Source organism: Siniperca chuatsi, linkage group LG16 (assembly GCF_020085105.1).
Source record: "Siniperca chuatsi isolate FFG_IHB_CAS linkage group LG16, ASM2008510v1, whole genome shotgun sequence".
Classification (NCBI taxonomy): Eukaryota; Metazoa; Chordata; class Actinopteri; order Centrarchiformes; family Sinipercidae; genus Siniperca; species Siniperca chuatsi.
Window position 1 is genome coordinate 10,123,514 of NC_058057.1, and position 60,948 is coordinate 10,184,461.

Below are 60,948 nucleotides of genomic sequence, written 5' to 3' on the forward strand. Positions count from 1 at the left end.
CCACCCTTACAGAGCTTCGGCTTTCATGCTTAGACCCATCATGTGACACACTGCAACTATCAGAACATTAAATGAATTCTCAACTGTGCCTGCATAACAAGCAACTTCAAAGTGCAGCAGTGCTGTAGCTGAGAGTTCTTGGCTCAGACATCAAACGTGGTATCACTGTAACTTTGCCATAGATGAAAAGGACAGGATTTTCTTTACTGCGTTATACCTGGAGAAAGTATCCCAAAATCAAGCCTTTGATATGACTCTGAGAGCCAAATGAGGCCAGCCATTATGGTGTGTCACTCAAACAGAGAACAGACATGTCTGCCAATCACATGTGACTTCTTTGCAAGTCAGACACTCACTTTTTTCATTTCATGCAACTCTGTCATTACTGTCTCACTGATTTATTATTAGTGTAGAAATAATGGTGCATACTGTAAATTGAGTGCTTTCTTGCGATGCTGAATGATGCTGAACTGTTAAATTACATTGTCAGATAGTGTTCCTACACCTCAGTCAAAACAAAGCTAGGAAAGCATTCAAAATATATGCTTACAGCATTAAGTTTTATGGCTGTGCATTGTGTGGAGTTGCTCTTCTGTAAGTCTGTAGCCAGCCTTTGGTCGGGTGGTTTAGACTGCTGTGTCACATGGTTTCCTGCTGGCCAGGTCACGCAGTATTAGCCGCTCCTTACTGGAAGACAGGAAGCACTGGTCTGTGGTGTCTCACATGCCTCACGTCTCTCTGAAGATGCTAGTGGGCTCATTTATAATGCATTAATGGACAGGGCCACAGGAAAGCCTGTCTCCTGATGGGGGAGTACCAGAGCACTTCCATTCATCACGAATAGATACAGACTCACAGCAGACAGACCTATGATGTAGCTGTTTGGCTCAAGCCAGCAGAACAGTGGCGATCAATCACTTTGGAGGCCATTAGGAAAAACTACAAATGTAGCTACAGAGGAAATCACAAAATTTTGGCATGCAACCAGCCCTAACACATTCATTTTGACTTTCTTTCTGTAACTTTTCAGCAATTTTGGACACGCCCAGTTTAAAAAAAGTTCTGATGCAAAGTTTTGCAGTTTTTGCCTCAGCCCCGAGCACTGCAGGCCGCTGTCTTTCCAATGGCATGTCTCTTGTTGTGGCTATGATCAGAACATGATGCAAGGCAGGGCGGTGAGTGAGAAACATGTGGCTGGTGGCTCAGCTTTGCCTGGGGAGAGGGACCTCACCTTGATTGTTACTGATGAGGGCTGACTTCACTTCAGGCACTCAGACACAAAGCTGCGCTCTAGCCCAGAAAAGATGCAAGGCACATGATGAGATTTTCTGATAAGACAGTAAAGATGTACCATTATTTCAGGAAAAAATGCACAAGTATGTAGAGTATGTGCAACCTTCAGCAATGAGTTACTACCACAATGACACAAAGCAGGAATACAGATGTTTTGAAGATCAAACCAAAGCTTTATGCTAATCTTCAAAACACGAGTATGTTAGCCTGACAGTGGTAAGATGTTAAAATCATGTTGTGCGCTCACGCTAACAGACACACTAATTAGCACCTTCTTTCTCATTATACATCTGTCCCAGTACATGACTGGAATCTCATCCACTTCAGTTTAAGGGTGGCTTTAACGCTTGGATGGGAATTGATTCTTTTCTTGGAAGGCGGATTCATTCCTCCAACGCCAACAGGCAGAGACAAGATATGAACTGCTGCTCAGTACTTCAGAGGAGAGAGGTTAAACTGATTCCTCTCTACTAACTCAATCCTATGGAAGTTGGGACTGCGTGTGTGCATGAGCTCAAGTGGGCGTGTGTATTTGTATGTGATGAGGGAGTGCGAGTGGGTGTAGAGTGTGGTTAGTGAAATTAACATGTTGGCCTCTGGATTTTGTTTGTGCTTCTTCCCCATAAATGCACACTCTGGGCAATGAACGCCATTTCTTGTTTTTTCACCAGGGCACTTATCATTGTAACCACAGCGTTTCCTGCCATCAGTCCATGATGCCATTCTGCAGGGTTCATACTCTGGGTCATACTGAGATGAAAAGTGGTGAAGAAGTGGCAACAACATATTACATTTTTCCCTTTCTCTAGGTGAATGTGTTCCTGTTCTTTTTAAACCAATCAGTCATAGTCTAATGCTTGAAAACCCAGAGACCTCTCAACCTCTCAAGAGGAACATTACCATTGCCCCTGACTCATTAACAGTATAGTTTATGAGTTAAAGCTAATGCATTGCCCCTGAGGGTTCATGCTTGGTAACAGCAAATTATCTTGGGAGTACATGATGTGTGCCTTCATAATGACATGAGTACTCATTGACACGCACACAAGGAGTCAGGCATACATGGATGTACATGTGCATGCATGCTTGCATACACCTACATATTCATGCAAACATGCTGCTCATAAACACATGCAGACACACAAACGGTAGGTAGAGCCTGAGGCATCCTTCTATGTGTGTGTGTGACTCAGCAGGCCTAGTTTAATAAATTGATGTGGGTTTTAGAGACTGACACACTGAAAGTACGATTCTGAGTTGCAGAAATTAGACCTCTTGCAGTGCAGATAGAATAGGTTAAATCAGTTCAGAGAGCACAGACACTCGCATTCTTACACATCATCACTAGGATGTTAAAAATTAGAACCTGCTTACGTTTGACCTCTCCACTCCTTAAGTCTTGTAATCCACTCTTTCCCTGGGAGGGTGTAATTGTATTGAAAATTGTGACTTATATAAATTCATTCAAGGTCAGCTTCGAGGCTCAGCAATTAAACATGAGTGAAATCATAAATGTATTGCACTGGAGGGAGGGAGACACCTCAATATAAACCTAATTTGTTGTGAATATGAAACTTATTAAATTCCAACTTTTGATCTGCTTTGCATTTTGTGCTAATTACAGCATGGGAGGAAATGCCTCCTTTGCATATTTGAGGGAACAAGAATAAGAGAGCAAGAGAGTAAGACAACGAGAGAGAGAAAAAGAAGAGAAGATTACATGCTGTTGGCCTCTATAATGAGATTGTCGTCAAATATTCCGACCAACCTTAATACCTCTCTGCAGTGTTTGAAGATTGTGTTTCCATTTGGGCCGGCCTGGATGGACTGATTAATCACTTTTTAATCAGGATGCCTCAGTGAATAATTCACCCCTCTAACATCTTTTGAAGCACTGAGGCGACACAGTTTTATATGTATTTGGTCTGAGTTCCTCTGCTTCCAATATTTATCACAGAGACAGAAACTAAATGTTTGATTCCTTTACACTGTTGCAGTGGTGATATACTGCATTGCAGTAAAGGATGGCCAATAGCCAACAAGTGACAGTATTGTACAAACTGTTCATCCTTTCAAAGAAAAAATAACCTTCATACCACAACATTTCATATATTACATCACTCACTGGGTCTCTGCCTCTTTGTTTCTGTCTTATTGTTTTTTTGCTAATGTGAATCTTTTAAACTTGAAAGTTTGCAGATAACTACCTCTGAAATGCCCTGATTTCTTGCATCGCCTAACACACTGCAGAGTGACACATGACTTGTTAACAGGTGGCTCGTGTGCATGACTCAAGGGTAGGTTTGCGTACACTCTACATAGATTTACATCATTTGACATTGAGAAATGATCCACTTGCACAGACTGCATGAAGGGAATGTCTCTGGGTGTAAGTCACAGTGATGCAGACAGTGGAGCAACACGTGGAGTCTGAAATTTAATTAAAATTCAGCTTTAGGTTATTTTATTTGCTTATGTGCTAACTGCAATGTAGTGGGTGAAGTAAGGGGTGAGAGGTAAATGACAACGATACACGTTTACTACTGCAAATTCTGCAAAAAAACTCCCAATTTGATGACTCTATTTACCTTTAATCTTTAAAGTTGCTATAATCGTTTTTTTTATGTCAACAATGGACTACTTGTATATGAAAGGGCTACTTATAGTGACCCAACTCTGCTGTTCCCCTCAGCTCGGTGGAGCTTTACAGGATCTTTCAGCTAATTGTTTTGGTTTTATGGCCCGAAAAAGTTTTTGGCTGTAGCCGGCAGCTGCTTCAGTGAAAAAGCTCTAAAAACCCACTGTACGCTACCTGCCCAGTACCAAACTGCAGACAGACAAAGTTAGCAACTAACTTATGAACACAGTGGAGCATTTAGCTAAAAGAGACAGGGATATTTCCCTCAGGAGTTGGTGGAGACCAAAACAGAGCTACAAGGTGAATGAATATTGAACTCACATTTGCTAGAAACAGAACACCAAATAAATGCTAATGTAGCTCCGTATCCTGTTTGCTAACACATTAGCCATATCAACATAGAAGGTGATAATATGTCAGTGTTGTGTTTCTGCTGCCCCCAAAAGACCAAAAAGTCAGTTATTGCAGATTTAATATTACTTATGTACTTTTGGTTTACAGAAACCAACATATTTATAAAACAATGCACCCCATCTTTTCCACTGTGAGAAGTTAGTAACTTGTAAAACTGTACTGTAGATGTGCACAGAATGCTTGCAAGTGCATTTCATGTTAGGTTATCACAGACCAGATATTCCAAAACTGCCGGGATCATCCGTGGGTTATTCGTTCACCAACATTACTTTGACTATATTCTGTTGTCTGGCTGAACACAGTCTCCTCATTGCTAAGAGAGCTGTACACTGCCATAGACTCACCTCAGCTCACACGTCACATAACAGCACTCCTGGAGGAGGGAAGGATTCTTTCCTCCCCAATTAGTATTCTGTCTTCCTTTCTCTCGTCTCAGATTATTCATTCAAGGGCTAAAAGTCAAAGTTTATCTCTGTCTTTCTCAGTGTGTCTCTATCAACCTACCCCCACTCCCCCTCTATTACTCTCGCCTTTTATCATCTCCAACCTCTCCCAGCCAGAGTTGGGGAGGGGAAAAAATTCATGATACTTGTGATGTTTCATGGAAAAGCGGGTAACAGAGTTGCACAGAACAAGTCATTCAGCCTATCAGTGCGCATGAGTCATGCGGCTGCCACAGTTAGAGAGACTGAAATACAGAGAGAAAAAGCAATAAAGTCATGGAGGGAGAACAACAATTAAAAAGAGCTAAATCATAATTCAAGAGGGAGAAAATAATACAAGATACAAACTTTTTTTCCACCTGGTCATCTCAACGAAAAGACAAGGAGGGAGGACATCTGCAATGGCAGGCTAACAGATAAATTATCTCTGTGTGTGATTTATGAAAGAGTTACGAAATTGAAATTACAATCCTCAGTATCAACCTCTAGTGTGCTCTCCTTTTTCACTGCCATCTTATCAGCTTTGTCTTCCCCCGAGTTGAGTGACTGTGTTTTGCATATGGCCAGCAGGTTTTGCATATGGGCCACATTATTGTCACCTTGCTGAATTGCATTATAGAAAGTGAGCGAAGGAGACTCTAGAGAGCGAAAAAGGAGAAGGAGAAAAAATCTTCTCCAGACAGGGGTGAGTTCAATCTGCACTCACTAAGGAAGAGTTTCTGTCCTGCCCTCCTGTGAATTAGCCTTCAGACTTCAGCAAGCATGTGTCTTACAGCACAGTTCAGCGTCTGCAGAATGCTGTGCCCTTTTGCTTCAATTTTACCACAGCACAGATTAATCATAGCTCAATCTGATTCTCTGCTAATAAGGCCTTAGGGTGGAAGTGCACTATTTCTTGAACTAATTAAGAGCAGAGCTTGCTGTTCTTACCAAATTTTAAAAGAAGTAATGCTCTGTGAATCCTTGCATAGAAAAACTACAATGCTTGTGGGGTTTTTTTCTCCAAGCCTCTGAAGTCATGTGGGATGTCGGCCTAGTTTGGGCAAAATCGAGTCAGCATATCAATGTGTGGATGCAAGCGTAGCCTTTTATCAGGACAACATCTCATTTTGGAGTGTTAAGTGTCACATGTTGAGGCTCTGTCAGCTAAATTTACCCAATGCCTTGTGGGCTGAGAGTTAGAAATTACAAAAAATATATTTTTTGCTTAACTCTGTGTTATCTAGTTTTGGTTTTGTTTGTCCAGGTTTTGAGTTGTGCATCTGCTGCCTTAATCCCAATACAATAAAGATGAAGGGAATTTTGTTTGCGGTGCTCGCAAGCATTAAAAAAGACGTTTAGAAATGTCAGCAGCATCATACATTTCCAGAAACAGTGTCCATATTTAGAGTGGAGACTTCTTGACCTTGGGAACACATAACTGAGATAAAAAGTTGTAAACTCAAGGTTCACTTTCAATGGATACAAGAAGTGTATGATGAGAATCCTGCCCCGACCTTAATCAAAAATGGACTCAAAAAATGGGACCACTAGAAGCATCAGAACATAACAGGTCTTGGCACCACAAACCTTTCAAACCTTCTCTGCCCTGTCTTAACATAACAAAATCAGCCTGCCAGCACATATAAAGCTCAAGAAATAGTTCTGCACATAACCTCTGGTTAAACTACTAATTGTTGTTTTTGCACTTTGGTTTTTATACAGATTAAACAAATGAAATAAAAAAGTGTTAATTAGTGAGCTGGTTGGCAAATTTTGTTAGCTTTGGACAGAACCAGGCTAACTGTTTTCCCCTGTTTCCAGTCTTTATGCTGAGCTAAGTTAGCCAGCTGCTGGTGGTAGCTTCATATTTACCGTACAGACTGTACAATCTTCTTGTCTAACTCTAAGAAACCTCATAAACATATTTCCTAAAATGTCAAACTATTGGTTATGCCATTAGGCATAACCACAGTATTTCCCCAACCTTACCCATAGCATAGTTGCCATGTGCAGATATTGTAGAAAGTGAGAATTGAGAAAACATTGTCATTAAACGTAATGCGGGGTTTTGCTGAGACGTTCTTGTCTGGCGATAGGGTCGCATATACGACCACTTGTCATCATGTGATCAAAGTTTCATACGTGATAACAACTGAGCAAGTTCTATTTCCTGAAGAGGGCTGGGGGATACAACCAAAAAGCTCTGGAACAAGCTAGTAAGTGAACCTTAAGTTTAGACTATTTTGTCAAAGATAAGTGTCCCTGTTACTCCTTATCCAGGTTTCTGATCATTCTATTTTGGTAGAGAAATGAGTGGCTGAGATGTTGAGGGATCAAGCTGCACCTACATGCAAATGATTAGAAACCTACGTAATGTTGTGATCATGTATACAGGGATATGAATAACCAGACAGACATATCAAAACCTGGACAAATAAAACAAAAAATATCTGTGTGGCTGGATACTGCTGGGGGTAATGGAGAAAATATGTTTTTTGGTAATTTGGGTGAGAAGGCTGCAGAATAACCTTCTCCAGATTTCCATTAGTTGGATTCAGAGCCCCTTTTTTTAGCCTAATTCTGTGTGAAAATGTCTGCATTAATATTAGTCAAAATGTGAGCCTAACAGGGCATCATGTCTACTTACAGTCATGTGAATGGTGGTTGGATGACACTATTCCTATATGCCACCGAACTGTAACACACATCAGTAGGGCCGGCTCAAATCGCTGTGATCGGAGCATGAAAGCCTTGAGTGGCAGAGAGCAGAGAGCGGCCGACATATGTGACAGCCCGCCAGCTCCGGAGATGCTGGGAGAGAAATGGCAGCATCAGCAGCGGCATACAGAAACGCACTGTACCCATCCATCCACACGGCTGAGAAGCAGCTTCAAATAGACTGTGAAATCCATCTCGTCTCCACTTTGAAGAGAGGGGGAGAGCGATGGAGGGACAGAGTTTGACTTATAGACAAAGAGAAAGACAGAGAGAGAGACAGACAGAAAAGGAGAGACCGAAGGGATGGGAGAGTTTGAGAGATAAAGTGAGAGACAGAGAGACAGTCACCAGTCTCAGCTGGAGTTATTGATGTTCAATTGACTTTGGAACATCTGCGAGTCCATTTGGTCTTGTTAATTATATAGCACTAATTTAACTCACACTGCACAGTGGCAAAGACAAGGGAGGAGATGCTTGGTGAACTGTGGAGCACTGTGTCCTGACTTCTACTTTATCTCCTGTTCAACCTGCCTGATGATGACGCTCTCATCTACTGTACATCTCCATGGTAATTATGCAGCCTTTTGCGTGGTTAACTGCTCTAATGCCTGGACAATATTATCTACCTACGGAGGGAGGAATCCAGCACTAATATGTTGCCTTTCAGCTAAGATTATGTAGAGGATTTTTGCAGTAAATACAGTGAAGGCTCTACTTGTGAGATAAGGTGTAAGGACCTCGACAGACCTCTTCAGCCTAGAAATATGTTTTTTAATTTAAGCCCCAAAATACATTTGCACACTATTGGCTCATTTAGCTCTAGTATTACCTCCATGCTGGTGCTGCAATATGTGATTTTGGATTAAACATGGACTACATTTAAGTACATTTAATATTACCAAAATATATTTTTAATGGAATACCAAAACTACTTTTACATATTTTAATCAATGAATTAAGTGTATGCTACCACTGTAACAAGGAATATCTCAGCAAGAGGCATACAAGTGTATTGCTGAGAGACACACAACACATCACCCAAATCTCAACTATACAAACATCCCCAAAACTGAGTGTTGAATTGAATGATGAAATCTGAACCTAAACGAAACCGCATCCAGAGAGAATCGTGTCGGGCATTCTGATTGGTTGTATAAGAAGAGCATACAGGGAGAGCAAGTGCATGCACACACACACACACACTCATACAGACCCCAGAGGCCTGTGTTTGCCTTTCCTGTAATCTGAGCTTCCGTTCTCTGAAGAATGATGTAACTGAATGCCAGCCCTAAACCAAGTAGGAGAGCCAGCCAGCCAGACACACTGAAATGTGTGTGTCTGCATGTGTGTGTACATTCTTTATATCTCTTTACATCACTTGTATCACTATTTACTACTAATTGCAAAAGGTTGTTAGACAGAGAAGTTATTTTCTGTTGCAAACTTGCCTCTGCAGATTTTGCTGCAGTAAACATGATCTTTTATTGCATCACATTGCCCTGCAGATACTTTTACAAGGTCACCAAGATGTGGCAGTGGACCAAGGCACACACAACTCCTGTAACACTAAATCTCTGACTGGTTTGTGGACCATTAACGCAAGTCTTTTGGAGCCAAGTACACACTGTCTCAAGCTGTGAATTGGTCAGGAGGGCATCTAGTCAAAGAATGATCTGCCATTAGCTTTTTTTACTCCTTTCTTCTATTCTCTTCTCTTCTCCCTAATCTCCTCTCCTATTCTTCCCTCTCCTAACTTCCTGTGCTTTTATCTGCACTGAGTATTCCCTGCTAACCAGTAATGAGTCACCATGCAGGGCCCTCCTTGAGCAGGAGGCAATTGCAAAGAGGCCGGTGCCTCCCTAACCCTCTTCTGGCCTTCTGACTTCAGCATCACTAGCAGGAAGCTGAGGCTGTCTCAGAGAGGTGAATGTTAATTTAACAAATACTCCTCCAGACACTTTTCTCTGCATTTGCCTTCCAAATGGATTTTCCATCTTCTAAGATTTCAATAATACATGACTTAACAGGAATGTTTAAAAGGAAAGTGAAATAAACAGTTCTCTGCACTGGTTCCAAAATGTCTAACTAAGTGAAACATATGGGTCATGGCTTATACTTTAACTGTATAGTATGTTGCAACATGAGCATGTTGTGCAAAAGAAAGGAGCTCATTCTTGTGGTGAAATAGGTCAGGGGTTTCTTTACCTTGTAACACTGCACTTGATGCTAAGGGGGTTGCCACACAAGTTGTAAGTATGTGTGTCTGTGTGTTATGTGTGTGAGTGTGTGGGTCTCTGCTTGTTTTTCTCTCTATGTGACCCATTTGCTGATCGACCACAGTGTTCCCCGCTCTGCTGAGGTTTCCATGCCAACGCAGCCGGTGGCAAGACAAAAGATGAGGGCTCACTTGGTCTTGATCAAAGAGACCACTGCTTCAGTTTGTTGCTCTTGCTAGCTAGTATGTTCTGAAACTGATATACTGTACATTGTATATTGTACAGCAGTGGTTCCCAACTCCCACAGCCCTGTCAAATGAGCTCAAGTAATCCTTCATTAGCACCAAGTGTCATGTTCCAAACATGTTATTAATGGATTATTAACTGGATGTTATTTAACACAATTAATTACATAAAAGTGGATAATATGGTTAATGTTTTTTGATACAGTTTAATTGTCAATGTTAAGGTACTTTTGGTCATTCATACTACTACCACTTTGAGTAGCAGAAGCTGGATGTTTCAGCCATTTACTCATTACTTTTAGCTAACTATTTCAGCTGTTTATCCAAACATTAAGCTAACGATTTAAGCTGTTTTGCTATTTCAACAGTTTACCCATTACTTATAGCTAACTATATCAACCATTCATCCAATAACCTATGTTTAGCTAACTTTTCCAACCTCTCTGCTTGTTTGCTAACTAGTTTTTAGGCAGTCTATTTCAACATGTGGTGACAGTGGACCCAGGTTGATGGGCAGCTTAGTGGTTAATGTAAATTCACTAAAAAACAATGCGAAATCCTCTTTCACTGTTTTCCTTCTGTTGTGATCTGTTATTTCAGCATCTACTGGCTTGACCCGTGACCCTTGACAGTTGACTTCTGGATGCAACGAGCGCTCGGAGAACAAAGTGTGACACGAAGCAGTTCAACAATATTCTGAAGTTTAATGAAGCACATAGGAATACATATACATATGGTCAGAAACAAACAACTTACATAAAGCTTGAGATAAGAAAGAAGTACATGGAAACAAAGAAGCAGTCATAAGATGTCCAGGCTGGTTACAAAACAGATGGGATGAGCGGGGGATGAGAACAGCAACTCAAACATGAGTCAAGGTCAGATAAAAAGGCTATGTTCAGGGTTTAGGGTGTAGTGAGAATGGAATGTAGGAGAAAGAAAGAAGAACACTTTCTTAATATAAATATGTGGATATATGTAGATGTACTGAATATTAGTTTCTCAAATCACAATTGACCTGGCAACTGCAGAAGTAGGCTACAAGTACCCCCCTGGTTGGGATTCTTGTGATTCTTGGGAATCACTGTTGTAGAGTACTGATATTGCTGTACTCCTGTGTGTTTGTGTACTGTGCCTTATTAAGGTGTTACTAAAATAGCTCCAGTTTAACTGTAGACTTGGAGGTGCATGAAGAATTAGAAGCGAAACAGGAAAACAATGCAATTATGCTGATTAAAAATGAGCAGATCAGCATTCAAATCTGCAAATATAGAGAACAAAGGATGAGTTCTTACAGTATTGTGAAAAGACAATCAATATAATGCACCAAGTCCAGATTTCATGCTGAATTAAAAAAATGCTGTATCGACAAGACCAGAATGTTAACATTAGCTGCTAATCAAAATGCCAAACCCAACATCCATAAGCTGTGTTTACATGCTAATTTCTCAGTGCGTAATTAATACTCATTGTCGTTCATAGAGGAAGGGATTTTATTGATACACTTTTTATTTACATATCTGATTGTCAACACACTTCCGATTCTCCATTTTAAATATTAATGCATGCTGATGTCAGTTACAAAATGAGTGCTTGTTTCCACTGACATTGTAGCTTCCAGGAAATGAATAGTCTCAGCTACTTTGGTGACACAGCAATATCATTCTTCCTAAATGAAAGCACATTCCCAAGTTCCTGCATGTCAGCCGAGCAAACAAGCTCACTCACTGCGACGATAAGTAAAGCTGAAGTAATGCATTCACATAAACAGCGCAGGGAGAATAACAGTTGAAAAGCGGAACTGTATTTAAAAGCCCTCTGAATGAATGAGTAAAGAAATACCACAGCAGCTGCGTTTAGTGATACTGCGGGAGAACTTTCCACTTCATTCATCAGCAGTGAAAGAGGAAGTAGTCAGTGAGAGAGTGAGTGAAGGGAAAAGGAGACAAAAATAAAATGAGAATGACACAGATACAGATTTGATGAATGAGAAGGGCAAGCAAAGAGGAATTAGTAAGAAAAAGAGAAAACAAGAGAGAATGCTGCAAAAACAGAAAAAGGGAGGGGGCTGAAGGTAGAGTACAAAAGAGGGAAAGCAAGATGTTTGGAAAGACAGTTGGGAGAGTCGAGTTCAGACTTTCAAAGAGATGCAGCGCCTGACTAATTTGTCAGTGCTGAGACCTCAACCAAGCAAAGCCAATTTGTGCAGCTCAAGGTGACCCTTGGGAGAGCAAATCAGTGTTTGTGTGTGTGAGTGCATGTGAGAGACCTAGAGAGAGACAGAGTGCTCCCCCTTTTTAAAAAATCCTCATCAGTGCCGCTGTAAACAAACAAGTGCTGCTTTCACCTATCAAAGAGCCACACATGGGCATTCTGACACACACACACACACACACACACCCCTGCATCCTCATCATGGGGGAAGATTAATGATCTTGCAGTTGTCTCTTCTAGATAACTGCCTCATCATCAGCCAAGTGTCCCGCCTTGCTGATCAATCATCTTAATGTATAGAGATAGACTCTGACTGCTTTAACCACAGCCGCATTCATCTGATGATCGCTCATTATGGCTTCTATGAACTCGTCCTGTGAATGCTACAATGTACACAGTTTATCCATAAAACAAACCAAAGGCCTTCATTGACCTTAAATGATTCTTAGTGAGTGGAGCTTGTGTAATCAAAGCATGAAGTTGTTGCCATATGTCTTCATGCTTTATGTGTGTCTTTTTATATTGCCTTGTGCATCTTTTATATCTTGTCTTAATGCCTTTGAATTTCCTTGTTGTTGAAAGTGTCATAATCTGTTGTAAGAATCTCTATCGAAGTTTATTGAGAACTCGTGGCTTCAGGTTCATGAAAGTTGCAATGCTGGATGATCAAAATGAATTTCTTAACAATGCAATTCGGTCGAAAAATCTAGTTTCTCACCAGACACGAAAGACTTTTAAATAATAGAAAAAGATGCAGATTTGGAGCCACCAGAATATCAATTTGGTTTCCTGAGTCTCTGATATCTTTGATTAAGTCCTCTCTGCTGCGGGATGTTGCCCTTGTCTGCTTTGAAGGTATAGACATATCCGACAAGAAAATAATGAGATCACTTCAATCACATCTGCGCATAAATGCAGATGCTTGCATCTATGTTGCATTATGCCATTCATATTGTTTCAGCCGGCTGATATTGAGTGTGAGTTTGGGGGCGTGTGGTGTGGAATGAGGAACGCTCTCCTGTGTATTGGATTAATGGAGTCAACAATTCCCTGTGGCGTTTCTCTGATTATGCACATACAGACTCGCCCCACTCTGTAGGACGATAAACAAAAACAGCTCAAAGCAAGCTGTCTACCCATAGGACATGTATATACACGTACACACTTGTAATGATAGCATATATTTGCATACTCCCTCATTAATGCTTGCATATACATACACATGCATATGGATATACACACAAAGAATATATATTGAAAGTGTATGCAAAAATATACACAGAATATGATACGGTATTTATATATTTACATATATATATATATATATATATATATATATACACACACACAAAAATACTGGCAAGAACACACACACACACACTTTTTTATGCAGGGTGACTCACCAACATGCCAGTCTTCCTCGGGGTCTCCATCTGGATGACTCATCCCTCATCAGACGGTGGCCCTGTAGGAAAATCAACACACTCCCATTCACACATCCACTCACACTGCCAATAATATAAACACCATCAAACATAGACGCACATGCACGCACTCACACACACAAAGGGCTTCCCTTTTCTGTATGCTTGTCAGGGATTTCTTAACCCATGTAATGCACTGTTGGGGAGGAAAACCCCTTGCAGATAAATGTGACTGTATGTGTGTGTGTGTGTGTGTGTGTGTGTGTGTGTGTGTGTGCATTAACAGAGCGATCACATGCTCCGTGTGATGAGTCATACACAGGCTGGTGTGCCAGGGAGCGGCTGGCTGGTTGGAAGCAGTTAGGCAGGAAACTCATCAGCTATGCACCGCTGAGCTCAAGACTCCGGTGAGATTCATACAAGACTCTCTGACTTTCTTGTTAACCGATGTTTGATTTGCAGTTGGCTGCAAAATAGCTGCCTTTACATGTTACATGCTGTTCTGTTATGGAAGCAGCCCCACACTTTGCAATCAGTGACTTTAACAGCCAGTTTCACACCTCATTAGTTCATTTAATGCATTGGAAGATGGATACAGATGGTTTTGGGGAGAGACAGTCGCAGGATGGCAAAATGTTGCATGCGTGCCACCTCCCCAGCCCTTCTCCATTAGGTCAAGGTCATGGAACCATTTTTATTCCACTTAGTCCTATTATGTTTTTGTTTCATGACTCTGTAATATAAACAGTTGCAAAGATATGTTGGCTCGGAGATTAATGGATTTTTAATTTAACTAAATCCTAAAGGAGTTCCTGTATTGAAATAGAATGATTAACATTAAGCTTTGAACACACACTAAGGACAGCACAGCTAAAGCAATAAATAAATAAATAAATAGAGCAAAGTCAGACTTTTCAAGGTCAAAATGACAGGTGCATGGTGAAAATACACACATGGAGGAGACAGGTGGTGTTGACAATTAAAGGTGTTATGCTGAAATATTCACATGACTAAATTCTTACTAGATTCATTTAAGTGAACAGAATATTTACCTTGACAAAATAAGACAATTTCCAAAAAGAATTGGGTCAGATTTTGCAAATCTGTTTTACTGTACAGAGCAGAGGGAGGCAGGGTCGCTGCTCTTCCCGTACAAACACAGCTAAAGCTTGAACAATTTCTTGAGACGGCAGATAGCGGACCAAAGGCAGCATAAAAGGCAGCTTGAAAAATCACAGCTAACACGTTTATCCTTCAGCATGCAACCATTAAGCGAAGCCAGGGAGGTAAACCAGGGCCCAAACAGCAGCATTCTCTTCATAGCAGAAAGCAGGATTTAATGGGAATGTGGTCTTGATTCTGAGAAATTTGGATGCTTACAATGCTGCTGGTGTAAGACTGAGGCTACCAGCAATGGGCTCATTTACAGAAATTACTGTCAAGATTTAAAGTTAATTCTACAATTATAGATTGGTTATAACTGTTACAGTATTACACCATATGTATAGAAGATTGAAGGGGCTGCACATACATGGACCATCGCATATGGATTCTTTGAGAATCATTAACATTGAAAGCACATGATCTATAAGCGAGGAGGAGGATTAACAGAGGGAAGTTGCTGCAGTAGAGGGATTGTAATGATTAAAGACTTTCTCTCTGACACAGAATCCACATCAAATGTCTTGAACATGTTTTTATCCTCCATCCATAGATCCATATGTGGAATGTAGTTAAGCCATATGCAGTTAATGCCAGTTTAAAGAGGGGGAGCGCAAGGAAGAAAAGGGGGAGTGTGTGTGTTTGTGTGTGTGTGCACATGTAAGTGTGTGCATCAGGCAGGCACATGGAGAGGTGCCAGAAGAAAGGCTTTGATGAAACAGCTGTAGGAAATGGCTGGAGAACGATGAGACAGTGGGTCACTCGTCACTTTGTTATACTGTACCTTGCACCTCAGGGTGTGTGTGTGTGTGTTTCATGTTTTTATATCCTGGTGGGGACTTTAACCTGAATGCACACTAACCCATGGGGACTTGTGTCACCAATTTTTGAGGTCCCCAAGGGTAGAAACTGCTTTTTGAGGGTTTAGACTTGGGATAGTAAAAACAAACGTTTGTGTGTGTGTGTGTGTGTGTGTGTGTCCCCTACACTGGCCTGAGTATCCCTATCCTCTACTCAAATAGAAATCACCAGGTGTACCTGAAACATCTTTTGGCAAACACTTGCATCTTGCCCCTCTCACAACCCCTCCCTCCGCCTTACAAAGTTTGGCATTCTCCTCCACATCAGTCATCTCCTCTCCCAGCCCGATGCTGAGGATGCTGTTCTGACTTTCCATAAGGCTCCAGATTTTGACATCTGGTGGCCTAGATAAGCAGGAAACACACTGAGCACATCAGCCGATCTGTGAGACTAAAGGGCGATTACAGCACATAATCTACCTGATATATAATGAGGGGAAACAGCCCAGATCACAAAGGTAGACAGACACAAAGATAACCTCTCAGAAATGAGGACTACACGGCGTGGTGCGCATCTGTCATGTTATGAAAAAGGCATAAGAGCAAAACCTTTGTATCCTAAAAGTCTGTGTTGCTATTTAAGCTCTCTAATTGATTTAAAAACACACTTTTGTGTGTGTTTGCATATGCTCGATGTATATTTGGAGTATATACATATGTGCATATGTGTGTATATGTGTATCAGGGTGTGTGTATGTGCGCCTAGCCTAGTGTTTGTGTGTGTGTGTGTGCATTGTTTTGTTCCCACCCCTTTTTGTTCCAGATAGAAAAAAAATGATGTGTATGAGTCATAGCCTCGTGGTGTAGAATATCAGTGATCTGAGTGTCCCTGATGAAGAGCAAATGTGGAGAGACAGACAAGAACCCCACGGAAACAGTCTGCGACAATGCTGCTTGGTTTCCATGACAACCCGGCTCTTCTAGGATTGCCGGGAACATAACGTTTTTCTCTAATGAGGCAAACTGGATCATTTTGTCCATTTACCTGTGTACCTAGTAGTCTTTCTCCTGTCCTCGTGCCTTTTATCACTCGTGCACACAGAGGAAGGCAAAGGGGGGGAGAGGGAGTGAGGAGGCGAGGTTATGACTGCAGCTTGTGTATTTACTTTGTGCAGTGCTGAGAGGGTAAATTGCTTCTCTGTGCTCTGATGTGAGACTTGCTAGACAAATGTGAAAAAGATTGCCTTCTCTAACTTACTGATTTGCACTGCAGTGGCAAAGTCAAGGTGACCCGCACACTACTTCTGCTACTGCTTTACAAACACACACGTATTCACAATGTCACGATAACACTGTCCAACTAATGAAGTGTAACCAAAACTGACATCTGACTTCAATAGTTTCCAAGTACAATTATCTTTTTTGTTTGTTGTAATACGTAAAAGGATGATAGACATTATACCAAACTGACTGCAGGACAGACATGAAGGCAAATCTCACTTGATGCTTAAAGTATCTGTAGCAGTACAGCATAGTTATCATATCAGTGTTGGCAGTTAATATATGAAGCACTGACAGTATTAGTATCTGTGTTGTTAACATTAGGGACAGCTTGTACTGTACTGCAGGCACACGCTGCATACGGATGGCTTCTTAAGGGAGGTCAAGCTCCTTCTCTTCTCTTCTCAGGGTTTGTACAGCTTTTTTAAGTAAAATTCAAGTACTTTTCAAACCCTTTCAAGGTACCTAAGCCAAAAATTTCCAGACTCTCAATTATCATCCCATCTAAATTGTTACTATAAATGCAATTGCGAAAAATGTTTTAGTTTACAGAATTCCTTTATACCCACAGCAATCATCATACTGTCACTTTGTTTATTTTACCAGCTGTTCAGATTAACTTTGATTGTATGTTTTGATGATGATTATTTAATGATTGTTAATTTCTAGAGTTGAAATTAACAATCATTAAAGAGAGCTGTTCTCTAGTAGCCATTGAGCAGGTACAGTAGCTAGCTACCTTCACTGTGCACGCACGCACAACATCAAAGGTCAAAGAGGACAGGGACGCATTCTGAGAGCAGATGGTCACCCTCATGAAGACTGGGTTTACACCAGACACGGAACGGATAAATGCCCCCTTTTCATTTAGGTGGTGTGTCAGTCAATCTAGCTCCTGTCTGCTCCGCTCCGTGTCTGGTGTGACAACAAACAAATATGATGACGGGACTGTTTCATTTCAAATATTAAAAAATTTTGAGTGATTGTGTAGATGAAACACCAGATTATGTTGAAAATAAAGCATTTTCCAAACTTTGAAGACTTTATACGAACCCTGCTCTTATATTGTGTGTTGGGTTGTAATAAGCTGCTTGCACAGACGACCTATACGGCCGTATTTTTGGGGAAGACAGCCTGATCATTCTCTATCATGTCCGTGCATGGTATTTAAGGGTATAATCTTTGACCAAATGTGAACAAAAAGATGGATGTCCCACCGCCAAAATTCTAAACACAGAATTACAACCGGCTATCACTCATTTAAAATGACTGACAAATCTTTAAACACACAGACTAACCCTAGGCAACAAATTAATCTAAGTGAATTTATATTTTTTCGGTGCTGTTAAAAGTTTGTTTACATCACGGTTGTGAAATGCAGATTATCAAGGCAGAGACTTCACTTGCATATGTAAATTTAACATGTTAAATATAATTAAAACATTATATATGCTTAAATTGTGGTTAAAAAGGGATTAGGTCTGTAAAGTACAAATATTATCTATGAGTGGAACCTTACCCCTCAAATAAAAACTATGTAAAACATGCTTTCATTGGCCTGAGCTATAGACCATAGTAGTGAAATTTCATCTTTTAGACAATTAAAGGTGAATTAAAGGGCACCACCAATTTTACATATGAAGATCAGTTTACTCGTCATGAGGAGTACTCACTCTGTGAAAACAGTAGTATGATATCTTCTGTGGTTCTGAAGGAGCTTTAGTAAATCTGAAAAAATAACCCTGGTGATGTCATCAGGGTTACCTTGGATTGGGTTTGAGACTACAAATTTATAACAGAAAGTCTGCATTACAAACTGGGGGGCAATTAATTTGCATTATGGGCATTGTAGGATTGGAGCTTGACCCATACTCCATGCCAGGGACTAAAAGTCATGAAATTTCAGATATGTGTGGCACCAATTTTGACCATTGTTTTTGTAATCTGTCTCTCACAAAGCATCCAACTTTATGGAAGTTCAATACTAAGTTGCAGGAGTACCCCTTTATCTCATGCAAGATTTACATTATTGCCAGACATTTTTCAAAGGGTATCATTCGTTGAAATCTGCTTGAGATTGGTACTCCATTAAAATAAATACCCCTATTTTTGTGAAAGTTAGATGATTAGATGATTGTAATCCTTGATTTGAGTGTTGGCTCCTGAAAAACTATGTTGTTGGAAAATCAAAACAAGAAGACTAGCAAAGAGAAAACATGGATTTTGCTAAAAGGTTCATGCCAGCTCCTTTGTACCTTTGACAAAAACATAAAGACGAGTAAATGTTTAGTGTGATTGATTACTGTTTCAATGAAGTTTCAAGCTGCTGCTAAATTACTTTCGCAATGCAGTGAAATGGAAACCAGTGGCTTCCTGTAAGGTGGCATATCAATCTAAACACTTATGGTCTGCTTTAGAAAATAGTCAGCAGTAAAGTGAAGGATTTGCAAATTGTAGTTAATAGGCTAAGACATGCAAAACTACTGGTATGGCCCTTTAAATGTCTGTGCACAACACTGCTATCCTGTAGTCCAGCTCCAAGGCCTGTAGGTCTAATGGTGGGAAATGATCTCACCATCATGCTCCCGATGAATGCTGGATCATTCAATTATAGAGCAACACAATGAATCATTCTCCTCCTCTCTGACAATCTCCTCCACACTCCACTCATCTGACACCGTCAAACCACAGAAGATGGCCCTGTTATCTTCATAATATGGATAAACAGTGACAGTTGTCTCAGACGGAAGGCCATTTTGATGGCAGCAGATCAAATGAGAGCTCATTATGGAAAAAGTGACACATCAGTGTCTGTAGCGAAGCTTACAGTCAGGATATAAAGAGATTGCAGTCCTGCTGAGATGCCTGTGCCCCTGCAAAATTCCTCGCCAGCCTGGATGGAATGAAATTAGTGAACTGGAGCTTCAGTCCCGTGACTTCACTCAGTGACAGAAAGAGACACTCTCTGCTCACATTTCAGTTTGTGTGTGTGTGTGTGTGTGTGTGTGTGTGTGTGTGTGTGTGTGTGTGTGTGTGTGTGTGTGAGAGAGAGAGAGAGAGAGAGAGAGAGAGAGAGAGAGAGAGAGAGAGAGAGATATGCATTGTTTCTATCTCGTTCTCTCACTCCCTGTGTCTATCTCTCTCACACACTCACACACTTGTCTTGTTCCACAGTAAATGTGTCAGTCACGGGTCTCATTGCTGGAGCAGTCTGTCAGATCCCCCCCCCATGCTCTTTTTCCTCTCTCCTCTCCATTTTTGGACATTTTCAACAGGATGTTGAAGGAGAACGGGGTTCATACAAAAAGAAAGCAAAGCTGTGTTTCTTGAGATTAATGGGATTGTGTGGTGATCCACAGAGAGTCAAAACGGAATAGGTCAGCATTTAAGATCTACAGCAAATACCTCCCTCATTTTGTCACCCAGTATGAGAAGGCAATTTGTTATATATTTAAAACAACAGTATATAAAGAATTTACATTATTTATTATTTTTTTAAACAAACTGTCGAGCCATTTTACTGTATGGCTGCAAGCAGCCTATATTACATGGGTTGAGCCAGTTGGCCATATGGTTGGGCTTCATTTCACATAGGTATTTTCACGTCTGTGGTCTCCTTCACTTCTGGGAGACTTCCCAAAGAAAATTGACACATGCAGTATGGAGAACACAGACCTTTGGGAGGCAACCCTGAAATTAATATGGCACTGTATATTTGACGACCGGTTGCATATTTGAAAAACAATCTTTCTTGAGCCGCTGTGTCAACAAGCTGAAACCGAGCATGAGGGTGCAGTGTTTCTCGAGAACTATTTGTGGTTTATTTGACTGATTCTTTCTTCTTCCCTGTTAAAGTGGCAATCCGAAACAGAGCTACGGCAATCCCTGTCAAACCTCCTGTCCCCAAAAGTGATTGACTCAGCTAAAGGCCAGATATACAGCCGTGTTCTGCATGCCAGGGGGCCCTTGTATCTTTAAAGTGGTAATAAAAATTAATGAGGAGAGTCCCATATGGTTGCAAAAGGCATTCTAATTACACATAATGTCCACCCCATGTTCCCTTTTTACTGCCATATTAAACAAATGTTAAAAAAAATAACTTTTCTTTAAGAAAAATTGAGAGCTGGTTTATGAAATCACTACAGGCCCTGCAAAGAGCAAATGTCTGATGGGGTTACCTCATGCAGATCCAAGGTCAGTATTTAGCTCTCTATGTCAGTGTTATGCACATGGAGATTTTTTATAAGTTCTAAGTGAATAAAAAAGTTAAATGTAATATATGAAATGGAAGTTTCTGCTATAGGGATTGACGTTAAATGTACCCTGTGGAGTTTATAACCACCAGTACTACTATAGAGCAATGCTTTTTGACTGGGTCTGTGTTTTGTTTGTTCTCATGCACGTGCATGAGGACATACATGCACGTTTACAAGTATGCAGGTGACGCGATACATTCCTACCAATGGTTTCAAACTATTTCGTTGATCTACAGGTGGTGGTAACATGGCAAAAAATGCAGCAATGCGGCAAAGACAGGGACAAAGAAGACTGCTAGCAAGTAAAAGTGGATGTAAACAATGCAGGTTTCAAAATGTAATGTAATGTAAAAACAATGTAAACAAAAAGTTGGCTTTTCAATTGTTTTATGAGGAAGGAAATGTATTCAATACTGTTTGTCAGGCCACAATGCTTGTTTTCTAGAAAACGCCACAGGTACCTTTAAAATAGGGGGTAGTGATGTATGTATAAAGTCTTTTTTCCCCATATGAATATTTGGAACAAAGCAGGTTTGCTGTTTCCTTTCAAGTCAAGTCGAGTCAATCCAAGTCAAGTCAGTTTTATTTATGTAGCCCAAAATTACAGATCTGCTTCAAAGGGCTTTACAATCCGTAGATCATATGAAACCCACTATCCTTAGACTCTCAATTTGGATTAAGTACAACTCCCAAAAAAAGATCCAAAGTTTTGGAGCATTATTTTCCAGTAGAAAACCTTAACTCAACATCTGCATGGCCATGACTGATGTTCACCCTGGAGAGACTCAGAATCAGGGCTTTAATTGGGCAAGACTCTGTTTTCCTCCATTAACCCACGGATATGAAAGGATGACTGGTTGAACTGGCGTTCTTTCAGCCAGCCAAGGCCCCTGTTATTACACAAGTGCTGGAACTCAGCCATGTTACACAACTCGGAGAATAGGTGAACCCAGAGGAACAGGGTTAACCTGGCTGCAGCCAGTACAGTCCCCTGACTAGGAGAGTCAACTGACTGTGCCTCCACGAGAAGAAGTTGAGGATCAGTCTCTTTTATTTACTGTTACTGAACCATCAGATTTAAGATGGATAAGGTCTTCAGTGATGACAACTTCAGCGCAGAGAACTATGATGTTTTTTTCCTGTCCTTAATGTTACATGTTCGGACAGCCTGTTGACCCCTGGTGGGTGGGAGTGTGTGTGTGTGTGTGCAGTTGCGAGGCACACAGACCCGCCTATGCTGATCCCAGCATGTGTTTCCTGTATGGGAATGCTTAGAGTAGTGCAGTATGCTTACAGTAAGTGTGTGTGTGTGTATGTATGTGTATGTGTGTGTGTGTGTGTGTGTGTGTGTGTGTGTGTGTGTGTGCGAGCACGAGCGAGACAGAAAGGAAGGGAGAGAGAAAGAGGGAGAGAGCAAAGGCATATCCAAGGGGATCAAACCTAAACCACAGGATATTTCTGACCTTGAGGGCGAGCGGGTAAAGCAAGGAGGGGGGAGGAAATAGAGAAGGAAAAGAAAAAGAGAGGAATGTTGAAGGGAAGGAACAAAGAGATGGAGAGAGAGAGAGAGAGAGAAAGAGAGAAAGGAGCGGAGTCTTTGGAGGGCAGCTGGAAAGCATCCAGAATCCTCTGCTCAAACCAACCATAAAATTCCAACTGAAGCCACAAAACCAGTAAGAGGACTGACGAGGGTGCCTTCTGCCCACAATGGGTGTGAGTGTCTGCATTTGTGTGTGTCTGTGGTGTGCACACATTTACTTTTGTGTGTGTGTGTGTGTGTGTGTGTGTGTGCCATATGTGATTAAAGGGTCCGAGCAGAGGAGGCCAGGAGGCAGACGAGTGATGCAATCCACGGAAGCGAAGGAGAAGACGCGAGGGAGGCAGGAAGGAAGGGAGGGAAGAGAGGAAGGAGGAATTGTTGCTTCTGGGGATCCAGCTCTCCAGGAATGTGCTGCCGGTCATGTCCCACACAGTCCAGGAGAGTGCTGCATTCTGGAAAACTCTGCGGAGGTGACACCACCTGTTTTAGTGTGCTACAAATTGCAAACGGATGATAAAAATCACACATTATAAAGAGATAGACTTTGTGAGTCATAACTGTTAATTTTCAAAGGCTCAACAGTCCTTCTCCCTGTGCAAACTGATCTCTCTCACTGGAGGCTGGAGGCCCGAATCCACCCTCACACAGCAGCAGTGGAGATCTATTTTGGTGCGAGCTCCACAATGTCCACAAGCACCCACACAGGCTCGGTGGGTAAGGTGATTGGTAAGCCTGGACAAAAAGTCTATTTATGAGCATGGCAAGAGTGGGCGGTTGTCCTTGAGCTGGTTTGTCTGCCGTCTGAAGTGCTAAGTGCTGTATACAGTTACAATAGATAGAACACGCACAAGGACGAGTGAAGGTGGAGAGGGGGTGAGAAAGGGAGGGTGAGTGCGAGAGAGCAGTGGGAATAGAGATGGTGAGTCAGAGGCTATTTGGAAAGTAATTTCATCTCTGAATGCTGTATATCTTTTCATCAATGAAAGAAAAGTATTTTTTACGAACCAGGCCGGCACAAGAAGAAAAACATCTTTGTTTGGTGAAATAGAGCCTCTATTTGAGAGGGAGAGGGCAGATACCATTCACAGGTTATTTTTGCACTATATTTACTTCATGTAGGTGAAGTTGTTTTTTACAATACCCTGCAGTGAAAGACGTTTAGAACACGACTAAGAGTCTACAGCCATGCTAGCTGCTTTTTGAGGCCGTACTTAGGCACAGTGGTCCTTTGTGCTAAATCCGAATGTTAGCATGCTAACATGCTCACAATGACAATGCTAACATGCAGATGTTTGGCAAGTATGATGTTTAACATTGTCACCATCTTGTTTAGCATGTTAGCATGCTGACATTTGCTAATTAGTTTAGCAAGCATTTGGTCATAAAGCCGGATGATGGCTCTAGAAGGAAAGTCAGGGCATCACCAAAGTCATTAGGATTCATCCTCTGGGCAACATTGATATCTGCATCAAATTTTATGGCAATCGAGTTGTCGAAATATTTCAGTCTGGGCCAACATGGTGGACCGACAGACAGATCAGCCAAATGACAGACAGACGATGAGAGAGCCATGCTGCTAGAGTGGCTAAAAAAATGTGATCTTTTCTTGCTTTCGCATGAGTCTTAGCCAAGAAGAAGCACATTTCCACATTATGGCACTAAGAGTCTTCTGCAATTTTTGTGAATCATTGGTTTCTTATGTCCCGATGTTACATTGAGGTTTTAGGGGTTCCAGCGATATTCTGGACTGGCTGAATGTGGTGTGGCATCTAGCCAGTGAAAAAGGAAAAGAGAAGGGGAAAGAAGGTAGGTTGATGTGTTAGGAGAGACTACCAGGGACAGGTCTGGACTGCTGTGTGTATCCTGGCAAAGCAACCTTGGCCTTGACATGACTACACAAACATGTACAATGTTTGACTCCTGCCCAATTTCTTCCTTACATAAATATGGGTGGAGATTCATGTCCATTTACTTAAACAGCTAAAAGCACCCTCCAAATCTGCATAAAATCAATAAAGTGTATCCCAGTGTCAAAGTAGAAACACGCCATTGATAAAAAAAAACAGTGATGCTTGTTGAAATGCAAGTCCAAGAGCATGAAAGAATAAATTCATGAAATATGTTTTCTGTTAACCAAGTTCACTGACTGGAGGGGAAGAGAAAGACACCGCAGAATACTGAGTTGGACTGGTTTTTGATTGGTCTGGCATCACTTGTGTGGTTATATGGGCAAGCACAAAGAGAATGCTGCGGTTATTCTTGGACCACCACTGTCTGCACTTCCATGTAATGTTCTGGTGTTTACCATCGCTGGTTCAGTTCATCTGCTGGGATTATGAGTCAGCCCAGTTAAGGAGCTGTAGAGAGGTCCTGCAAGGACACTGACTTACCCTCACTGAATCCAAATTAAAGTGTTTGTACGACTCCAGCACACAAACCGAGCCCGGACACAACCATCACCACCAAACTCCTAAATTCTACTGTGTGTTTTTTTTATTTTATTTTTTTTTACAGTGTGTGTGGTCTGTAGCCTCAAATTAAAATCAGCCTTGGCTTTGAGTTTGACTTTTTCTCTCAAACAGTGCACATTTTGTCACGTTGTTTGTGCGCTGTGGAACGTCAGCACGGATATTTTCACTTGTGTGGAGGAGTCTACCCATAGCAGAGCAAACATGACCCAACGTCGGCAGAATGTTTTGTTTGCTGAGCACGTCACCTTTCAGCGAGCATTTGCACCTCATCTTCTTCACTGACAACCTGATGATGTATCAGTGGGAATTTAATTTGTTACTGGGCGGCCTGGCAATGCAGCTCGCTATCAAGCATGCCATGGAGTGGACTGGCAACATCTGAACTCTTGACTGTGGTTACATGGCATCCACTTTCTCTCTCCCCAGCTGTGTGCCTTTGAATAACACAAAATGCCCTGGAGTAATTTGAAAAGTCAACCAGTATCACTGCTGAAAGTAGATTAAAATGGCATGTTTCTGAAATGACTGTTTGACCTTTTGTTATTTCAGTGATGCCGTATCCATCCCCTTGATTACACGTCAACCAGTGATGACATGTAGAAACCTCAAGTCTGTTCCTCTGCCATATCTTCATTCTGACAAAGCGTCCTGTGACAACATCACAAACCACAACTTGGGTTTAATATTTACCATCGACATTATCCAGAATCTGAAAATGGAATTTTTTTTCTATGTCACATTACAATATGCTGCACTCGAAATATTATAATGTGACCCAGCTAGTCAGAACTGCAATGACTGTCTAATATGAAGTCCTTCTTCCAGACAAGAAAAGTAAAATGAAAAAAGCTTATGCACTGTGCCCAAAGTGAAAAATGTTTTCCTTCCTCTATACTCAGTCATGTCAAAAGCTGTACTAATGGCAATATACTGAGAATTAATTTGTATGACCTGTCTCATTTATTTGCACATAGTAATTCAGTACTCCATTAAACTCTAGGCTTGTTTTCATGCTAATTTACACCATATTAATATCTACACAAATACTTTTAATTCCCATGAGCATACAGTGACAGATCATTGCATCTGCAGATATTGTGTGTCTTTAATAAAAAGATGAATCAGGAAGGACCAGTTGTATGAAAAGTGTAATTTATAAAATATGGTATTGAGTGTGTATGGCAGAGGAGTAATGTAATAAAAGCCAGACGAACACAGTGTTCCAGGTTAGAGCTGAAGTCTGCACAGCTTTGGTCCAGAGAGCAGCATGAGTCACCGGAACAGAGCAGATTGCTAGCTTGCAGAATTCATTAAGACAAATGTAAGGTATATGGATTTCCTCTGGAAGAAAAAAAAAAAAAACCCTTGGCAGCTGCAGAACAGCACCCCAGTGAATCCTCAAGTAGCTTTCCATACACCTTTGGAATGACAGCATGCTTTTTGCAACTCTGTAGATGATTTATGCTGGTCTGGATGTAAATGAATTAGCTTAAATCATTCAGCGTGTTGGCCTATTTTGTATTGTTTTTGGAACCATTCTCAAACAACTACAAGAGACTATTACTATTATATACCATGCATACTACAACTATTTTTAAGCAGCTAGTTTAATACCTGAATAGGTCTGCCCAGTGGAATGATAGCTGCTAGAATGAGAGTAGTCTGTGTGGAAACTGATAATGCTGAAGAAAATGAAAATTTGGCTGTCAAAGATGCAGGCTAAACCGCTTTTTGATCCAACACTAGTAGGGTATATCATGTCGTGTCTACCTGTGCAATGGCGCCTCCGTGCGAACATGAGACAGTAATGCACTAATAAACACTCAGTTCAGTTCATTGACTGTATAATAACAGTCTATCAGTGCTAGGGTTACGGTAACCTCACAACTTCACTAAGTCACTATACAGCAATAATGCTACGGTTGCTATACACCTTTACCCTGTTTCACAAGGTAAGGACTTACACCAATTAGAAATTAAATTAAGTAGAGTTTTACTTCAAATAAAATCCCAATTAACCTACAGCAATTACAGTAACGTTAACGTTAGTGCAACACATTATTCCTCAACGGCTGTTAAAAAGTATAGTGGAACGGACAGTATTTTGAAGTAACTTAAGGCAAAGCCAAAGGCAGAAAATTATAAACTGTTAGCTAGCTAAATTAGCTTGACAGTAATGCCTCTAAAGGATCCCATGTAACGTTTAAACAAATGTCATTTTTCAGGCGATAACGTTACGCGCTTATAGTCAATAAACCTGCTAAAATGATCCTGAAGCAGCAGTTGTACTCGGCAATTCAAAGTTTAAACACGACCAAAAATTAAGGACTGATCCCAAATCAGCCATCTTGGCACCGGATGTCGGTAAGTAGAAAGACGTGCCGTTTTCGCGAGCGATTTCTACAGGAAATACCTTCCGCCGTAGAGAGCATTATTTGTGAAGGGCTGCCATTTTACCGAGCTTACGGTAAGAAAACTTGCTTCGTGTTGTTGTGTAGCTAGGTGGCTGCTACACGTTCGCTCATGCACTCTACAGTGTGCTGTAGATTGAACGTGTATTATCGCATATCCACCCAGTTTGTTTTGTGTTGACAGTTTATGTTAGCTAACCTAGCTTGTTTACCATTGTGTCTGTGAGGCTACTGTTAGCAGTTAACTTACTAACCCTAGCAGTGAACATTATCAAGACGAAAGCACAAAAATATAACGCTAGTCAGTGTGTTGTGATGGCAGTTAGGCTGTAAATTAGATACTGGGGATTGAGGTTTCTCAGATGCACTTTATGTCAAAGAGGTTAGTTATTTTAACGAACTCACCAAGCATTTAGCCTAATATTAGCTTCCCTTTTGGCTTTGAGCAAGGAAATTCAGTTCCCATCAGATTTGATCTAACTTATATGCAACGTTCACTGCTCTGAAAGTAGTCCCAGTAATGATGATACATTGAGAGTCACAAATTGGGGTTCTCCGAAATATAGTCTTATTGTAGCTCCGTGGTCCCACCTCTGAGAGAGCATGTGTGTGTGTGTGTTTACAAATGTAATGAAGCACAACTAGTTTAAACATTACAGGTCAGCATTCCCCCATATTTGTTTTTCTCAGCAGCACAAATGAATTATGGGGGTCAAAGTGATGCAGCTCACCTCTAAGTCCCACCATGAAAACATCCTGGCCTCTCTGCATCAGCTATGGCTGCAGGGACAGCTGAGTGATGTTACAGTGCAGGTAGACTACCAGGGAGACGTGCAGGAGTTTCAGGCCCACCAGGTGATGCTTGCAGCATCCAGTGGCTACTTCAAGAAAATCCTTCTCTCTCAGGATGCTACCCGAGACAAATTATTACTCTCAAATATGCACTCCAATGATTTCTCCAAGTTTTTGGAATTTGTGTACACTGGTAAAGTTGAAGTTGCCAGAGACAAGATTGGTGATGTTCAAGCAGCAGCGCAATTTTTGGACTGTGAGGATCTGTCAGAAGTTTGTGGTGTGGCCATGAGTGCTGGAATCTTACAAAAACCTCCAAAGAAAACATCTACATCAGAAGTTGTAGATGAAGATGACTTACATGGTGCCAAGAAAGAAAAAAGGACCAAAGGGAAGAAGCAGCCTACGAGCTTACTTCTTAAGCGGCGGCTCTCTCCACAGAGCTCTGAGAAAGAAGTCGTTTCAAAAAGATTTAAGACAAAGAACTTGGTGAATGATGAAAAAAGACAAGGAAGAGAGCTAAAAATGAGGTTGGCTGGCCATAAAGTCCACCAGAGGCGTTTAAATACTAAAAGAGTGGCTCTTAACAACCAAGTTAGCAATGAAGACACAGAGCAATATGAGGACAGGACAGAAGCCGAGGCTCAGCCAGAGAATCAGGCAGAGAAAGGAGACGAGTCGCTGTTGGGAATGCCAGTCTCTGATGTGGATGATTGGGAATGTGAGGAGGATGTGCAGAGCAATGATCCCGAAGACCCCTTGGTGTTATCTCTGTGGGAAGAGGAGGAGGAGGGACAGTCCAAGGAGACATTAAAAAGAACATCCAAGGCCCAGTTCCAGTGTAACAAGTGCCAGCGGACCTTCCACTATGAGAGAAGCTACTTGAAGCACATCAGGTAGGACGTAAAAGTGCTCCTGGGTTTAATTTATTGAACGATACCATAGTTCCCTAAAGTGTACAGACTGAATCTTATATTCCACACGTTGGCCAAGCAACCAAAAGCAAGCAAATTTTTGGTTGGCCGGTAATTTTCTAACGTTGAAGTTAGAAAGTTAATGTGTGACGTAAGTTATTTTTATAAGAATTATTTTGTTCACCAGTTCTCCTAGTGACAACAGCACTGTGCTATCACAGCTCTACGATGTTAAGAGTAAAAAATGTTTTGGCAAATTCGCCTCTAAAGCTGGAGCTACGTCAGATGATCATCAATGCATCTTATCACGATACCTAAGATAAGTACATTTGTCTTCTGATATTGCTGTAACCTGTCACTGCTCTCTTCGCCAGTACGTACCATGGAGTGAAAGCAGATGTCATCTATCGCTGTGAGACCTGCCTGCAAACCTTTGCTAACCGCAGCAACCTGAAGATCCATGAAAAGCATGTCCACAGTAACGAGAGGCTTTTTGCCTGCGACTCCTGCACAAAGACCTTCAAACGAAAGAAGGATGTTGTCCGCCATCAAAAACAGGTGAGGATTAATGACATTCCACACACTTCCTGTATCTAAAAGTCATATACAGTATTATGTCCATGATAACATATATGCAATATAATATATAAATATGCAATAATAATAATTTCCAAAGAGTCACATTTATCTGCATGTTTTTTTCCTGATTTGATGATTTCTGTCTTATATCCCTGCTGCTTCTCAGGTACATGAACGTAACAATCTGCGGCATGTCTGCCCTGACTGTGGAAAGGCACTCAGCTCCAAAACGGCCCTGTTGTTGCATGAAAGGACACACACAGGTGCAAAGCCTTTTGAGTGCGCCGACTGTGGGGCCAGATTTACCCAGAACTCTGCCCTCAAGATGCACCACAGGTACGGAGCACACTGAAGACGGCTGGTCAAATGATTGACCACCTTAATTGGAATGGGGGTTGTGGAAGTGCTAAAGACAGGCAGGTTTGTACCTGAAAGGTTTTAATCTTGAGTTAGCGAGGAAGAATGTGAGTTGAGCAAGTAATTATTGTCTCTCTTTAAAGGTGGGGTATGTGATTCTAATCCAGTACAATACAATTCCAATCCTCTATATAATGGTATTTGTCATGGTATTGGATTTCTACAGAATCGCATACCCCACCTTTTAAAGGAGCTGTAAGTGACATTCACTGCCACTAAATATCGCACTAGAGCACCAGCATCTCAAACCAAAACAAATGGGCACTACAGCGCACCAGACTCCATTGAGAACAGTCATTTTACCTCGCAGATCATTATAGAACACACTACATTCAAACTGGACAGAAATAAAATAAAACTGACCAAAATCGTCTTTGTTAGTCTTTCCACTGTTCCAACAATCATCAACCTGCCAAAGACAATGATGATGCACCTCTACACCGCCATCATCGAGTCCACTCTGCAGAGAAGGTGATTGGCTGTAATCTACCTTCCCTCCAGGATCTGTACACCTCCAGGACCCTGAGGCGTGCAGGAAAGATTGTGGCTGACCCCTTCTACCCCAGACACAAACTGTTTCAGACACTTCCCTCCGGCAGGAGGCTGCGGTCCATCAGGACCAAAACCTCATGCCACCAAAACAGTTTCTTTCTATCTGCAGCTGGCCTCATCAACAAGGCCTGGGACCCCCACTGACACTGACTCTCATACCCATCCAACCCAACCCCCCTCTTATAGTACAGTGTACTCATACTGTAAACTTTTGCACATTCCCATGTAATTATTTTGCACATTGCACACCGCTGCACCATCTGTAATTTAAAGGGCGAGCTTGGCTCCCCTTAATAAGACATGAGCTTTCCTGAAAACATGATTTATGAAATTTTAGGGGGTGTGTAAAATATTGACAATATGCTGTTTTTACCATGCATTTCTATTTTTCCGTATCTTCATAATCATGGATCATACGTAAAATTAGGCTATTTATGATTCATGCATGAGGGTGATTCATCACTAATGAACTCTTTTAAAGACGCCCAACGTGCATGCTATTCTTGTCATCACTATCGAAGCGTTACGCGCAATATCTTCATAACTTTAACCGCTGTTTATAGTACATCACTCTGCAGAGTATACTGTGCCCTGCTATAGTTGGCCGTATTGCATAATACTTGTTTGAGTTAGATACCCATGTGGAGGTTTGATGTGGTTGATTATTATTTATCAGATGACACATAGCAAGTAGGCCTACATGCTTGCAGCTATGAATGTTTCTTTGCAACAAGAGTCACAGTCAGTCCGCGAAAGCCCTCCCCCCCCTTAAGTTCCCCCGAAAGCCATGGTATAATTCGCACACTGACTGTACATATTCTTTATTATTTTCTTATAATATATATTTTTTATATTCTTTAATATCTTATTGTCAGTTATATATTTTTGATTCTTGACCTGCAGTACTTGCTTTATATTTCTACTATGTTTATTGTTTTGCACCAAAATACCAAAGCAAATTCCTACTACTAAACCTACTTGGAAGTAAAGCTGATTCTGATTCTGAGTCTGGTTTGTTCAAAATAAATCCTTAATTCACCGCGTTCGATGAAAAAAAACAGTTTCACACGAGCACTATCATGCATGCACGGCCGATGCAGCTGTGTAACCAAAGCACAGAGAAGCTCCGATAACAACACAGGCAGAGGGGGTGTGACGTCATCCTCTGCTCAGGACACCATTACTCCACTATATCTTTATATAGCAAATAGTTGTTTGCTGCTATATTAATGTTCAGAATCTCATTTACAGAACCTTTAACAAATACCATGACTTTAGCATCCCACTGCTTCAGTTACAGAATGTCTGCCATGTACATGCAAAACAGTAGTTAGTCACAGGGAAACTCCAGTCAGAATTTTCCTATGGCCCTTATCTTGTCTATCATGAACATAAACACTTCTAGCTAAAAAAAATAATTAAAAAACGCTGGAAAACAGAGTAATAACGACTTAATAATGAGGGATGTGAATGTTCATTTATACATACTAATAACATATGTATATGTCAAAAATAGATGAGAACTTTTTAATCTAAACTTGTCTGTTTTACTGTGTGTAGGACTCACACAGGAGAGAAGCCATTTGCATGTGACGAGTGTGATGCCCGGTTCACTCAGAAGCACATGTTGGCTTATCATAAGCGATCACACACAGGTAAGAGTGATATCATTTCAAAACTATTTCGATTTCTGGATTGTCATCTTTAGTTTGACTGCAGATTTTGGACCCGTTAATCCTGCCTCTGTTAAAAACCTTTTTTTGGTTTTTTTTGTTTTTTTTTTAAGTGGGCCTTGAAGCATGCACCCAATGAAGACAAGGCTATCTACACATACCAGACCAAAAGTGCAAAGATTGTTCTTAAGCTGTTTTTTCTCCTGTTAGGAGAGAAACCCTTCATGTGTGAGGCCTGTGGGAAAAGCTTTGCATCTAAAGAATATCTGAGACACCACTCAAACATCCACACTGGGTCCAAGCCATACAAGTGCGAACAGTGTGGTCGAGGCTTCGCTCAGAGGAATTCCCTCCACCAGCATTTAAAAATACACACAGGTAATTGTGTAAATCATTGACATATGTGTTCTTGTTGGAGGCATAATTTGCTTTTACAGCTGAGAAACCAGTTTTTTGTTGTTCCTTTCCTCCTTACTGTTCTCTGTTTACACTTAAACTGCCGTATGTTTGTTCCCTCTCTGGTGATTGTTAGGTGAGCGTCCGTACAGCTGTAAAGACTGTGACAAGCAGTTCACCCAGCTCAATGCCCTCCAGAGACACCAGCGTATTCACACAGGAGAGAAACCCTACATGTGTGGTCTTTGTAAACGCACCTTTACAGACAAGTCCACCCTTCGCAGGCACACTATGGTGAGCGGTGCTTATCTTACTGTAGCGGCAACTAGCAGTAAGGGTATTTTCTGTTGTATGGGTACAGTGTACTGTGGCAGGATCAAAAAGGAACATTGTTAATGACATTAGGCTTTTGTACAATGACTCCTAATGCATGTTTATCATCAAGTTGTTTTTCAAGTACCCATCAGACTGCTGTGAAAATAACATGAGCTCTTTTCATTCAGATTCATGACTCAGATGCTCCCTGGAAAACCTACCTTGTGGTGCTGGAGGGAAATGTGGAGGACAAGAAACCCAAAACTCCCACTAAAGGAAAGACAGAAAAAGCAGGAGCAGGGGAGAAAAAGAGCACCTCTAGAAAAAGTGGTGTTGCTGCTGGTACTTGTACTGCTGGCAGTCCTGGTAAAACCCCCACTGACTCCATTGTGGTGCCGGCTGAGCCGGTCACTCTCCCATCTGAATGGACCACTCATGGAGCCATTGCTCTGGTCAGCCACGGAGCCCTCGGCGGGATCACTGTCATCCACACTGAGGTGCCCCCTGGGACCCAGATCCAGCCCATTGTAACCACTGACAGCACAGGGGCCAGTGTCATTTCCTTAGATGGATCAGCCATCCCTGTCCCCTTCTCTATACCAGTGTCCATGACTCACACCATCCCCTTGTCCTCTGAAGCTTCCACCATCTCTCTGTCTGTACCCACTCTCTCAGTTCCTGTTTCTGATGGCACGTTGGCGTCAGTCTCAGAGATCCCAACTGTTTCTACATCATCTGTCCTGGAAGCTGCTGCTTCACAGACCATTTTGGCTCCAGTTTCAGAGACTAAGGCCACTTCTGAGACAGACATTTTGCAGCCTAATATTCAGACTGTGATTGTCACTGACAAGGTTTGTGGAAAAGAAGAAACAACTGCTGTCCCAAGTGATGGTCATCAGAGGACAGCAGATAACCCCTTAGCTGAACCCAGAGGGGCCCCAGCTGAAGATGTGGTGTAGAAAAGAATTTTAACTGGCTGTAGGGAATTTAAAATCCCATTTCAATCCCTTTTCGTGTTATTTTATGTATATACTTGCGCAGTGTCTGAATGTGTGTTCTGACCATGTGGTGTTTCATCATTATTATGATATGAAGTCCAGTGTTTCATTAACAGACTTGGATGTGATGTTCAGTGTTTGTCACATTCTTTTGGAGTGTCATTAAAAATCACGTGCTTTAGTCACATGTTTAAGAGATATAACTATTAATTAAGTAATTAATATTGTACATATCTCATAATATATAGGGTGAAATGTGGCACAAATTTAATTGAATACAAATAAAAGCAAGGTGATTGTTAATTCATTACATATAATTCCAAGCATCAGGTTCAGTACATTTTACCACTCAAATTAATATCGGACATCTGTTCCCCACACATGGATTGCAGGAGTTACAACTTTGATGTTCTGTAGGATGGTCTGGGAACCTTGTCAGAAGTCCTTAGCAGCTGCAGAACAGCACCCCAGTGAATCCTCAAGTAGCTTTCCACACACCTTTGGAATGACGGCATACTTTTTGCAACTCTGCTGATGAGTTATGTTGACCTGAATGTAAATGAAGTAACTTAAATCCTTCAAAAGTCTGGCAGTAACTGTTTGTTATGTTCATCGGATACCTGCACTTAAAAATGATTAAGCTGTTTAAATTAGTTGGTGTCTTCTTTTCAAATGGGTCTCATGTGACAAGAAAATGTCGATTTATTTGTGGTAACTAATCAAAACAATATTGTCAATTTGGACACTTGCTAAGAGAGTAGGCTGATTACATTTGAAACTGTCAATAGTGGCATGTGGGCATGAGAAAGGAAATGCACACTAAACATAATGTAGACATTGGATCACTGTTGTTTAAAGATGTGACACAGTAATGTCAGAACTAGGTTACATAGTAGACTGTAATAGATGATTGATTTTTTTTTAAATGTATTTACTATCCCAACAAGCTCCACCAATCAAATGGTCATGTTTTAGTGTCAGGTTACAGTCTGACAGGGCAGCAGATCTACAGCAGCAGCAAGAATGACAGAGGAATGTAATAAATCAATAAAGGAATGTAAGAATTTGATCATATATCAATTCAAACAACAGCAACAAATATTGTATTTAGTAGTCTTATAAATATAACTCAAAATATTATCTTTAATACATTTAAATGGAATAACAACAAACTTATTATAAATTTTCTTAATTCAACTAGCCTACTTTCTTACCCCATCTCATTTTCCACTCCTGGAATAATAAAGTTAATGCATGTAACAAGCTAAATTAAGAATAATAGTTATATAGGTTAAGTTTGCACAGTACTGAAATATTCCCATAATGTCTTGTGTTATGTTAATGAAATGTAATTAGTGCTCTATAATCAATATGACAAACTGAGATTGCCCCAATTTTCACTAATCAGGCTCAAAGAACAAAGTGTGCCTCATGGCATTATGTTTGTGAAGAAAAGCTTGTACTTGTGTAGACATCAAAGGACAGCAGAAGACATGTTATTCAGGCTAAGGCCACAGAATTCACAAGTTCAATGTGAATTTTTGCGTGTAGGTTATTTAAAATACACTTTCACTCCTTGTCAAGTTATTTCATGTCATGTACCTGATGACTGATTGTACAGGTTGTGTTTCGCTGTTACAATCAATGAATTCAGTGCGTACCTTGAAAATGATCCTCGACTAGGTAAGGTCAAAAGCAGGACAGCACAGCTGGGATATAATATCTTTATTATTGTCCATTCGCACAAGCGTACAGGTCATATCCAAGGTCCATTGTCATTCCATCTGGAAGAAGCTGGATACGCAGGGCGATTGACCCTTTTGTAAAAACTTTGGTCTGGCTCACACTCGTGAATGTAACACAACACTAAACTATACACAATGACATGCTTAGCGACTGGCCATTTGGAGGGTGCACTGCAGTAGTAAACCTTCAATGATAAGTTCACATCACAACACAGCACGAGATAAGTGACTAAAGATGCACATTACCTCAAGATTACTTCCCTGGAAATAAGGAGTAAGGGTTTCCATGTCAGTGCTTTTGATTAAAAAATACACTTTTCACAGGCAAACTATAAATCACAGCTTACAGATTCAAATATTCAACGTATTATTACATCAACAAATCTTAAAGTAATAATAAATAATCCTAAAGTAATGTAATTTAAGTATTAATGTGTATGGTTGTGATTAGATACAAATGTTTAACAGTCTACACTTGGTGCATATCATTGCCCTTCTTCAAGAAGAGTCCCCCCCCCTTGGTGATAAAATGGAAACAAAATCACTTTTTTGTGGCTGTGATGACTTTAGTTTAAAGAACCACCATGACATTGATTTGATCCCTTCTCTTCTACTCCAACAAATAAAAAATTAAGATAATGGTACATCCATACACACCATGATAATCTTATGTACAACAAACTGAAACATTTAAAGAATCTGTTTTAATATATAATAAACTAGATTAAAAAAACAAGCTGCATCTGACTAGGAAACAATAATTGTACAAAACATGCAGTGCTTGTTGTCAATACTAACATCAGTTTCAATACAATATACCGCTCCAAAATCCCTCAGGACAGATTTCAGCAGAAAAGGTATGCAGCAATCCTCTAGACAGAGGTGAGGGCGAGAGGATTTACATTCTGACTAGATTCAGAAATGCTTGTAAGGAAAGCAAAGATAGTACTCTGACGGTATAGCAGTGAGCAGTGGAATATTCAAAATCATCAGCAGACACTCATCTCCAGATGCTATACACAGTGAGGTGAGTGAAAGAGTGTGTGTTTGTGTGTGTGAAAGCATGCGTGATGGATTTGTCCCTCTGTGCTGCATTTCTACCCCCGGGTTTCTTTCATTTCAGATCCCCTTCATCACCCTGGATGGTCTTTTTGATGCGCAGCAGGAGGGTTGTGTGCCACTGGTCCAGGCGTGAGATTGAGTCGAACTCCTTTACCTACAGGCGGGCAAGGGACACAGAGATAAGCTTTTTTTCCCCAAATTAGGATTACAATTAGAAGGTTCTGCTCATTTATCTTAATTTGTTCCATGGTACTGGTTATTTTTAGATGAAATTAGACAATATACAGCTCAGTTAAGTATAATTTCTAACGCCAGTATTGCAAATGTAAAAACTAACACACCCGATAAAATTATACAAATCCAAACCTCTGACATGAAAACCGTACTGTACGTAACATACTGTAGATAAGGACTCTTCCCTCTCTGACTTTGTCTTATCTTTGAAAAAATTTTTTAGTAACTCAGCTTTGTATGGTTATAGTGAAGCACTCCATCAGTCTGTACCAGTTCCACATAAATACAGGAATGGATAACTGAGATCCAGCCTTCAACTTTCTTGAACACACAAGGGATCCCAAAAAAAAAAAAAAACTACAAGAGCGGAAGCAGTGGGATTCCTGTTCCCACCAAAAGCCTTGTTTTAAAACTTTCTTAGGATATACAAGACTCACTGCCTCTGTGAAAGCCTCGCTGTTCTGCTCCTCATGAGCCTCAAGAAGTTTCTGTTAAGACATAAAAAAATTTGGTTACTCATAGAAACTGAATAGATTAAGGGGAAAAAGTAAGCCATCAGATTCCTCAGAGTTCTTAGTATCAAGTTACCTTCAACAGTTTGCATTCTCGAGAGTCTGAGAAAGCCGGGAACATCTCCTCATATTTTTCAACAGCAATCTGTGGAGACACAGCGTGTTAAAATTCTACCGCAACTCCCCACCCCAAATCCTGAGACTGAACCACAAAGGTATTAACTCGCCTTAGCGTTGAGCTCGTCGACAATAAAATGACAGAGGGAGGCTTTGAAGAAATACTCTTTGGCGCTGTATTTCAGCAGTGTGTTGTCCATCGTGCTGGCTCCAACCTAGACACATCCAAATCATACGAAATGTATTAGAAATGTCAGTATCACCAAGTCAGTGTTGATTGACAAAGTGTAAGCATGACACACAAATATAGGAGTGCACACCTGCTCGTAGATCTCAATAGCCTTCTGGTACTGCTCCAACTGAGCACTGTAAGCCCCTACCTTCAGCAGACACTTGTTGGCAGAACTAAGGAAAATTGCACAACACAAAAGGTACACAACAAATTTAATATAACATAAACTATAAGAGCTATATATTTGGAGTATGTGCTATTAATCTATTATTTAAATAATTGATCTGTTATTTTAAAAGCTTGTAGTGCGCAGTTCAATAGCATGTGACGCTATAAAATGAACTGACTTGTCATAGTCGGAAAAGAACAGGTGTAAGTAATAACATTTACGATGGCTCCTTTCTATTTAAGAGTCCCAGTTGTGACAGCGAGCCAGCACGCACAATACCCTGAACCAGCCACTATAAATTTAAATCGGCCATCATCCACTTTATTATTTACACCTGTGCTTTTCCTTCTGTGACATGTTAAAATGTCTTCCGTGACAAAGGCCTATCGTTTACAGTACAACCCTTGTTCATATTAGTTTCTTAGCTGAAGCAGTCTTGAAAGCACAAGGCGGAGAAATCTATGATAAGCTCATTTTGAAATAAATGCAAATGTGTGTACACATTCTGACTTTTTATAACATTCAAAATGCAATAACTCTGTCATATGAAGGTTAACTACTACTGCAAACTCTCCATTTGCCATGGGAGACAAGGTCTCTGAAATCCGGTGAATGTTGCCTTGCTTATCAAAGTAGCAAAGTTATGTAATTATGCAGACAGGCCTGCTTCTATGAATAAGAGCATTTCTGACTCTGTAGGAGCCACACAGAGATTGGAATAGAGGCTATCCAGCACACAACAAGTTCTGTTTCGACTTATTTACTCGTTGAAGTTGTTAACATTAAAAAATGTATACAAACATTCTAAACTGAAATTGTTATTCTTTACAACAACATTTTAGTCTTAATTCTATCAAGTTGTAGAAAAATAAAAATCAGTGTGCTACACCTAAAAAATGTAATAAGCTGGAAAAGATTTTCTCATATCACTAATAAACTATTTTGTGTGAAACATACTACAGTAAATAGTTATATAAAAGTCAGATCAGTGCTTGACATAATATCAATAAAACTCCCTCACAGCTAACAGCTAATACTGATACTTAGAGAATCATTCAATTAAGGCACCAATCCATTCTTTCGTTTGATATATATGCAGTCTAATGTCTAATATGCAGTCTTAGACATTTACAGTAGGGGTCAGGGTGCACACATAACTTTGAAAATTTTGAATTGCTTTAATTTCTCACACATAAACATGGTTGTATCACATTTTAGAGGTGAAAAAAGACTGATCATATACAGTTTTTTATCCTAGAAAAAGAAACAGTGAGAGCAGTACCTGTTGGATTCTTCTCCTTTGTAGTAGTCTGCTGCTTGTTCATAATGGGCAATAGCCTGTACAAAAGAAAAACAGCAAACAGTTTTGTCCTGTCATGGTAGTATTAATAATTATTAGTAGTATTAACATGTAACCTCTGATTATGTAATATTACCTTTTCGATATCCACCATCTCAGACTCGTAGATCTCTGCGATACTGATGTGGTGTTTGGCTGCGATGGTGAATCTTCCCTGGAGGAGGAGAGGAGAAATCACTACTAACTGGATCTATTCACTGACGCCTCTCAAGTCAATGAAAGTGTTGTGTTACATTCTCAGTGCAGAGAGGCGAGGCCTGTGGCTTCACGTCTACATGGTTTTAGCTTTTGAAATAAACCCACTATAAGGGAATAACAAGTAGTCAATTTGATCAAGGTATCAGTGTTAAATAAACAAACATGTGTGCTATGAATATGTTGATATGGGCCCAAAAATCTGGGAGTGGGAGGAAGGCAGGGAGAGTCTGCTACATCAATGTGTATGAAAATTTGCAGTCATCAAGATGATGTGATATCCAGAACTAATACTGTAAGTCAAAGGAAAGTAGAAGTCTCAACTAAGCACTTCAGCCATGAAAAAAAAAATGATATGGCCAAATTTACTGTTGTGAATCGGAACATAGATGAACACTTTCTTCTGTATTTGCATCTTACCATGTCTGTGTATATATCGATGGCAGCATTTAAACACTTGATTGCCTCTTTTGGCAGCATAAAGGGAAGAGGAGGGAACAGTTAGTCATCCTGTTAGTTTGTTCAAATCTAACAGACCCTTGCACAGCACCTCATTCTGCATCCGTCTACAAGCTGTGTTATTTCAGTGAGGTGAATAATGCAATCAAAGTTTCTTATATGTTGCATGCAGACAGGTGTTATTTATGACAGGCAGAATACAAAACAAAACCTCAAGCAAGACCCTCCTCTTTTTTTCAGAACAAATAACATCAGCCAACTATCATCCCCCAGACCTATGGCTACACCTATACTTAGGAGAATATTAAATGAGGCTACAGAGTACAAAGAGCACTATTAATCAACTAATGGTAAATGCCATGCAATTCAAAGGCAATAACTCTAGCACATTATAATTCATCAATTACTAATCATTATATTTGAAGTATCAGCAGCAAAGCAACTGAGGCAGATCGTAAAAAGTGAGATCAGCCTCATTATAAACTACAGGCTCATAGCTAGAGACTCAGTAGTAAATTGCCCTGGCTTGCTGTCAAAAATGGGATAATTCAGCCTGGGGGCCCCAAATGTTTTGGTAATCTGGAAAAATACTCGATCTACGATGACTCATCTCTGGAGACTCGACTAATTTTCTGTCAAAGGACACGTCCCACTTGTATAGCCTCCTCTCCACACTGCTAGATGTGGGAATCCTCTAGCTAGTCAACTTTACTGTAGACAGTATTCATGAAAACACTCTTAATGATAAGTCGTGGATGTGATAAATGACAGCAATAATGGTGTTAAGTGCTAATAAACATGTGATTGCTTTAACAGTATAAATATTTAGTTAAAACAGGGAAATAAAAATTCAGGCACTAAAATGTAAGCTCTGGGTTGAAATTGGGTTTGAACTTAATTAGTTACCACACATTCTCACCATTAGGGTCAGACTTCTTGAAAGCATTTCCTGCATCAATGAAACTGGTGGCACTGTCATGTTTGTTCTGCAGCTGCATATGGATACGTGCAGCCTTGCAAAATGCATTTCCAGCAGCTGCAGACAGAGGAAAGAAGAGAAGGACAGAAACTTTCACACACACTGTATACTTTGCATTTAGCTTACACTCTAATGTATGCACATAATTCCACCTTTTTTTTAACTTGTGGCACCTTCACAAGTGCAGCGCTTTGCAGTTATAGTGCCAACAAAATTAGCGCATAATCCTACAGCTTCTCAAGTGTGTTGAAATTTATAAGTTGGATATCTTTAGTAGAAAACAGCTTATATCACCGTTCCAGTTCTTGGCCATCTTGAACATGTTGGCTGCTCTGCAGTACATCTCACATGCTTCTTCCACTTTGTGATGTCCTCTAGACAAAGAAAGGAAACAAAAAGAAAACAGATGTACACAAATGAATATAGTACAAAATGTTCATACGGGCTCCATGGCATACTAAGGTTAAACTGATGGAAAAAAATCAGTCAGCCTGACCTACAAGCTGCTGACAGCTGTTTGAGAAACAAGAATCACCATTTATTTTAAATGTAAGAATGCAGGCATAATGAATAATAGGGAAAAGTACTTGCCAACCGTCCTATGTTTCATTTTGTTATTATCAGTCAGATAAGCCAAATCTTGTAAATTAGGTGCCATCTGGAAGAATGTTTTAGTAATTTTTGCTGCACTTTATTCCTGCCTGGTGCAATTGTCATTACTATATTGTGTATGTTGTTTGTATAAAAATGTGAAATCTCAATCTGAAACAAACTGGGACTGGTGAAACCTTCAGCATGAAGCTTATAACAGCATCTGCCACCATGGAGGTTTGCCTTATCGTTTATCCTCCAAGAAACCTCGAGTCTATGTGTTTTGGGGATTAACTCAGGTGGTTATGAGTGCACTGATAAAAAATAACCATTAACATTGCACCATGTTATAAATACTGTTGTGTTAAAATCAATAAATTCATGTTCACTGCTTTGGGGACTTTGACGGTATGTCAGGAGAGAATGTGTTTGGGTTTTCCACAAAAACTGGTGTTTCTTGACTTGAATATAGAAATACATTTCCTGGAGCTGAAATGAAATGTAACCATAACGAAATAAATTGTTCAGACAATTTCACAATATTGACATATACTGTATGTCACTTGGCATAATGCGTAGACTAGGTGAAACTATCGAAAAGGTTATGGATAAAGTCAAAGTAGATACCGTATCCTTATACCTTAGTTAAAAACTGGCTGCTGCGTAGCTTACAAGCCAACGCAAGGTCCAAGAGACAGTCGTGATATGCTTGCTTGTTTACAATGCTAGTAACAGCTAATTTAGCGAACTGATGTAGTTACATGAATTATTACACCGAATGTCACAAGTCATCTCCCTCTGGTTTAATATCTAACTAAACTTGTACAATATCTTGCTGGTTAACATATCGAGAACTAACTAAATGTATGTCTACATAGAAACAGGCTGCGTGCCAACTTTGCTGCTGACAGGTAACGACTGCTAGCTGTTTGTTCTTTGGTGCAGTGCTGTCTTACCCTCCAAACATCCCTCCCAAAAAAGAGCCAGAGGACTTGACTTTTTTGTCAGCGTCGGCCATTAGCTGAATCGCTTCCTTCTCTTTCCCAGTGTTGTCCATTTCTTTGCTTTATTTGAACCAAAGTTAGAGTGAGGCAGCAAATAACCGCAGAGGATTCCGCTGTGTACAGTGAGGATTATAATCAATGGGTTTATTTAATGTAGGCGTGCACCAGCTAGCGGCTTAGGCGAGTACCGTGGAATCACGGGAGTTAGAGTGCGTTACGTGAGAGACACAATTGGCTTCAAGGCAAATAAAACTACAACTCCCAGTGACACGTAAAGCTATTTCTGTATCCCATGTTACGTAATATCTGATGGCAATTCGCGGAGACGTTTGTTTTCTGTCATTAAATTTCACACAGTATGAAATCACGTTTTACTTTCACTTCTCCGTAAAGATAAATTACAATTGTCCAAAAAAATCCTAAAGAAGCAACATAATCAGTGTGTTTTTCTGTACAGCAGAGGGCGCCAAAACATAACTGACTCGGTCAGTTGAGGCCAGACTCTCCCTTCATAAGTAAGTACTCATTTTTCGAAATAGAGTTGAGTCAACTTTTCAGGTCGATACAAGATGTAGATACACTGCACAATATTTTTCCCATCATACTGTAGCTGTGCAAGAGTTGAAAGCTTTTTAAATGTTTTAAAAGCCAATGGTTTTAATATGCCTTTTCATAGTAGACTTGTTTTAGCAGAGAAAACACTAACATGTAAAATAAATGCAATGAAAAAAGGTTTATCCCAGTTAACTTAAGCAAAACATGGTCTCCAAATGGGTGTAGAAACCTGTAATCCCAGCCAGAGAGGCCCATTTGTAATTCAAATTCTAAAAAGAGCCGCAGGCGGCAATGAGCGGGTTCAAACCTTTTTGCGCTCAACAGAAGGAAGCAGCTCAATCGGCTAAAATTAAAGGGTATTCAGGCTTCGCAAAGTCGAACAAAGTCACTTCAGTTTGATTAATTCTGTTTGAAAGAAAGAGTGAGACCAATTACACACACGTTTCATCAGCAGAAAGCCTGCAGTGTTTCACAAACTGCGCACTCAAAAGTTCCGCCATTCGTCCGCCCTCCCCCCATCGGTGTGTGTGTTCAGGAGGTAGCGTGGGATGTCTGTGCCTGTGAGTTTAATGAGGATTGCTCGAAGGCATCTTGAGTTATGAGGAAATATGTGATAGGCCACGCCCACCCGCACCAAACAATATGAAACTTCAGATTTTGGTTAATACTTTAACCTAAAGAGCATGCACACCAAATTTGGTGAAATTCTGTCCACCAGGTTTTGAGGTACAGTTTTTTGGCATTTGTGGCTTGGACAAATCGTTAATGAGTTATGGCCAATTTTGTGCTAAGCCCCGAGCGAAGATATTTTGGTTGATGGCGGCCATGTTTTTCGACCGATCTTGTTCATTTATAATAGAAACGTGTATCGCAGTCCCCTGATGCTGTATCAAAAAAATGTATAAAAAATGCTCTATTCATTTTACTGTTTTTCACATTATGCAAATTAGCAACAAAAACAAAAAACATCGTGGCGAACTCTAATAGTCCAAGAGGCTTTTTTGTAGTAGAGTACAGTGAGCTGGACTTGTGAGAGAAATTTCAAGTCAGTCGACTTACGGTGTGAGGGGCGTGGCCTGTTCAAAATGGGCTGTTTGGGCCTTAATTACAGCGCCATCATGTGGCCGATTGGGCTCGTATTTCTGTGGTAGCACATGCACATCATTTCCAGTTATTGGGCCAAGTTTTGTGTTTCTAGCTCACAGGAATTTAAGACAAATAATAATAATAATAAACTGGCACAAACTCAACAGCGGTTTGAACCCTAAATAGCGGTGTAGTATGAAGTTCATGATCTGTAATTTTGCAGAATCAGTTCTAGAAAGCGGTATGCTGCTTCTCCTTTCTTGCTCATTTGTATCTTCTTCAACCCTGCCCCTGCCAAAGGATGTGTGCTTTTTTTCATCCTAAGCATACAATAGCCCAGGCTGTTGTAAATGAAAAGATTGATCAGTGATAAATCAGTTTCAAGGTTCATGCTGATAACTACTGCCAATAAGACAATACGAAAGAAAACACATCATCAGTGGTGCCTATTACCACTGAGTGTGCATGTGTTATCTTATTAATCATTAACCAATGGCTAAACTGCAGTGCCAGCAGCATTACATAGGTGTAGGTGTCTATACTGATTTTAAAGCCTCTTATTCTTACCTTATTGTATTATCTTACAGCCTCATGTAAGATGGGCATGTGGGTGTAAACAAAGATACTGTAGCTTCAAATCACAAGTCACTAAAATTTCCAATAGAGTCGGGCTAAAATGAACAACTATTTCTCACAATTGATTAATCAGTCAATTCTAATTCTTGATTTGTAGATTAAATGCATATCATGAGTTTCCAGAGCCCACCATATTTACCTTATTTTATGATATTAAACCGAAAAGAAGCCAATTTGAGTGTAACATTTACCAAGTATCAAAAGTTTAGTCAATTACTTTTCTACAACAAATGCACGTGTTTCACCTAACAAACCAAGCTGTCATCATCTTGTGGATATTGCTTAATGTCACTGACAAATTCTTGTAGATTATGTCTATCAGAATAAAAACCCTTCAAATCGTCTGTCACTAATTTAGCACACTGGCTTGTTGCTAAGGTATTTAGCCTTTTTTATGAAATGCCTTGTAGCAACTTTCAATAAAATACGTATTTGATGCTGATTAAAGGATAGGCTGTCTAAAAATAGTCAGGTGAGTCATATGAATACTGAAACGGGTTTTGTTTGCTGTAATCAGTCCTCCTGTTCATAATGGCGATTAAAAGATCCCTTCCTGGAATTAAAGAAAAAAAAAGGTAAACAAAAAACCTGTTATGTGGTTACGTATTCAAAAGTTTATCTGAAGTTAATATGAGGCTTCAGCAGTCTGAGTTAGACAAATCAAGCTGTCTTTTTAGTGCAAAATTCCCTCTTTTTGTTACTGTCCGTCCACTGCAGCTCAACAAGGAAACACAAAGAGGACATTTCCTTCTAAAAAGCCTTTGGAAGATATTCCCTTTATTTTTCTAACTCAGACTGCTGACGCCTCATATTAACTTCAGGTACACTTTTGAGTGTTTTTGCACAAAACAAGGACTATGGATTTTGTCCCCAATCACTTACAGTGAATGCTCATTAGAAAGGTATGTTTTAATTAAGGAATGATTACAGCAAGCAAAACCTGTTTTAATGTTCATATGGGCACCTGACTAATGCTTTTAGACAGAATTGAAAAATTGTAAACCCATCCTTTAAAGCTTAGTTTTGTGTATAATTTAGACGTTCTGTAATTGTATGTCAGAACTACTTGAAAGTTTCAACTTGAAACTGTTACATCTTAGTGTCTCAATAATGGTGATTCACTGTCAAGCTTTTAAGTAAAAGAGCAAAATGCATTTCAGATCAAGGGATCGACTACAACCTAGTTATTCAAAACAATCACTGTATACAAAAAAAACAAGTGAAAGCGAAAAAAGTCAAAGACAAAATAAACGCATATAGGTTTTGATTTTATTTAACATTATCATTTACACTCTTCTGTCCTGAAATGGCAGTTAATATTACACACTAGATTCATTAATTCTCCCTGGTTATTCATTCATACAGATTTACAGACCATGCACGACTCAATCATTAAAGTTTGGAGTGAAGAGATTGTGCGATGAGACAGATACACAGAAGATATACTATAAATGGATTTGTTTTGCTGTTCAAAATGCAGCATTACCATTGAATTATACTAATGAACCACTTTGCTATTCAAATGATGAATTATTTCAAGTGTAATTGGTGCCCAAAAATAATATGGAATGCAATAAAAAGTATGAGTGTTGTGAAGTTAAAGAGGATTTATAGGAAGGAAGTATAAGAACCATTTGTTCATCCTGTACAGACATTTCAACTCTTGTCTATTCTAATAGATGATGAGTGAGGTATTGGCGATTTTGAAACAAGAGGCAAGAAACAGACATGATCATTTCCCTCTTAAGGCTGTCGTATGTATATGAACTGTCACAAATAAAACATTCTGCCCTCCCTCTCTCTTACCTGAAATAGCAATCAGTGGCTATTACTCACTGCTTACATTTGAGACAATGAAAATAATGGCAACATGCACAGAAAAGACATAACAGCAGAAACAGAAAAACAGCATAATCCTGCATCATCATAAACTTTATGATATACAATTTGCAGTTCTGTTACACTTTTACACCCGTAAAATATCATATGCATTAAAACTTAGCACTTAAGACAGATGAGACAGAGAGATGCAACATATTGGTTAAATAAGTTTCCACTGTGAAGCATAATTCCCCAATTTGACATTGTGCCACTATTATGCAGACCCCTGTACAGCCTGCTCTGATGCCTAAACGGGGGAAATATTTAAAACATATGCATGGCTGCCTTAATGTTTTGGCAAAACATCCACCTATTTCAATAGAAAGCATAAATAACAAAACTTGTGAAGATACAAGACAATAGAAAAAAATCTGTAATAGAGTAGACTGGAGTGGAGATGGTTTAAGTGGTTTTACACTTGTGATCATGTTTCAAGGGGAGAAAGAAATGTCACAATCTTGTCACAATCTTCAATCAGTTTTAGAATATATACACAAACCTCCTGTAAGCTGTAATTTTTTAGTGAGTACATGTTTAAGCATCCATTCCCACCGTGGTCCTTTTGAGTTTGGATGTGCAGTGAGGTCCATTGAAAGGTAAAGTTGAGGGATATTTATGAGGAGCTGAGGCCAGAATCGGACTCGCCGCTGCCTGCGTGGGTCTTGTAGCCAATGCAGGGAGCCATGGAGCAGGGAATGGAGTAGCAGGAACAGGAGGAGCTGTTTAGGGTCTCCTCTGTAATAACCTCCTGCAGGGAGTGTTGCTCCTCTATCTGGAAGAGGTTGGGTTGCTCTCCTTGGTCCTCACAGATACTAAAGGAAAGGGAGGAGACATCCTTCAGTTAGATGAGTGACAGTAGCTAGTGTATACCGGTGCCTCATGAATTTCTATCTGGCATTCAAAAACCACCCTGATCCAAACACATTTTGCTAAACTATAAATTCATACTGATGATGAGTAGTAGGGCTTGGTGTGTATATTGTGTATATTATATATATATATATATATATATATATATATATATATATATATATCAACATTAGTAAGAATATTTTTCCACTATCTACCGTATGAACTGCACATCACAATGTACGCAAAATCAGCAGAAAAAACTCTTCACACCTGTAAAACGAAATCTTCCGAAACTCATTCTGTTACATTAAATTCAAAATTGTTTGGATTCAGTCATTTAGGCAACATAATTTTGTAAAATAATGACGTTGGAACGTTATGGTATGATTATACTATCACGATACAATCCACTGAAAGTTGCTCAATGATTATATTGAATTATCGCCCAGCTCTATTGAGTAGTCCAGTGGAACAAAATCTACTGTTACTTACAAAAAACTATAATTCGGATTTATGGATTCATTTTATCTGATATAAGTGAAACAAAAATGGTAGAAGATCCATCAGGCAAGGTGCAAAAATATAAAGATCACTCCAGTTCTGCTCTAAACTAAATAGTAAAGGGGTAATGTAACAATACAGTAGCTCCACACTCTTTTCATGCACCCATATCAATGGAAACAGCAATGACTACTGCATTCATTCTGGCTAGGGGGATGATTGTATTGGTTGCCATTTTGGCAGTAAGAAGGAACCTTTTCCAATTTGTAATGAGTTAAAAGGATTTTGGATACCATCTATACATTCAGGGCACCTCATTTTTTATAAGTGGGTTAGCAAGTTTACTTTAGGCTGAACCTTCGCTTATCAGTTTTTATTTGGGTAGCTCACTTTTACAACCTGCACCAAAGCAGATTAAGTTCATGCTATCAAATCACAGATATGGCCAACATCCTCACCCGTCAAGTATGGAAAAATGAAGGCATCATTCCATCCCCATATAGCCAATGTTAGACATTGTTCTAGTAAGCTAAGACCACTTTTCCATGGAGGTATAGTACATTTATCACAACAACGCAGGCTTATGTGTAGGACAAATGTCATCCATGTGCTACATGACATTGGATAGGTGTTACAGAAAAGTTGGTTCCCCAGTGAGCTATTCTTCCAAGGCTGTGCTTTACAGTAGCTTACAGGTAGTTAAGGTTTGGGTTCAAGCCATTAATGTTATTCATCATTAGGCTTCATCAAATGAAGGCAGAGCAGTGGAACTCATTTTCATGCCTACGAAGAGCATCCAGTGCAATCACCCCTTTTGTAAAGAAACCAAACTGCAGTACAAGCAGATCGTCTGCAAACTTAATAGGTGCAAATAATAGAAAATATACTTATGCTGTGACAAAAGTTGCTGAGAGGTGAATAGCTATACATATGAGGCTCAAATGCAGGTCTCTCTTGGATCACCGTTATTTGAGACCACCAAGGTGGTTTGATGCTATGAAACCTGCATACATTGGCTTTAAGAGAATAAGATTAACACTAGCAGTTAAAACATATTGTTTGGTTCATACAGAAGCCAATATGTGAAGTAACGCTGTCTCATGCAGCAAACAAGCCATTCACTTTTGGTGCCTCTTTTGCTTCAAAAATTAAGTTGAATATCTCTGAATATCATACAAAGCATAAGATAAGGAGACCTTTCAAAGCATACCCAAAACAATACACAGCCATAAAAAAAGAGTGACCTAGCTATCAGCTAGGGAAACTAGCATAAAAAATGATAAACATGGCAGTTGACCAATCAAACAACCGTGTTTAGTACAATCCAAAATTTAAGAAAATCCAAAAAGATAAAACAATCTTTGCCACTGAAATGTCAAGTACTGTACTATTAAGGTGTAGGGCATATGAGAAGTCAACCGTCTTGCATCATTGTCAAGGAAAATTATTTTGTTCCTGCTGCATATTAATGAGTAAGACACAAGCCGTCATTTGAGGGGGGAAACCAAAAACCAGCCATGGGATGTGGAGTGAGTAAATTAACAAAACACAGCCAGGAACCAGAGAGACATTACGGGAATCTGGAGAACTTGTCAAAAAATGAAGGCTCCAAGCATTCACAAATTCTGTAAGAAAGAGGAACAGTTATAACAACAACAACAACAACCTGGAGATGTTACATTTTTTGATTTGAGATGTTAAATGAATGTCACATCTGGAATCCGTAGAGACTACAGGGTTGTAATATAGGTCTGTTTTTTGCAGGGGTCTGTAAAAGTGTGGGCCAAAGTGCAGACATAAATATACAGCAAATATCACTGTATAGTGAAACAGAAGTGAAACGGCTGAACAAACAGGCCCTGCTGACCACGCAGCTTTGCTAACACCAGAGGAAACTCTCTTTCATCCTGCTAGCAACCAAAGCTTTACATAACAGGACAGGCACATCTTGTGCACCAGTTTCACACTCACAGACAAAATGTTCAATGGATAATCAAACCATCTTTATCAACAGCTACACCAGATGCCAAGTGATTAACATGTCTGCCAATGCTTGATTATATAACCTACAACCCTGAAATACTGTGCTGATAAAGAAGGCCTTGTAATCATACAGTGGCATGACAACAGCAGAGGTAATCAAATTTATGAAACTGAAAGCCCTGCTTAATAACTCTTTTGTGGCTGTACAAAGACACATCAGCACAGTGTGTACTGTACAGTTTGTTGGGAAACAGGCAGAGATTGTAGCTGGAAACACAACTATGGGAACGTTTATCATAACAGAAATAGCAGGAAAGTGTGCGAACTGAATGTTTGAATACAAGAAATTGTTTTGCAAACAAAAAAATCAAAAATCTAAATAACTTCACCTTTGACTGGAGTAGTTTGTACCACATGTACACAAACCTTTGAACATTAACAGAAATGGTTGTGTTTGTGGTCTACGGACCTACATGGCAACCTTTTAACCTACCTATCGTAGATGAGCCCATCAATTCCCTTCTCCCTCAGCATCCTTCTGGTCTCGTGGTCGTTGTTGTCTTCTCCCCAGCTGAACACCACCAGGCCTTTAGACTTGGCTTCCTCAATGTAGTTAAGGTTCTTCAGCAGCTCCTCAGTGTGGCCACTGATCCCCTAAAGGAGGAAATCCAGTGAAAAAAAAAATGGCCTTGTTTAATTTTGTTCATCTCAAAATAAAATGAACTTCTTACCTACTCACTGTCATGTTGATTTAAACACTGGTAAATTTTGTATGTCGTCATAACACATAGCAAGTAAGTTAATATGTGCCTTCAACAAAACAAGTGTGTCAGATTATGCTGCATAAGCTGTCTGGAGTTAATTTATGCACTAAAACCACGGGCACAGTGCTATGCTAGCTGACTTGTTGGTTATGTGGACTGCAGTTTCGACTGACGTGAGAGTGGTGGGTTATTTACGTAAGCCATTTGCTCAAGGACACTGCAGCAATGCTTGTTAAGGGAGGTGAAAAACATTCTAATACAAGCCAAATATCCTTTCAAAGTACAAATCCTGCTATTTTTAGAATTAAGAATTGTATTATAACTAAACAGTTTTTTGGTTAACAGTGTCCAAATTTGTGCACTTGTAGCACTAAAACTAGCACTGAACTGATGACATTTTTGCTTTAGCTGGTAAGGGTGAAGAGTGCACTTCACATGCTAAATCCTGCCTTCCCACTGGATTGTCACACTGACACATTACATGTGTTTGTCTTGGTTGTCAATTAATTATAGAGTAGGGCTTATAAAATGGAAATTACACATTGACTTGAGCTATATGTGGCATTTTTAAAACAGCTAGTGTGAAGCTACCTTTTCATTAAATGTTTTTGTAGAAGTTAAACAAGTCTGGAAAATTCAGTTAATACATTATGATAAATATTTGACTTTCTGCCACAACTGCTCACCAGAATATTCTCACTCTGGGCGAAACTTATGGCGATCTGAGTGGTCTGGCAGCGGATGTCCATAAGCTCAGGATACCGGTCTGAAATTCCCTGAGTCAGGAAGAGGATGGGGTACTTGTTCTGCTTTTGACGGACCCTGAGAGAAATACGTGAAAAGTTGTTAGTAAACATTTGTAAACATAGCATCTGTTTGTTTCTTGAAAAATGAATTGAAGAGAGTAAGAATATTTAAGCATTTTCATGAGTGACTGTTAAATGTAAGTTAAACTGACTGAAGCTGAATTAACATGCAATCTTAATCAAGACGTTTTTGTGCTATTAACTAATTATTCAGAATAACTGTGCTAATACATGGGATTTGGGAGAAGTTTCAGAGAAGACTCTATGGTTCTTTGTCTGAAACATTTTAATGATTGAAATCACTCATTTATGCAAGCCAATAACTGCAACTCACATTGTGAGTGTAAGTTATTGTGTTTCTGGATAGTATGCATTTTCTACAACCTAATAAAATATGGGCATACTTTATCCTCAGTTGCTAACTGTGCTTACATGGTGCAGACGTCTGGGTCGAAGCAGGAGAAGACAATGCGTCTATTCCCGCCTTTCTGCAGAACACAGGACAGGATGATGTCGAGGAAGGTATTCATGTTGAAGTAGGATGATAGGTTGCCGTCCCATGACCCGTCCTGTCAATAAAAAGCATTCATCACATGAGTTTATTATGAGAATACATTTTTTATTTCACACTAACAAACAAACAAATCAAAATATTCTTTGCAATACACTGCTTGGGTGAGTCAAAATAAACATAGTGCTATTCCTTATTCTATTGGAGACCAACTAAGCCCCATTTATTGAGAAAATGATTATGCCATTGACCCTATTGACTAAGTATACCCACCTTCATCTGGCAGATCCATTTGAGCTCAATGTTGAAGCCCACATGCTCAGGAATAGCTTGGAAGATCTGTAGACGAAGGATGAAGGATGCTATTTATTTTATAGTGACTTTGACGTGATAAAAGAGTTAAAAGTAGGCTCCAAGGAGAAGTAGTAGGTAATAACCGATAAATAACCAATTATTTAGCAATTACTTAACAGGTGATTTGGCATACAATGCCATCCAACAGGAGGTAGGGAAGGGAGTTCCTAGTGTTTATCTACATATTTGTGAATGTAAGGGGAACAGCTCATACTGCTATTTAATAATCATGACCATCATAATGTAATTTACCTGTGAGAGTGAGGGGAATGGCTGATGCTCATCGATTTCATCTTCATCGTCCAGCAGATCTGAACAATCAAAACACATCACTGTTAATGTACATCACGCAAATTATCTGCTGGCCTACTTATACATTCAGCACGCATTCATCACTTTTGTGTCAAGCTGAGGAATACAAAGCAATCTTTGATCAAAACTGAATTCATGGCAGTCTTTTGATCTACAGTTTATATGAGAGTACAGTGTACACAAACAACAAACAAACGGAATGTGGCTTTTCAATGTCATGCCACTTTAATTTTTTTTCCTGGCAGATGGCGGCGATGTAATGTAGATAGAAAAACCACAAACAATAGATGCATACCTTTGTCATCGTGTCCTTTCATCGCAGTCGCATGGGCAAGCTGTGCAACAAAACAAAGCATACATTATGTGCACTGTGATCAACAAATTATTAAATTACAAGAAATTCTGTTACTTGTTCAATCCCTTAAGTGGGCCTCAGGGCAAGTTTGAAAATCCTGAAATGATGTACTCTGTTTCCCGAGTTATTGTTTTCAGCAGAGGGGTGGGGTAGGCTGGCGTGGGGTGATTTCAGTCATTTGTGTCAGCTCCAGGTTTTAATAATGACTCGGTAGTAGTGCTACGAGTGTATATTTTTTGGTATTTTATCATGATAACATTCTTAACACTACTTGCATTCTGCCCATTTGTAATTTGTGGGAACTACCCTAATACTATAATGCTTTGCCCATTCTTCCTCAACTACAGCAAGAAGGCACTAATCCCAGAAATGCTCCATTGGCTGATGGAAGACACAGTTGCTGCTACTAAGCAGTTCCCATGTGTGACTGTGCAACTATAAATCATTGTAGAGGAAGCACTAAGCAACAGACATTTTGACTTCTCACACAGGAAAAGCACAGATGTAACTAATATTAACAATTGTCCACTTGTATTTAAAAGGATAATAAAAGGTTTATTTTAACTTGAGTCTAGTTTTGACTATCATTCCAAGTTTTTACCTTCAGCAGCTGCAGCTGATCAAATGTCAAGTCTTTGACTGGCACCTCAATAAGCTCCAGAGAAGTCTGGTCATTTTTCTGTCAAGGGGATAGAAAGACTTACATTAACTGTTTTTAAGTAGCGACATACATTTGTGTATGCTTACAATTTTCTAAATGTGTTTTAATCAAGTCATGAGCTGTTAATGGAAAATAAAAAATACCAACAGAGAAGTATAACGTTTCAGATTCTAACACTTTATAAGTCATTTTCATATGTCCATCAAGTACAACAGGCCTTTATTTTACCTTTTTGGTGGATATACAGCATGTCAGATCATGGTATACAATGGGAACAGCATCCTTGGAGAGGTGAACATCAAACTCTACATAGGCTGCACCCTACAAGTACACAATTGACACATAATTAAGGCAGAAGTAATGTTAAAGGTAAACATTTACTCTTGCTTTAATCATCGGCGTAACTTACATGCTTGGCAGCGCTTTTAAATGAGGCTATTGTGTTTTCCCTGACTCTGTGGTGCCTGTAAAACACAAGTTAAAAAAGAATTTGTTGACAGGGAACAGATGCAGGATATGCAGAAGCATTCACCCCTATTGACACACACTGTTGTGCCATTAAGTATTTATTTTTGGTCTGCGTTCTATGCAAGGCACTCTATCCTATCCAAGTCAAAGACCTGTTATGACTCACTTGGCTGCGTGTGTGCTGCCAGCTCCTCTGTGACCCACATCCAGAGCACCTCTTTTTTTCCAGTACTTGGTGAAGGAGGAGCTCATGTCACACTGCTGCCCCTGGATGGGCCGGATCACCAGGTAATCCACTAGAACAGAGTAACAAAGTAGGTACCATGTACGTTGTGTGAACTGATAAGCTTTCAAAAACAGGTTATGCAGTTTCCCCCTTCCTTTTGCATACAGTCATATCATCGTTAGCCAATGTGGAATTTTCATTTGCACAAAATCTTACCTCTGACTTTCCCGATGGTCTGTTTGGAATTTCGACCCATTATGGGAAGTGTGGCCAATCCGTTGTCCTTACCGATCTCCAAAAAAGAGGAGGAGAGGAGGCAAGCTGTGCCCACATGTCCTGGATGAGTATCCCCCTGGACTACATGCTCACCCAGATCCTCCTGTAAACAAACATATGAAATTATCACAATTCTGATCAAATGAAAATAGATAAATCTAATCATGATGCCTGATTTGTTCTTCCTTTTTCACTTGTATTTGTTAGTCAAGAATACTTATTGTAATGCTTATCAAGAAATGGGTTTACTGGTTTATCAGAGGCAGTATTCCCACGAGTATTACCTCAAAGAACTCAAAGGTGAGCTCTAGGTTGTCTGGGTCCATGGTGTGGATAATGTACTCAGTCCACTGGGACGGCTCCAATGCATACCCACATTCAGGCTGCGAGTGGCGTGACTTATAGCCATTGGCACTGATCATACTGATCTCCAGAGTGGTGGTCATCTTGTGCAAAGATCTAAGACTGAGCTCGTCTTCCTCCTCATCTTCCTCCTCCTCAACGTCCTCTGTCAGCTTGATTCTGTATTGGTAGGCAAAATAAACAATTAAATTAATACACCGATATGGTGACACTAAAAGCCACACATATAAAAAAAAAAATAATGCATCAAAAAAAAATTATGTTTTACTCTTAGCTTCTCTTATTATAATTTTGTATGCAGGATTTCTGTTACCCTTATGTAACAGGTCGGGTAATAGTAGCACTGTAATGATCCACTGATCTGTCTCACGTCGCTTACAAGCAGAACTTTCTCTGGGTGGTGTTAAATTCGACAATGGTGTCATCCCTACCTGAAGCGAGACGTCTTGAATTTCTTCTTTGTGATAGACACTGGCGACACCTTAGAATGGTGCAGACGCAGGCGAATCTCTGTCTGGCACGTCAGCCACCCAGAGTCAACACAATTCACCCCATCTGTAAAAAGGGAGGACACAGACAGGAAGCATCTGATGACAATGTATATCCACTTTGTCTCCCATGACTGCTGACCAGAGAACTGGTGGCAGCGACAATAGCAGGGAGGAGACAACCGTTTGTCCTGTTATAATGAGCTCAAAACCTCTGCTGCACAAAACAGAGGAAGTGACTACTATGTGATCTATAGGGAATTCAATTTGCCTGAGGGATTAAGCACATCAGTAAGCAATTTCTGTCTCATGGAGCTTTTACATACTGTAAATCTGCATAAGGTAATTAAGGTAGAGAGCAACTTAGTTATAGTTTTGGTGTGTGTAGTTATTGGTGGCTTAATAGTTTTTGTTTTTTATCCAACTTACTGTGAATGCCAAATTGTCCATCATCAATATTCTGGTGTGATGCTGCAATAAGGAAAAGCGCATTAGAAACCGGATAGAAGAATCTCAACAGTGCAAAGGCCGAGGACAGATCAAACCAGAGCATTTCATGTGTACAAAGAGGAAAATCTCAAATCTCAGTTTGATCTCTTAAAACAAGATGCCAAATTCAAGGCTTCACTGGTTTGCTCTGAATTTGACTTGCCTCACCTTCAAGAGTCGACTGGGCAATAAATCTTTAACTACATCTTTGAGCATGATCATGACATTGAGGTTAATTTAGCAGGATGGTTGTCAAACTCAAACAAAACACTTCAGAGTTGAATATAAAAAAATAAACCTCATATTTGTAACAAATTCCTATTCTAGTGGGAAAAGAGGTTTAGTAGAAGAAAACAAAATAAAAAACAAGGATGGGGTGACAGGCTGGGGTCAAAAAGGACATCAAGCAGGGTGCAGACATGGTTGCAACTATCAACCTCATATCACCTATCAAGCTCATTTTGAATGTGCTTTGTCTGCCAACACAATGGCGTTTTAACTAGAAAGGTCTACAGTATCTGATCATGACATCTACTGCACTGCAGTGTTTCCTCTATGGCTATAGATTATTCCAGCAAGTGTTGTCCTGGATCTTTGCCAAAGCATACGCACACTGCCAGATAAGCAAGAACCTCCAGAGGCTACCAGTAAATTACAGAGTGTTTGAGGAGAACACACTGCAGTCAGTTGGCAGTATGTTAATTTTGACATACATATTGCCCAAAACAACAAACCAAAGTTCAGATTTGGCTGAAATGGAAACCGTCTTCTTCAGTGGGATAAGCAAGAACTTACCATACATTAGTGTTTATGGGCAACTATTACGTATAGTGCTAGGGCAGGGAATGGGAGTCTACAGGGGGTTTGAGTATGACACAAGTTACCAAACCCAACCCCACAGTGCAGTTTTTTTGTTGTTCTATACCTGTGGGGCTCATCGTGCGGGGCTGATGATGGGTCTCCCACATACTGACTATCACTTGACAGGGACCACCCGCACTCTGCAATTCCAATGTTTGGTACAATGTTAGGGTTTTCATATGAGATACATTTAACTACTTTTCAGTCTGGTCTCAAAGCCGCCTTTGGACATGACTGTGAGAAAGGTATTAGAGCTGGTATAGTCACCAATCCCCAGCTAGGGCAGTCAGCCACCATGGGTTGAAATCTGAAAATTGGATTTGTTAGTAAAGAAAAAAAACTCTCTTTAGTTACATTTTAAGCTGCTTTCTTCATCTGTAATAAAGCCAGCATTAATTATAACAACAATATGTTTGTAGCATCACATTTTGACCTCTGTAATTTACTTCTATCATTATAGAGTTGAATACAGTCTACAATTACGAAAAACATGATCCATGAGTTTAAAAACTATATATATTGCTGCTAATGTTTTTTTTCCACAGGCACAGTTACTTAAATTTATGACATTTCAAGCATGACTCAGGCTGCAGGAATAAATCCCCACACTGGGAAATGTTAACCTCTGTAACCTTACATCAACTGTTGAAAGCGAATGACAAGTTTCAGCTCATAGGAACTTTGAGATTTACAAGGTGAGGAGTCTCACAAACAACACAGTACAAACTGGCAGAAGTCAAGTCAGAACAGGCTTTTAGTCTCACACAATGTGAGCCCCACCCTTGACATAAAAAAACAACACACACCAATACTGTGAGGGAATACTTAGAGAGAGCTTGATACGAAAATGGTTTTCAGGGAAATGTCTGACATGTTTTTTCAGGGAAATTGTATCTGGTATGTTTGTGTACATCTATATACAGAGGGGCTTAGCAGGGGCTCACATGCTTAGATTAGAGCAAGCCAGCTGGCAGTTTGCCCAGGGCTGGCTATTCCAAAACACTGACCTAAGGGCATAAACACAGATGTAAGGAAATTGATACGTCAATCATGTGAATGATCCTAGCTTAAACTGTGGCACTAGCCTTCTAACACACTCTTTCAAAATCAGTGGAACAAACAAGCTAATAGAACCTGTTTCTCCCCTTCCTGCTGATGAGCTGAAAAACGAAAGGTATCAATTTATGGAAAACCTGAAATCATCGCATCACAAAACATGCAACAATACCTTAACATTGACTTTGAATTTAACAATATTCCTCTTTTTAACAAGTAATAGCCAATGCTGCTTTCAAAAGATTATATTTGACATCTATGAGCAAACTAATCTGTAATTTGTAAGGCTATACCACCATACAGACAGGAGACTCTGCTCACCTTTGCCTCCAGAAAGAAGCCTTTGAAATACCGGTACTTGGAAACAACTCCTTTAGGTACAGTGATTGTTGCAGTCCACGTATTTCTGCCAGGGAGTCAACATACACATTAATATTTTTAGGAGGACAAAATAGTAAGAAAAGCAGGCCACCTTTTGCATGTCACCTGGTAGAGAAAACCACATACTGTCATATTTTAACAACATGTTTTAATGAGTGAGACATTACACATAAAGTTTAACCTACCCATCATTCCCATCAGGGTGTAAGGTCACAGCTTTTTGATGGTTCCAGCTTCCCAGGGCTTCACAGCTACCAACAACTGCAATCACCTGCCCTGGAAATGTTTAAATTGGTCTGTTACCTGATGTAACTTCAAATTTTAAAAACAAATATGACTGACATTTATAAGACTCTCTGCAGTTTTCACTACAATATTTTGATGCAAACATGTTTGAGATGTCTACTTATACAAGGAAATGCTGACATGGGCCACAAATCATCTTATATCCTGTGTCTAATAAATATGTGCTAACTTGGCAAATAGCGAATTTTCACAAGCCTAACCCTCCCCAGAGAGCATGTCGAGTGTCGACCCCTTTATCTTTAGTTGTGTCTACAGTCAAGCTTAACAGCCATACCTGGGGATGTTTCTCCTCTGACAGCCAAAGTCACTTGAGCGGTCTCCATAGTTGACACAGGCACCGAGAAAGACTGGCGGCAAAAACACAATTTAAGCACAGAAACACAGTAACGTTATAGTCAGGTGCCAGGTGTGACTGCAGGCCGTTTTGATAACTTCAACTGTGATCAGAAAAACCACTTGAAAAGTAGGCAACTCCTTATAGTTTGCTGACCCATGATGGGTCAGTAACTTCAGTAGCTAACCTAAGTTGCATGTTTCCTAACGTTAGCTAGCTAACGCCCTGTGAATAGCAACACTGACACAAAACACTTTCAAAGCATGTGAAGCGGAGTTATGTTACAGCTACCTTCTTGACTTTGGCAGCTATGTGTCGGCTCTTGGCAGCTTAGAAGATGGAGAGTTCACAGTGTACCAGGTTCGCCTATCCAGCAGAGCGAAAGCAAGTCTGACCAGCCAGAGTACCGCTATTACTCATTGCTGCCCAGTTTATCAAACGGCGAATCGATATTAAGCTTGATCTTAGCTGAAAAAAAACGTGTCCAAAAACACCGCCTGACGTAACTCAGTCATTACAAAACTACCAAAACTCCCCAACGATATAGATATATTCCTAGCAAAAGTATCTAACATTAAATAAGCTGGCCGTGACAGATGATCCTAAACCAAGCGGAGGTACTTCGAGGGTTTAGCTGGCAAACAACAAACATGAGCGTCAGGTTTCTCAAACTGAAAAAAAGAAAGACTTCCGGTGGATACTTTCAAAGTAAAAAATGTATTGCCCAACATTCTTCGATGCAACAAGTGAAACAGTGATCAGAATCAGAAATACTTTATTGATCCCCGAGGGGAAACTCTTTCGTTACAGCTGCTCACTATCACGTCAACGCACACAGGAATAGAAGTACTAATAGAATAGAAATAAAAACGAGACAATTATTTCTAGTAAGAAATAGGAGCTGTGCAAATCAAAATATAACACACTATAATACAGGTAAGATAAATTAAGTACAAAAGTGGATAGAAAGTATAAAAGCTAAAAAAGTGTAAAGTACAAAAGTGGATTTACAGGTTGATAAGTATGTACGGTATAATACAATGTAATAATATAAGTAATAAGTAAAAGTGCAATAATGAGTACTGTCAAGTTAAGTGTAGCAGATTAACCAGATTATTAGACGGTGGATATTGCACCGCAGTAATATAAGTATTAATAATAGAAGAATGAAATAATTCAAGGAAGAATTTGGAGTAAACAATAAGACAATTGTGGCTTGAAATCCTTCATGCACTTTATATTAATCGCCATAACTTAATATAAGATGGTAAAAGAGGACTCCAATGTATTTTCAAATATATTACTGTAGCCTACACTACACACAAAAATGAGGTTGGCTCTTGGCACACATTATCACTGTTGGGCACATTTGTGCTGCTAAAATGGGTTGCTTGCTTTTACATGAGAAAAATATCTCCCTGATTATTAAATATAAAGTTGACAGTGGACATCTGGAAAACCTTGACAGTCTAACACATTTGGCATAGCAAGTCCTGAGGCAATAGAGCCATAGCTTCCATAGCTCACAATTTCAAGAAGTTGTCCACTACTGTGGATTTAAAACAGGGACATAGCTACCATTTCTGTGAATTGGGGGGGTTTAATGACCCGGGGAGAACTTTATATTCTATGCTTACACAG

At 39.9% G+C, this 60,948-nt stretch overlaps 3 protein-coding genes across 9 annotated transcripts; 1 reads left to right on the plus strand and 2 right to left on the minus strand.

Moving 5' to 3' along the window:
* The first annotated feature begins 27,243 nt into the window (after positions 1-27,243).
* Positions 27,244-34,796, plus strand: gzf1 (GDNF-inducible zinc finger protein 1). Of its 2 annotated transcripts, none has more exons than XM_044170204.1 (8): positions 27,244-27,563; positions 28,198-29,195; positions 29,588-29,771; positions 29,959-30,128; positions 32,322-32,416; positions 32,645-32,812; positions 32,967-33,124; positions 33,334-34,796. In XM_044170204.1, exons 2-8 carry the CDS (start codon positions 28,213-28,215, stop codon positions 34,102-34,104), a joined length of 2,529 nt encoding a protein of 842 aa, XP_044026139.1. In that variant the 5' UTR covers positions 27,244-27,563; positions 28,198-28,212; the 3' UTR covers positions 34,105-34,796. The 2 variants fall into 2 exon arrangements, with proteins under 2 accessions (XP_044026139.1, XP_044026140.1); XM_044170205.1 differs by having other exon boundaries at positions 27,450-27,563; positions 28,201-29,195.
* Positions 34,797-35,853: 1,057 nt separating this feature from the next.
* On the minus strand, positions 35,854-43,919 carry napbb (N-ethylmaleimide-sensitive factor attachment protein, beta b). 4 transcript variants are annotated; one of them, XM_044170211.1, is made up of 11 exons: positions 43,799-43,919; positions 41,502-41,581; positions 41,148-41,264; positions 40,190-40,236; positions 39,651-39,728; positions 39,497-39,552; positions 38,134-38,218; positions 37,924-38,028; positions 37,773-37,841; positions 37,622-37,672; positions 35,854-37,104 (listed from the first exon to the last, which is right to left on the minus strand). In XM_044170211.1, exons 1-11 carry the CDS (start codon positions 43,855-43,857, stop codon positions 37,003-37,005), a joined length of 849 nt encoding a protein of 282 aa, XP_044026146.1. In that variant the 5' UTR covers positions 43,858-43,919; the 3' UTR covers positions 35,854-37,002. The 4 variants fall into 4 exon arrangements, with proteins under 4 accessions (XP_044026146.1, XP_044026147.1, XP_044026144.1 ...); XM_044170212.1 differs by lacking the exon at positions 43,799-43,919 and adding an exon at positions 43,665-43,735; XM_044170209.1 differs by lacking the exon at positions 43,799-43,919 and adding an exon at positions 42,755-42,997.
* Positions 43,920-46,326: 2,407 nt separating this feature from the next.
* gpcpd1 (glycerophosphocholine phosphodiesterase 1) lies at positions 46,327-59,987 on the minus strand. Of its 3 annotated transcripts, XM_044170206.1 has the most exons (22): positions 59,599-59,987; positions 59,248-59,320; positions 58,853-58,943; positions 58,608-58,692; positions 58,365-58,390; positions 57,498-57,537; positions 57,295-57,370; positions 56,310-56,351; positions 55,824-55,947; positions 55,314-55,551; positions 54,970-55,132; positions 54,694-54,823; positions 54,469-54,523; positions 54,288-54,380; positions 54,000-54,077; positions 53,339-53,378; positions 52,984-53,042; positions 52,651-52,716; positions 52,299-52,435; positions 51,747-51,882; positions 50,790-50,950; positions 46,327-47,772 (listed from the first exon to the last, which is right to left on the minus strand). In XM_044170206.1, exons 2-22 carry the CDS (start codon positions 59,294-59,296, stop codon positions 47,574-47,576), a joined length of 2,088 nt encoding a protein of 695 aa, XP_044026141.1. In that variant the 5' UTR covers positions 59,297-59,320; positions 59,599-59,987; the 3' UTR covers positions 46,327-47,573. The 3 variants fall into 3 exon arrangements, with proteins under 3 accessions (XP_044026141.1, XP_044026142.1, XP_044026143.1); XM_044170207.1 differs by lacking the exons at positions 57,498-57,537; positions 58,365-58,390 and having other exon boundaries at positions 59,599-59,974; XM_044170208.1 differs by lacking the exons at positions 58,365-58,390; positions 59,248-59,320; positions 59,599-59,987 and having other exon boundaries at positions 58,853-58,871.
* Between the last annotated feature and the right edge of the window lie 961 nt (positions 59,988-60,948).

Excerpts from the sequence above, each read along its gene's own strand:
- gzf1 (XM_044170204.1), top strand. The coding sequence starts at position 28,213 with ATGGGGGTCAAAGTGATGCAGCTCACCTCTAAGTCCCACCATGAAAAC. Across the intron at positions 32,813-32,966 it reads GCATTTAAAAATACACACAG|GTGAGCGTCCGTACAGCTGT; the intron begins GTAATTGTGTAA and ends GGTGATTGTTAG. Across the intron at positions 33,125-33,333 it reads CCCTTCGCAGGCACACTATG|ATTCATGACTCAGATGCTCC; the intron begins GTGAGCGGTGCT and ends CTTTTCATTCAG.
- napbb (XM_044170209.1), bottom strand. The coding sequence starts at position 42,855 with ATGGACAACACTGGGAAAGAGAAGGAAGCGATTCAGCTAATGGCCGAC. Across the intron at positions 40,237-41,147 it reads CAAGAAGTCTGACCCTAATG|AGGCAATCAAGTGTTTAAAT; the intron begins GTGAGAATGTGT and ends TGCTGCCAAAAG. Across the intron at positions 37,673-37,772 it reads GAGAATGCAAACTGTTGAAG|AAACTTCTTGAGGCTCATGA; the intron begins GTAACTTGATAC and ends ATGTCTTAACAG.
- gpcpd1 (XM_044170206.1), bottom strand. The coding sequence starts at position 59,296 with ATGGAGACCGCTCAAGTGACTTTGGCTGTCAGAGGAGAAACATCCCCA. Across the intron at positions 58,391-58,607 it reads GCTTCTTTCTGGAGGCAAAG|CTCATCAGCAGGAAGGGGAG; the intron begins GTGAGCAGAGTC and ends TTCGTTTTTCAG. Across the intron at positions 54,078-54,287 it reads GCTGTATATCCACCAAAAAG|AAAAATGACCAGACTTCTCT; the intron begins GTAAAATAAAGG and ends TCCCCTTGACAG.